Here is a 70960-nt window from a genome sequence, read left to right as displayed (position 1 = left end):
TCCTTATCAATGTTGGAATTACGTGGTTTTGTTATTTTGTGGTGGATGTTAATTTTTTGGAGATTTGATCACCATGCTGAATGCGACCCGCAGCACTGGACACTGAAAAATTCATCCAAAAAATACCCTTTTGAAATTCCTGTGCACAAACTATTAACGTAAGTTGCAAATTTTAATTTACATGAAATATCTTAAGAGTTACCTGTTCCTTTAATTGGAATTCTTTCTGGGTGGAAATGTCATTTTTTTCCTATTGTTCTAATCTGAGGCTTAATTTCTACTCGCTTTATAGGGCTTGATGTAATCTTTCACACATCAAGAATGAGTGGATGTTTGAGCAAGCTCAGAATGTTTTCTTTTGCATTAAGACAGACTCTAGTAAATAAACAAGGATTATCCCATATTGGAGTGTCATCTCTAATAGTTGTTGGTCATCTGCAGCTGATAAAATAACACTCTCTCACTCTCTCTCACTCTCTCTCTCTCTCTCTCTCTCTTTGCACATAAAAACTGAGAAAACTTGAAGAAAAAATGTGAATGTTCATGCATTTACTAGTATTTAGGGGAGATGTTTATGCAAAGTCTGATTTATCATATAAACAATCATTCAAAATAGCAAATCCTTTGATTTTTATCTGCATTGGGTATATTTTAATAGATTTTTACATTAGATAGCTTTTTTGTTTTAAATTTATTAAAATAAAAAGAAAATTTGTTTAGTACAAGTGGAAGAACAAGAACCGTTATCATTATATCTTGACAGCATGTTTACCTGATAATAGATGGACAAGAAAGGTGGGGTTTTCAGAAAAAGATAAAATTGTAGATGAAAACTTAATTTTTTTAACAGTGGGTGGTCCCCAAATTTCCCTTTTTATGTAAGTGTCAAATCATTATCCTTAAAACTCCTTCATCTTTTATAATTAAAGATAAACAAGAGGAAAAAAAAGGTTATATTTTCCGAAAGGAAAATATTTGGTTCTTTTGAATGATGGATTTAGAAAATTTTTAATTAAGTTTTGAAAAATGAAAATATCCTAACTCTTTACTTAAAAAGAGTTGAGTTCATTGACAAGCTAATCACGGACTGTCACTCACCACCCATTGAAACAATAAGTGTGTACTTGAGACCAATTTGTGAGTAAGTCACTGTCTGATTAGAAACGCTCTCATTTGAATTAACTCTTCAAAGATGAAGTTTGACTTCCTTTTCATTCCCGTTCCCCAAAAGTTTATTCTGACAGTGGGATTCCTCTCTTTATCTGCCTTGTTAGCAGGGCAATAAAGCAATCGTAACTCACAGGTAGACTAGTCAACTAATTATTATTGACTTCTAAGAAGAAAACAAGCTCAAAGTATAACTTGCTATGACATTTGTAGGCTTCTGTCAACAGCAACTATTTCGATTGGAAGCTACCAGTATATCCTTTGATCTTTCTGGTTGCTGTGTTTCATATGAAATCTGCTCTATGAGAATTTTTTTTAATCAAGAGAAGAAATCCTGATTTTGTCTCTAGGTCTCCATGTAATAAAAGAGCAACAGTATGGTTGCCCATGCAATCTTTCTCATCATTATTTTTTTGCGTTTGATTGAGTGACGAACAGACATGGCAGATATAGCAATTTAAGCACAAAAGGAAACAAGGTTTCAATAAGACCGTATGAAATATTGATGTACTCTTTCTAGGATATACCGTAATGATTAGAAAATGGCGTGCACAAACCATTCAATGTACCATTCCCGCTGATGAGTTTTTTATCCAATGGAATTCTGGAGGATAAAGCTGTCCTTTGCACCACTAGCTTCAAGAGTTATGCCGTTCTGAGCGGGCTTCAATTAATTGTTGAATCTTTTCTCCCTTTGCTTCCAATACAATAGACTGGACTGATTCATCTACGACTACAGTACATAGAATTGCTATACACAATACACATTCTACATATAATGAGAACTGATGACAAGAGGCACACAGTTAATGACTGTTTTGTATGGGTATTAATTGATAAAGTAAGTTGCCTATGTGAAGGCTGTCACTGTCATATATAGAAGTCCTGATGTAATATTGATTGGATAAAAACACGAAATAGAGATTCACTCATGCAAACCATATACAAACCACTATGGGTTTTTTTTTACAATGAATTTTTAAAAAACCCAGAAGATTTTAAAAAAAACTATGGTCAACTTAAGATGATATTGCTTTAAATTACTGATACATGTATTAAATACAGCGATTTTATAATTAACGTAATAATTTGTAGCAGTTTCAAATACTGTAGACATTCTATAAAGCACTTAACTATTGTTATAATGTGAAAGAGCATTATATGTACTATCTTAGAGTTTATCATCCCCCCCCCCTTCCCTCATTTTCCAAAAAATGTCCTGTGAGAATTAAATTGTAACAATCCAAGATATGTGATATAGATACTTTAAAGAGATAAGCATTAGAAATGCAACTCGTGAAAATGCAAATAAATCTGTATCATTTCCCTCAAATTTGGCAGGTTGAACACCATAATTTATACTCATATTAAAACTCCACTATTTTCCCATGTGAAGTTAGGTCTAATTCACAAGATTTTCTCATTAGCAGTGCACGATGCACCTCCAGCTCTGCACATTAAAGATATGAAGCTGTTGTGTCAGAAGTTGTGCAACTGCACTACATCAATGCCACTGCTTTCAAAAATGATACATATCATCTATCTTTCCTTGTTAGTCAAAACTATTCCTTATAATTTTCACCATTCTTGCTGAGGTGAATGTTCAAGAAAATGACAGGCACATCCTCCTCAAATTAACAGGATCAAGATCAAAAGAGGATGATAATGGAGGGAAGGATTCCTTCTTTGTCCTAAATCAGGCCTTATAGTTATCTCTTGTTATCGTTAAACATCAACATTCATTAAGTCAATCACAGCTGTGAGGATTTTTCACAACAATGGAAGGTTAGAAGACTGAACCCTTGGTATTGTTGATGGTGTATATTTTATCAAACACAGCAGTGTGGGGCCAAAATAAAAGCTCTGCCCATAAAATACTATCATTCTATTAAAACAGGAATTTTTCGTAAGTAGAAAATGTCTCATTAAATTAATTTACATGAGTTCAGAAAAAAAAATGATATGAATTTATGGTCAGATGTAGACCATCCCTGTTAATGTAAAATGCCAGCTAGCACTTAGAAATAATTTTAAAGGTGTTTTTTTTCTTCATCAAAAATTGACTTAATTTCCAGACAAGTATGGAATAAGATTAGGTGTGTGGTTGAAAAATTTGTTGCTTGAACTGGACACAAATGTTTTATGTCATGTCAAAGTAAACTCTACCTCCATGGAGGAAGGCAAAAGTAAAGAATAACTCTTATTCTTCAGCTTCCCGCTCATTTTTTTTTACCCCTCCCCTTTTTTTAGTGCTTCTTAAATGGTGTGCATCAAACATGCAATTGTTGACTGGTCTAAATCTGTTTTTCATTTCATGCCAGAAAAGAAATCAGTCTGCCAAATGATATATACAGGACAGGCTTGGGGTAATGCTAAATGTAATGGTAATGCATTGCAATGCATTACATGTTTTCAAAGTAATGCTAGTAATGTGTAATGCCTTAAAATTAGCATTACAAGTAATGCTTATGTAATGCATTACTTTCCAAAATCTAGTGTAATGCTGGCATTACATGGCATTACTTTGCATTACTATGCATATTTATGCATGTTCACTTTCAAAAATGTGATGAATAAATGAATAGTTGAAATTGAATTTGATTAAATTTATTTTTAAAGAAGAGAGAAATAATTCTAATTAAGAAAAAAAAATTAATTGTTCATGTTTTACTAAAAAAGGTTTTTTTAAATTCATTTTTGAATTGTTTATATTACTAAAGATAACAGCACAATTTCATAACATTTTTAAGAGTGTTGTTATTAAGAGTTTTTAATCATTTAAACAATTTACTCCAATTAGTTTGCACTTTAATAAGAAATGTGTCAACAACACACTATGCCCTCAGGATAATCTAAGTATCAAAACAATCTATTGTTATAAGAAGTGCTAAACACCCCAATCCCCTTCCCTTCGCTATGTCACAATAGAATAGGAGACAGACATGCACCTTTAAAAGCAAAATGAATGCACTGTCCATCCATGATGAAAATCAATATCACTTCCAATATTATAACCCATTTGAAAATAATCTTACTTATTTTCTCTCTCTTTCTCTCTGTCTCTTTGTCTGTCTCTCTCTCTCTCTTGTATATTAATTACACTGTACATTAGTTTGGACTGATAGAAAATACAAGATTTATGTATTTAATCTATTATTGCACTCAATATATCCTAAGATAAAGATCGTCAAACAGTATTTTCCAGCCCAAGCTTTGACTGCTCCTGCAAAACATTTATTTAGTATAGCCCAGAAGATGGATGCATTTAAAAGATGAACCCTTTGAAACTCCGATTATAAGTGCAACAGCAATCTTTTGTCTTAAAGTGTCCTCCGTAAACAGAAATACAATTAAAATATATTAAGAAATATAACTGGGAAAAATCATCTGTTTATAAATTAATAAAATTAAGTGTCCAAAATTATAAAGATTTGTGTAATCTGGGGATATATCTATATTTAGCTTTTAAAAACCGCAACATTATTTCATAAATTGTTTTTTGTTACGCATGTTATCCTGTGTCTCTATTTCATATCTGATATTGTATCATGCCAAATGTCTATAAATATCATTTTACTTATGTAATATGTTGTTCATATTGCCACAATATGATTATATATTGAGCAAATAAAGAATGACTCTTGTTTATTCATTGGATTTAACCTGATACTGAGCATGAGGCTGTAGATATGTTAAAGAGTGTTGTATATTTGAAATATTTGCAAAAACTCTTTATTAGCTTTACTTTAAAAAAAAAAAGTAATGGTAATGGTAATGCATTACTTTACTCATGTAATGGTAATGTAATGCATTACTTCAAGAAAATCAAGTAATGGTAATGGTAATTTAATGCCCAAATTCATTAAGTAATGGTAATGTAATGCATTACTTTACAATGTAATTCGCCCCAAGCCTGATACAGGATAATTTTTTTTTTATATTAACTTTCTTTAATTGAGATAGGTCATCATTTTGAATTTTGTAAAAGTATGAAAATTGCTCTTTATATCTGTATATTCATTGACAAGTGAATTACTTGGTTCTGCTTTCCTGAGTTTGATATTATCATGACAGGTAGAGTTTAGGTAATTACGCAAATCCCCCATAAAAATTTTAGAATTTCTTTTTTACTTTCTGTAAAATGATATTGTGCAAAATAGAGCATTTTCACAGTGAAATATCACTGAGCCGATTGACAGAGCTCCTTTTAATAAGATAAAGTGTCAAGGCTTTAGATTACCTCAGATTATTTCTTTTTAATGAAAAGATACCTCAGAAAACCAGACTGTTATTTATCAAACTCAGCTGTGCTGCTAGATTCTCTGGATCCCACTCTGAGGTTTCAAACTGACCCAAAACTGAGATGTCATTATTGAACAAATTCTTGTTTTTCATAATTAGGGCTGAAAACACAACAAAAAATGTTTGGACCTTTTATCAGCTCCTGTGATCAAAATCCTAATTTGATTGATGATGAATGTCTAGTGGTCTGATAAGGGTTGCAATAAATATCTCAAAAAGATAAAAAATAATTTGAAAACTTGGCTGAAAAAATGTGATGTGCTTCTTTCAGTTATTTTGCCAGTTCACACAGTATAATATGTTGAATGCTTCAGGTTATGAATGAATTCATTTTTTTGTTAAGCATATAAAAACACACCCTTAAATTTCATTATTTTTAAGTTATTTGTTAAAAAGTTCATTCTGGTCAGAACTAGGAGGGACATTAATTACATGGTTTACGGTAATGGATCCCCTATTTCTCAGGTGTAAAGACCTCATACATCCCAGAGAGGCAAGATCCTTTAGGTAAATGATATGGTATGGTAAAGTCAGGAGATTATCTAGCAAGACTGCTTGGCTTCTGGAAGTTCCCTGGAACGCATCAATAAATTTTAACCTTAAACCCATAAATTGTCCTATATAACAGCTCAGTTTTGTTTGAACCTTTAACTACACCATGTGTAGCAGTGCTAAGATAGATTAATTGTAATAGGATATCTGAAATGGGCAGCTCTTGCTTTAGTAGTGCAATACTTCTGGAAGCAATTTCATCTTATTGTAGAAATATGTGTTTTTCCAATGTCAACTGTTGGTATTGCTATTGTACAAATAAAACTATTGTGAGTAATTTTCCAGACAGACATCACAATCTCATTTGTGCAGCTCCTTTGACTGTGAAATCAGGGTGTTGAATATCCCCTGTATCCCTTCCCATACCCACAGGGGGGACACTGGGCAGAGAAAAATAAATTCTGCCAAGAGGAAAGGCAGGGCCCCATTCACATAAACTAATCCCCTCCACTTCCTCTGAATGGAAACATAATTGTATACAAATGATATAATTTAGCACCAATTTCCCTGACATGAGAGCAAGTCCACAATAGATTGGAAATGGTTAACAAGAATGGTTAGTTGATGACTACATCTGTTCCGTGGTATTTGGGTTTATAGCTATGAATATTTCAAGGTAATTATTTGTTGGTTACTCATGATGGTAGCTAAAAAATAAACATGAGTCCACTACAGAGCGAATTTCTTTGGTAGTCTTTGATAGCTAGCATGATGTTTGAAATACATGTATATTATAACATTTATATAGTCAATATTTTTTAAACCAAATAGTTTATGAATATACTATTGAAAACTTTTGTTGATTTACTGGCTTGTGTTAATTATTAATGAATTTTTTCTTCTCTTTACAGAGAGCAGTCGGACCATGAAGGTAAGAGTGTTACAAAGACTTGAATTTGCGGGTCACAAAATTTGCGAAAATGTGTAGCTTTTTTAATTTGCGTCAGTCATTTTTTGTGATTTAAAAATTTTCTTATAGAAAATAATATAGACTATAATTTCTGCATATTCAATAATTTGCGATTTAAAAGTCATCGCGAAAAGAAGCGAAAATTAGATCACCGCAAAAATTACCAGATATACGGTATATGTACCGTATCTATGAAAAACATCTTGAACACAAAAAATTATTCTGTCAAATTGGTAGCTCATCAGTAGATGGTACAATGATACAAGAGATTGGTCATAAACTTGTACATTTAATGACCTATGTATGCAAATTGAATACCCATAAAAAAAATGGAATTGATGAAAGGTGAACAATGCCCAGTAAAAAAATCTATAACCCAGATGTGTTGTTAGAAGTCCAGGGTTTAATTATAATATCATCAGAAATGAGTTGGACTATGAATAAAAAAGAGATCCCAAACATAATCATAATGATGATCGGAACACTTTTTATTGGATAATTCGCGATATTTTTCTAACAACAAAGGCACACATTCGGATAGCATCTTCCCAAAAATAATGCATGGATGAGTTATTGAGTCCTAGCAGATTTGGACACGTTGTGTAACGGGGGCCACAAATCGGCTATAAAGCACCACCCAGGCGATGTCTCTTGGACCAGAAAGGGATATCCAGCGTGTCATGTTGCAGATGGATTTTAGCAATGATAATGATTTGTGGTCATAAATCCTGTTAAAATATTGTCTCTGGAAGTACAGCAGTGGAAAAGGATGCATTTCCTGTCAAGTGATGCTTTGTTTGAAAAATTGCAATTGCATTATAGTAATTGGTTCATTACAGATCGAGTCATAGGCTTGATTCAGATGTTATCTTGAGCAGCACCGCTAAAATAACATCTAAATATTTTTTTCGCATAAGGAAAGGGTGAAAAGTAAATTGCAAATATGAATTTCATTTCATTTTTTTAAAAATTTTGTTTGAGGTTACCATGCAGTTCCAGCAAATAAGTTACTTTTTCTTTATTTTGATGCCATCTTTGAGTTTATGGGAAGAGAAATACCAGACCGTCAGCATACTTCAACTTTTTTTCATTATGCCCAATTCTTTTCAAAATTACATACTATGTCATTCTGTTTCTTCTCAAAGCTCTCTCTAATTTTCTCTGCATCAAGTTCATTTGAATTTGTTTCCACCCAACCCCCCAACCCCCCTTTCAAAAAATCTCCTTATTAAAAACTAAAGGAATCAATACTCAATTGCTTCAGACTTGCTGGATGTGTGAATAGATAGCTTGTCTTACTATGAGATTAGATGAAATTCATATTGAATTACATCTAAATTAATCCCTTGTTAATTATCCCTAACACAAAAACTGGCTAGCAGACATAAAATATTCATGCCCTTCATGTTGTCTGGTTAGGAAAGAAACAATCTCAGAATATCTATTGAATCTAAAACAAAACTAAGATTTCTTCAATCGGTAATCAGTGTATGAGCATACCTCATCTCTAGAAATTGGTGAATAAAACGAACACTTTTATATTCGTTGCATCAATTTTTATTAATAAATAGAAAATTAATTTTTTTATTATTTCATCTTCCCTTTTCAGTGAATTTGGACAGAGATATTTTTATTGGTTGATTAAAGTTTATTTAACTTAACATTGGTAAACCCATTCACTTGGTTTTCTGGTGTATTCTTCATTTCATGAGTTGCACTAAAGAAAATATAGAAATCTTAAACTAAAGCTCTGATTTTACCAAGATAATTCAAACAATTACTTCATCTAAACATTCAATTCACAGTTAATGTAATATTAGATTTTGCAAGCAATTGAATAAATATTTGATGGACCAACATTTCCAGCACATTTGATCATGTAAAACTAACAGTGGGGGATCTTGTTTCGAGGGTAACTCTGGTTGACGATGATTACCTTTTGAGAATGCACAAACTAAACTTATGCAAAGTCACAGAATATCATAGTATTGTTTGTCCATGTCCACAAAGACAAAGTGTTGACAATTCAAACACAGGGTTGGCACATGCACCACTTGTCATCTAACTTGGTGTTTTCAATTTGCCAGAATTTGATTCTTTATGCAGGTGTTCATTCTTTCTTGAGTTTTAGCAGAGAAATTTTTGGATGGTTTCAAGTTTTTCATATAGAGAATATTTCAGGCCTCCCTTCCTATTGCACCAGTTAGGTGTTGAAAAGAAAATATACCAGGGTACATTTACAGTTTACAATGCCAAAGGGCGAAGTACAGTGGTGATGACATTGATTTTTATAATGCATCCATTACCCTTTTTATGGACCAAGTCTCTCTTTTTTACTTTTAAAAGAACCATCTATTATATGACCTTTTATTAAGCACAAGGAGCATAGAATAATCTAATCCAGTTCAAAGTAAATTATTTTTCTTGTGGAATAAAAAATTGTTCCCAAACAGCATTGACATTACATGTCATTAAACATATATTTGTTAGCAAGTTAAAGGGTTTTAAGTTTGCAGTTTTAGAATGAAGTAATTAGAAGTCACCGGACAGATAGGATCAGGGTTTTAATGTTGCCCAAAAAAATGGTACAAACTGGGAGAGGAAATAATGGAATTATTTTAGTTGTCTGGCAGCCTCTGAGTGAAATGTGTGATAAGTGGCTGAAAATTTTAGTTCTCAGGTGTTGAGACAATTAGTTTTGACATGTTTAACTATAGGAAAAATTCCCAGGTGACCTTACAGCTTACCACAGCCACTGGGGTTTAGAAATAATAGCAAAAAAAGGTTCGCCTCTGTGACAAACAGGGTTGTTGCAATTGCTGTATTAAAACTATTTTGTCGCCCAATAGGTCAGGGTTTTGTCTTGAGAAGTAGAGATAAAAAAAACCAGCTCATGATTAAGGCGTTCAAGACTGAATTTCATGACTAACTCTGAAATCAATAAAGTTATAGAATATTGGTTTTTTGTCTTGGAGAGAAATAATGAAGATGAAAGTAAAGAATGAACCAAAGATGGTTGATGATTTTAGGCTTTAGAATTCCATGATTTTAAAAATCTTCTGCAGTTTTATCTAGTGTATATTTTTTTAGTAATTTCACAAATTTCAACAATTTGAGGTTCTTGGAAGCTACCAGTTTGGAAACAAATCTACCCATTGTTCTGCAGACTCTGTAATATAGTGCCAACATGGTTTATCTTTACTTGTGCAGATCAGTACTTCCTCTGGAAGTACCAAACTTGAACCCTGCTTCTTTTTTTCAGCAGAATGATAAATTTGTAGTTCAAACAACCAATTGTTCATCTGCATCCTATCTACTCTCTCCTTTTAACAACCATTCTCTTGACCTGTCAAAAGATTGTTTGTTGTAGTGTAAATAATGTGTGGAAAATTCTAACCCTGAGTCAAGAAAGCTTTTAAATAAAGTGCCAGAGCATAATAAAATCCAAATTGAGTGTTTATTAACTTTCCTTGCACTGAAAATAAACAGATCATCATTGATTGTACATTTGGCAGCCCTAAAATTTATAGGCCATCTTACATGAAAGATTGCAAAAAAGAAATACCCTGTTAAATATTAGGTCACATGATGGATGAAATAATCAAGGAAAAGGAAGATGTATATATGTGCATTAAACCTGCATAAACTCAGAGTAATTTTTGAACAAAGAAATTGAGCATGTCTTGCTAACAAAATAAGTAATACTTGAAGAATCATTATATAATCCATGAAATATATTTTTTCTTCTTCTCATATAATGATTAATGGTTCTTATGGGGATTTTGGCAAGTCTTGCAGCAAAGATACAGGTACATTCCCTGAATGATTTATATAAGAATTGAAGAATCATAACACTGAAGTAGCCTCAGTGTGGGCTTGTTCCGTTTTTTTGTCCTATTTGAAATGCACCAGATGGGTATCCTAATGCCTCTTGATAAATCTTTAACTAGCATGAGACTTGATGAGTGTCAAACCTAATTTATATTTCAATATAGAATAAGAATCTGATGTTGTGTAACTCATTTGGAAACCCACCCAAAGTCAACTGTGATAAACCTGGCCTGATTTAATGTGGTATTATTGTTTGGGACCCAATCTGCCTGTCACTGCAGTCACATTTATTTGGATTTGGACATGAGTTATGTCCAAAGAGTTGCCAGGAACGGTAGTTATTTTGTGCCATAAATAAATTCCCACTGCTGAGTGTGATTACATTTTACTTCAATATGGCCCGGTCCACAAAATACAGTATCATTGGAAATGTTAGGTCGTCTTTTTGGTATAAAATTTAGTTTTACTGATGTTATTGCTATTTTTACATCAGTTTAGTACTCTTGAGACTCACCAAGTGGCGTTTCATAATTCTGCACCCATGCTGGGCAAAATTCCTTGTCATGGAGTAATACATATAATACATAAAGAAAAAAAAGTAGATTCTTTTATGCATAATGTATATTTTGTTGACAGGATGTGTATCAGTATGCTTTTTTTCTTCTGCTGCGTAGTCTGTGTATTCATTGCTCATTAAGTAATTGTGGATTCAGCTGCCAGACACAATCAGGGTCATTCTTGATGCTTAAGATACGAATGGGTAAAATCAATTGTCTTAAGCTAGCTTGAAATAGCATAAAGCTGGACTCTTAATCTGAGCATAGTGCAAAACATGTCACTTAAAATAATTGACCTTCTGGAGAACTGCGCAATATATGGATTGTTACACCAAAAAATTCAGCACATTTTGCATATTTCCTTACATAAGTCCATTTTTGCTCACCTACAAAGGAGAAGTCAGTTGTATATTAATGTTCATTCTTTCTAAGATTTCAAAAAAAAAATTGTAAATACCCTAAAAACATTTTGCTTTGGCTTTAACTGAATTTCACATGAAATTTAGGGATTCCAAAAGTAAATAAAAATCAACAGGATAGTTAACGAGTCCCGAGGTGAGCTCTGTTGGCCTGATGCTCATTGTTTGTTCTTTGACCTTTCTATCACGATTGTGAAGCTTCTGAAGTTTGATTCCAATGCATGTATAACCTTTCCCATCGGCATCCTTAGTGGACATTGTGTATAATTTTAAGACCTTTTTTATGATGATTCTTAATGAGTGAGGACCTTGCTCATGTAATACGCAGGGAAGGATAACAATTATCTCCATTTCAAAGCTAAAATATAGATATATACAAATGAAATACAGATATTTAATCGCTTTTTTTACTACTTGATCCGCACGTATTTGACCTGTACAGATACCCTTTGAAGAATTTGGCTTGTTTTTGTTAGTTGTGAGAATTCTGAAGAAGATAATACTCAAAATTTAGATAATTGTGAGTGTTTTTAGAAATGAATATCAAAGGAAATCCGGTATATTTGCCATTAAACATTACTCTGAACAGAAAATATCATTCTGTTATTTGAAGCAATTTAAAGTTACATTCTATGATATTTTGGCGTAGCTTCTAAAGCTGCAAAATTCTATTTTGATTAGAAAATTAAATGAATCATTAGGTTTCTTCCAGTCAAGATTCATATCCACCCAAGTTTTACATGTTTATATAATTTTGCATGTTGAAATAATTATTTTTTTGTTTTAGGAAAAGCCAAGTTGAATTTGGACTTTGCTATGAAAAATATCACCAAGTACAAAAGTGAAAATATCCGTATTCGTTGTGAAATTTCTGGAAATCCACTACCACGTTACAAGTGGTACAAAGACGATGTTCCAATCCGAGAAAATGAAGATAGAATCAACAGCAAACTTACTCCCTGGGGAGCAAGGTGAGTTGTCCCCCTTGATATTTGCTTGGCAGAAGTTTTCAAGAATTACTAGGGTAATTTGCTGACGGAACAAAGTACTAATACAATATTGAAAATATGCAGTTAATGGAAAATTCATCTGCATAATAAAAATGCAATCCAACTATCAAGAAGTGAAGAATGCATTTAAACAGAAAAAAGTGAAGAATGTTTGTTATCTTAAATTTGGCTCTACATTGGTAAAAAAAAAAAGAAAAAAATAAGCATTTTCAAACTCAAGTTCAATTACAAGAATTACAAGAAAAAAAACATTTTGTTCTTTATTACAACTGTTCTCACATCTTGAGAATTTTCATTGAGAGATTTAGTGGGCCAGTACATCTGCATGTTGCATCAGACGGGTTTCATAGTCCTGTGTTTTTCTGCAAAACAGATGTGTGTGACCATAAAATACATCTTAACAGCGCTACTTTATAGACATCAGATATCAGAGCTAGAAAATTATTCCTAAATAAAAACCTCGGAGAAGAAAGTGATATAATACACGTAGATATACAGAGAGAATCATCATTTTAAGAAAGCTTTACTTTTTGCAGGTTGAAAATACAGAATGCTGATGTGTTTGACAGTGGCTGGTACATGTGTAAGGCTTCAAACAACGCAGGCGAAGTCAACACCACCGGTTATCTACTGATCAAGAATGGTACAACTTCCACATTTCTCTAGTGCTTATATTGTGTGACAATTATGTAATTCAGACAGTTCCTCATTTCCTTTTGTCTCTTCCTACTACTGTGGGATCATTAAATTTCGTGGTGGCTCAATTTTCGTGGAATTCGTGGGTACGTCTTATCCACGAATTAACATCCTCCACGAATTAATAACTTCAGGCATAAAGTCATATTTCCTTTTGTAGGTATACGAGAATACACGAAATTACGTCCCCATGAACCTGTAAAATTTAAGCATTCCACAAAATTGGCCTCCACAAATTTTAATGATTCCACAGTATTCCTTCTTTCTCTCAAAGAGGGTACTTTGGATTCCATTTCAAAATTGTAAATCTTTGTAACGTACTACCATATGAGATCTTAATAATTTGAAGATTTCTGAATATCTTCAATATTTAAGAGCCAATTTTGCATCATATTGATAATATTTTCAACAGAGTATCCCCCCAAAACCAAACATGACAGTGGCAAAAATCATCATCAACCAGACATCCATGACGACACCGACACGTATGTATACATTTGAAACTGGTTCTCTGCTACAAATTCCTTTAATAAATTCCAGTACCAGTAGTTCAAAATGCATTTTTGCTTCTTTTTTTTCAAACTGATTACAATTTGTTGAACTTTCAATTTTGGGTTCTAGATTTTTTATGAAATGCTACATGCAATAGATATATCATACAAAATCAAACTGAATAGATGAAGGAAATTTGGGCAGAGAACCAGACTCGTTTACAGGGTCCATCTGTGATTCTGTTGATAGAAGATACGAAATAAGGAGGGGGAGTAAAAGATACAAATTTATCATGAATGGGTGGAATATAAAAATGAATCTCCTTTGGCATGTGATGATAATGAAATGCTATTTCAGACACTGCATCATTCTTCTAGGAGGCAGAATTTAAGATTTAAAAATTGACCAGTATCAATCATATTTCTTATCTCGTCTGTACACTCATCATTATCAAAATATCCATACGGATGATACATGAAGTTATTGGTGTTTTGATAAGCGTGGATAGAAAACGTAAATTTTGCCAGATATTGCAAGGCAGACAGTAATGAGATGGTTTTTATGTATTCTGATGTTCATCTTTTTCACACTTTCTGATATATGCTATTTGAGGTTTATGATCTTGCTGTGTACCAGAGAATAGGTTTCCTTTGCCAGATAGTGAGTCAAAGATACTGATAGCATCTATTTGCTTGAAGTGTGACAAAAAAACGTAGCCAAACACACACTCCATCCTTCTTTCATGCTCAGAATTTAGAAGAAATACATGAATGGATTAGGGCTCAGATCAAGTTTATATACCCTAACATTTTATCTTTGTAAAACAATATATTATCACCAGATAAAAATAAGTATAAAATGAAATTCATTTTTTTCAAAAGCTTTTCTGGGAAATACAATCCAGATGTATACCAGACGTAAGTATGGCTGTATTTTGCTTGGAGGTTGTACTGATACTTCCTATTGTGCTTCATCTATAAGCTTTAGACCAATTAAATCTGCATTTTGGTGATTCGTTTGATAGATATTAAGAAATCCATACTCTTAGCTGTGGTGAAAGGGAGATAACTTTCCATTTAAATAAGTTTTTTATTTTAGAACTATATATCATGCATTTGCCTTTTTATTGTAAACTACAGTGATGTTTGTTGTTTTAAGTACATGTATATCTATAGCATTTCTTGCTTGCTTCATTTATAATCTGAAAATATATAGATTTTTTTTCATTTGAACAAGTCTTTGAAATTCATTCTCTCTCATATAACAACTTGCAACATTCTCAGTGCATTATAAAGCAAAATAGAAATAATAAAAAAAAATTGAAACTTTTTTTTCAATTTTTAAACTTAAATGATGCAGGCTATAGTTTATCCAGCTTTTATGTAGCTTGCAAGTTGTTTGGTGATGAGAACAAAATATTTGTTTTGTGTGTGGGTGTCTGTTGTGGTTTCCTTTCATTTTCCTCTCTGACTATATACCGTACATATATAATACATTGTACTCAGTTATGTATCCTTCACTAACAAAACTGGTGCTTATTTTCTAATCTCTCTGCAATTTTCGTTTAATTATCATATAAATTTTGGTATAATTCAGGAGACCTAAAGGGGATCTGGGGTCATTTCTTAGCCTTTAGTTGCCAGTTTGAATCCCACTATGTTTAACTCATAGTGATTTAGTGATGGCCGGGGACCAATTTCTTATTTACAATTCACTCCCTGGATCAGTACACTAGTTTGACCAAAACTAAGCAGGAAATGTCATTCTCATTTCAAAAATCACAAAAATCAACAAAAAACTTTTTCTGTTTTATTTTGCACAGAATATGTAACAAATTTTAATTTCAAACTTTGCACTAGGACTTATCTTTCTTTTTCTCTTCTGTGTGTCCTTTGTGCAGTTGAATAAAAAGGCAAATGTGACCTTAAATAATGGCTTTCTAACTCTCTAAATACTTATACATGGTAATCATTGTTTATAGTTTGCTTTTTTAGTAAAGATAAAGCAATATATATATATATATATGTAGTATTTACATCTTTTTTAAAAATATATTCCCATATATCAGCCAGATTTTTAACAATTAAATTTTCTGAAAGGTTGTCATAGTAATATATTAAATTGACTTCGATTTGTATTTCAAGTTTATCAAATACAAGGGAAAAACCCGTATAAGCCAAATAGGGTATCAGAACATATGTGGTAAAAAGGGGGTAGTACATGTCCTTTATCAATAAGTTGGTAAAAAAAAATTCCGCATTCCAATAGTGTTACAGCAAAGATTTTATGATAGAATTAATTGTTTCTGCAGCGATGTATTCTTGTTCATTTGATTTAGATTAAAAATCTGAAAGTAATTTATTGACAGATACGTGGCAGAGGACAAAAAATCACAGGAAAGAGGGGATGGGTTTTGTCAGAAATTTCGAGGAAACACCTGTGCCAAGTTCTTTGGGAATCAGAGCATCTACGTAACATCTGAATACTCCCAAGGGGTCAAAGAAAACAATTTTATCAGTAAGGAAACATGTCATAGATTGTGTATCTAATGCAATTTTTAAGTCCATTATTGACAAGATGAATCTGTCATTGTCAATAGCGATAGTGTCATGATAAAAACTCAGAATTTTTTGGCAGTTTGAAAAAAAGGGATAACTAAGGTAGATTTCTAGATATGTATATATGAATTATTTCACAAATTACTACATGTAGTATGTATTTATATTTAACAAGTATTTTTTAAGAAAACTAATTTTGATTCATAGCTATATAGAAACAGACAGGGGTGAAATTAATCTACATGATCCAGTTCTAACCATGGTTACATCCCCTAGTTTGGTACATACTGATGTACTATGTGCAAATTTTGTAGGTGGTTTTACCATCATTGCCTCCTCCAGTGAGATGTCGACCACATGTCACCAGTACGCCATACCTTTCCTGTGCTATTTCACCTTCCCCCTGTGTGACATGTCCTCAGACGAGCCACGCCCCCGACAAGTGTGTCGTGATGAGTGCGAGGAGCTGGAAAATCACATCTGTGAAAAGGAGTACAAACTAGGCATGAATCACCCTGATATTGGTACAGACTTTCTATTAATTGAAATGAATACACAGCGATCTGATTATCTGCTGTTCATCTCAATGGGGGAAAATCTGTCCTCAGTTCTTCTTACCTGTTTTACATGCATCAGTATTTTAGTTGCATTTTACATTTTGAAAGCAAAATGATTATCATTTGTGATGAATCATAAGCCATATTGTAATCATAGTGATATTGTTTTTGGCTGAGCTCTGTTCATTGCTTAATCTCTTGATTGTTCATTTATTCAGGTAAAAGGTTCCTACCTGTGTGTAAAGACCTGCCACCGGTCGGAACGGTAGAGGGAAATAACTGTGTGAAAGTAGGGGTACCCACCCTTACTAAATCAGGTGGGTACTGATGATGGTGATGAGGTCGAGCGACGTCAGGTGGCTATAGGCTGAGAGCTGACCATTACCCTTCCTCTGTACTGTCTTGTGTGCATGAGGTTTTTTGTCTCCTGTAATTTGCATTTGATATTATACACATGTACGAAGCTTTATCAAGATACGAATTGTCAAAAATATTTGTTGCTGTTGCAATGCACATGCAAGAACAAAAAGTTCAGAAAAATCAGTCTGTGTTAGTGGCACCTCATACCTTTCTCCTCTGTGTGTGATTTAGCCATGCATCCATAGAGATTTGAAAATGTGTTTTTGTCTAATGTCTTATGAAATCTCTCTGTCTTAATCTACTGTAATGAGATCACCTGTAGACTGTGTACTGTGTTGCTCTCTAACTGTCAATGCTTATAAACTTGTTGTCAATTAACAGTGTGGTACGGACAAAACAAAGGATCCAAGAGCGGAGGTTATGATATCCCAGGTGAGTTGGTTTTACCTGGTTCAAGACATTATCTATTTTTCAAACTTTATAATATACTTTGCTGAAGAAATGAAAACCACCCTCCCTTTAAAAAGATAACAAAAGAGGATAAGTAAGATTTTTCTGCTTGGCATGTACATGGCATGTTCTTTATTGGTATATTATGTATTATATTATGAAAAATACTGACTAAGACTTCATACTGAAGTGTTTTGAGAGTTTTGTTGTTTTTGTTGTTTTTTTTTTAAGAAAAGCTTAAATCAATATTTTACATATGAAAAATAATCAGTGTTTTTCATTCAAAAAGAGAAAAATGTGTGAAAAAAAGGTAATTACATGTACATGTATTTTCTTAATAAGAAAACTGTTTTTATAGTACTTATACACAGATTACTTGTTTTTTATAGATTTATTTGTATGTTATATATATATGTGTTGTAGAACTTAATTGTTACACTGGGAGGGGAGAGAATTATCGAGGAACACACCATCGAACAGTAACAGGCAAAAACTGTGTCAATTGGCAGAACAACCACAAATTCAAAGACCACCATTCTCTTGGTCAGTCAAACTGTGTATCACTTCTTATACATCACTTTGTTCTTATTATCATTACCAGTATCATTATAGATCATTATTTGTCATTGCAAATTTCATTGTCCATACATGTAATAAGGACCCCCCTTAGAACATGTAGAAAAAAGTGCACATGTATGGAAGGTTTTTTTTCAATATAGCTATGGTGTCAAAATAAAGACTTCTGTAGCATTCATGCTTGACATTTGCTGAGAATTTCCACATCATGTTAAGAACTTGTTAGAATTTAATATTTAATGTTATTTTTTCCAAATATTGAGGAGTGTGCTTGTTGAAATGTAAAGTGGTATTTAGTGAAGAAAAATATCAGTATTTCATATTGAATACTAACAGCAGACTTGATAAAGTAAATTGTAATTACAGGTAACCACAACCTGTGTAGAAATCCCAATGGTGACCCAGGGGGTCCTTGGTGCTACACGGACTACCATTACAGACAGAATGAAAGCTGTAACATCCCTCAGTGCAGTAAGTATCCCAGGAACACTGATAAAGATCAAATGACCAATGTAACAATCATTATTTTACCAATAAATACATTTTATAAACACAGGAATTCTTTCTGTAATGTACGGATGCGCAAAATGGACTGTCTGCTCTACTTTAGATATACAAGCATCGTTGAAAGTTTCTATAAATTCATTACTCCGAAAACAGAAACAAACAATACTGTTCAATTCACAAAATCTCTGGTAATTCACAAACTAACTATAGACTATAATTGGAATACTCTCCAAATACATTCAAACTAATGTACAAGTCTATCCAACTTAGACCTAATAAAGTTTTCAAAGAATATTTCCAAACTGGTTTAAATAACCAAAAATAATATAATTCCAACTGGTACAAATTAAACCAGTAATATTATAAACACTCAATTTTTGAGTGTTTATAATATTACTGGTTCCATATATTATACAATTAACCCAATAGATAAAATAAATAACACACACCTGCGACTGTGGTATACTCTTAAAAAACCAGCTCTTCAACTCTTGTTTTGCTATTAAACACATCATTAAATACACCAAAATGATGCAAAATATGCCGACCAATCAGAAACATTGTGCAGCTTAACATCAACCAACCACTGGCGATACTGGATGCCCTTATTCTCATGGGTATGTTAAAGTTTCACATGAAATGTAAACAACAATTTAAAATCAAAGTACTGAAGAACTGACGGGAGTTGATTTTGTCGATGTTTATTTATTTTAAAATCAATGATATGTTATTTTGCATGACAAGTACATGTAGTTTCTAATTTGAATTAGGCACATTTTTATAATATGAATTTTTGGACTTTTTCGACAAAAATGTCGAGAAACCCCCCATATGAATCATGTTAAATAATATTTGAAGATAAAATTAATTCAATCAAACTATGTATCAGTAATAGAAATATTTCTCGAAAATTGTATGGATCCAAGCAATATTGAACTGTAGTCTTGTTCAACTAAATGCTCGGCTGACACTGTAAATCTCCGACAAGCAAGAGAGACTCTCTGCTTGTCAGAGATTTACGGAGACAGCCGAGCGTCGAGTTGAACGAGACTATATTGAACTCTGGCGTAGGAATACATACGACTACAAAAAATATCTATATTGTTCGTACCATTTAAAATCTTACTATTTTCAAGGTATTTATAAATAAGTTTCCTTGAAAAGCAATGCTTTAGCATACATTACATCGAATTATCAATTATTTTCAAGAACTAAGTCTTGTCAGCAGCGATGATTTGTGCTGAGGTTCAAACACTGTTTCACTTTCGGTTTGTCTGAGTAACTGCATAGGAGAGTTGATTAAAATCAACTCCCAAAAATACAAATTATTTGATAAACATCATAACTTTAACGATCAACAAAGATTAATAACTTTTAATTGAATTCGCCGCTAAATACTCTTACAACTTCTTACATAAAAGTGCATCATGGGAAACCGCATTTCCAGAATAACAAAGGAAAATAGGCAAGAAATGCCAGGTAACAATATACCAAATATACCAAATAATAGATAAACTTACGTGAACACTTAAGTACATGTACTATTGTAAATTATCTGTAATACTCTGTTTAACATTATGACAACATTGAAGTCCTAAATTTATAGCAAGTTACATGTATGCAGCGAAACACTTCGTCTGACATAAAATTGGGGGAAAGTGTCAAAGCACAAAAAAAAAATTTACACAACATATGTAAGAAATAGTTAAATGTATTTGTCACACTTTCCTTTTTTAGCATCTATATTGCACTTATCTTGTTTTAATTGCCTATACGATTTTTGAATTTCAGTCAGTGGAGCTGAGCCCGTGAACAAATTGATGTACATTCTGGTACCTGGAATAATTGTTCCTCTGGCCTTGATCATCCTAATTGCTGTGGTGTGTTTGTGTCAGAAAAAGAATGATAAGGGAGCAAATAGTAAAGGTACAAATTCCTCCCAGAATTCCACTGTAGAAACTGTTCCCCTCACTGGAAAAGCTTCGGGCTGCAGGATCAGAGAATTCATGTTGTCTTCGGTACGGTTCCTACAAGAGCTTGGAGAAGGAGCATTTGGAAAAGTTTATAAAGGGGAAGTGATCGGGTTATATGGAGATAACACTGTGTCAAAAGTGGCCATTAAAACATTGAAGGAAAATGCTTCACCTAAAATCAAAAATGATTTCAGGAGGGAGGTGGATTTAATGACAGAACTGAGGCATCCAAACATTGTATGTCTTTTGGGTGTCTCCATGAAACAGGAACCAATGTGCATGTTGTTTGAATTCATGCCATATGGGGACTTGCATGAGTATCTGCTTACTCACTCACCAAATTCTGATATGTCAAGTGTGGATGAAGAAAGCGGCAAGAAGATCATTCTTGAATACCCAGAAATGTTATTCGTCGCCATCCAGGTTGCAGCAGGAATGGAGTACCTTGCAAGTCATCATTTCGTTCACAGAGATCTCGCTGCCAGAAATATATTGGTTGGAGATAGTTTGTCAGTTAAGATTTCTGACTTTGGTTTGTCTAGAGACATATACTCCTCAGACTATTATCGAGTGCAAAGTAAATCCCTATTACCTGTCAGATGGATGCCCTTAGAGGCTATCCTTTACGGAAAATTCACCACAGAAAGTGATGTGTGGTCATATGGAGTGGTTCTTTGGGAAATTTTCAGTTATGGACTCCAGCCTTATTATGGCTACACTAATCAAGAGGTGATAGATGTAGTGAGATCTCGCCAAATCCTACCAAATCCTGAGGAATGTCCCCCACGCATGTATGGTCTGATGGTGGAATGCTGGCATGAAAACCCAACAAGGAGGCCAACTTTTAGAGAAATTCATGCACGTTTGAGGGCATGGAAGACTGAAGTTCTGATGCAGAATCCACATTGGAGTATTAGTCAGAGTCAGTCTGCTCACAGTGGAAGTACCCACCAGAGCTCCCAGAGTGGGCCAAGCCATCACAGTAGTACTGGTCCTAGTAATACTACCGCACTAACTGGCCTGACGGGCAGTAGTGGTGGGTCAGAAACCCCAGCCCAGCTACCCCAGGTCCAAATGATTGATCCCCGATACACAGACTTACCAAGAGTGCATTACACCCCAGCACAGGCTGGCCTCCTTCCTCCCTCCATGATGCAGTCCCCACCCCCACCCAATTACTCCATGGTGCATGCACAAATGGGTAACCACCAGAAAGTTCAGCAACAGCCACTCTACCCTGTGGTGTGTCAGAATGGTCCGCAAAAAATCTCCCCTGCTGAATCTGTGGCTTCCAGTAACAAGTCATCGGGGAGTTCTGCTTCCCATGACTCCTCCGCTAACTACAAAATGGGTGGTCCTGCCACCATCCCCCACACACAGATCCAGGGGGAAGTGAACAATGTCCCTAACGGGGTGTCGGTACCCAACGGACCGTCGGACTGCCAAAGATTCATGATGACACAAAATGTGTACATTCCCGACCAGAGGGCGGCGGATTATCACGAATGAGCAGGAAGTGTGATGTCATCATTTTGTACATTTATACTCACTGAATCAAAATGTAATCTATAGGCATGGTTAGCAGTGAACAGTTTACAGTTCAACAAGTCTGCAGTTCAAAACTGGCGTGTGAACGTTGATATTTGTTCTGTGTAGACCGACGTGTACTATGAATTTTATCTTCCTTTTTTTTATTGCAAGATATTTATTTAGAGGCCTAGTATTATTTTTCTCATACTGCATTACAAATTGTATTACAGTGTACAGTGACATGTACATTAGTGTAATAAGGTGTTGTATTACAATGTTCAATGACATGGATGTCATTGTGATATAGTGTTATTGTTGTGTTACTTCAGTATTGTTTTTCAAAAAGCAGTTTGTGTTTGTATATATTTGAATTTCTTTGAAGATATACCAAAGCAAATAATTTTCTAGTCACTGCCTTGAGAAATTAAGGCCCACTGCATAATTTTGATGATGAGGAAATTCTAATTGTTAAGCTGTAATATTTTTCCTACAATTAATTTGTGTATAGTATATATTATGTATTAGCTTTCAGCAATAAGTGAAATTTGATGAAGGGTCCAACAAAAGAGGTTGGACATATTACAGCCGCAGTGTTGACCGTCTGGCTTTGTACTCTTATTTTTGTATCATCTATACTACTATTTTTATAGCTTTACACAAACTATTTATAATTAAGCATTCTCACTGTCTGGTACAGATCATGATTTACTTTGATTTTAACTTTAAAAATCATGTTGTTTAAATAATGTATTCAGGGTTATTTTCACCCTTTTTTTTGCCCTTCAATACTTTCAAAGGATTTCGTCCTGTCTTGAGTTCACCCAGACACTGAGACAGATATTAGTACCCTCTCTAATTAACAAATTACCGGTTCTTAAAAATGTTTTGAATTTGTCCACTTACAAACGCTTCAAATAGCTCCCTGTATACAGTAACGGATATAGCATTTATTTGTAAAATGGTCATTTTATTGCAGAAACATATCCTTAATTTCTATGATAGTTTTTTTTTTCATTTAATTGTGGATCAATGAGAAGAAACTGTTACATGTAGTGCCATTGCAATACAATGTAGTACAAATACTACCATTATGAATTTAATTGTGAGTTCAACATTCTTGCAAGTATTTTTGTATTTTAAAAAATCCTCGTCTGTTAGACCCAGCATCCAAATTTTTAGCATCTGTAGTTAAATCTTGTCTGTTGCAAAATTTGTTCTCTTTTGCTTTAGGAGAATATATTTATAAAGTTGTGTGCAAGGCACAGTGAAAACCAATGAAGATAAGTCTGATTGTGTGACAGGGAAAAGTGTATGTGTGTGTGAGTGTGTGTATGTGTGGGTGTGTGTGGTTGTATGTGTGGGTGTGTGTGGGTAAAGAGACAGAACATGACAATATAAAGGGTATTTTTCCACATTGGTGCTTAAGTCAATGTTGTATGTGACATAGCTACAATTCTCATCCATTCAACAATAGAAATTAGCAAAAGCTTTGTAGATTGAGGGAATAATTTAGTTCTGATTCGTTAATTTGAAAATTGGAAGACCAGTGTCCGTCCATGGCAGAAACTTTGATTCATTCACAAACGATTCAAATATATATGGGAAGTTTTATCTTCATAGAGATTGATTGGTCTGGATACTGAGTTTAAGAACTGTGTATTCCTTGAAGCATGATTCTAATGAAATCCTCAAGAGCTTTGCTCAATAGAATCCAAACCACTTGCATTGTATCATTTTCACTTGCTTTTCCTCAAATCTGATTTCAAATTCACCTGAGACTTCTAGAGAGTTTATCCAGGTACATTGTTTGTACAAGGACACCTGCTAACTGCCAAAGACTGTATCATTTATGTATCATCCAATTATTCAGCATCGATTATGTCAAATGTGCCATGTTATATTTTTTCTCTGTTTAAAAAAGAATCTGTTTTTGTATATGACCAATGAAAATAAAAGATGTAAATCATTTTGAAGTTATCATAAGACAATCAAAGGCATTTTACCAAATCTGCTAAAATTCTCACGTATGAGAGGAAAGCTGTATGTTTGGAGAAAAAAACTGCAACATTCAAAATTGTTTATTTCTGTTTTCTGACTTATTTCAATGGTGCATTTTGATTGCTTCTGTAAGCTTCTTGTAGAATATTAAATATGTACGCCAATAGATGCTACAAACTCATCAGTCTATACACACCATCTGAGGGCCAGCTATTTACGGTGCTACATGTTAACTGTGAGGCTTTGTCCAAGTTCTTAGTGTTTTGTAAATTGGCCCAAATTGCCTATGTGCTGGCATAATGAATGGTATTGTATGTGAGATTTTTTTTTCATTTTCACAGCCAAATAAAATGTTTGATAATCTCATTGTTCTTTGTTTAATCCCAGTCTGAAGATTTTATTTTAGACATACATTTATTACCTATAATTGAAATCAAAGACGTGAATTCTGTTGAAATACCTTCTTAAGTTGGTACTACTGTGTCTAGTACAGTGTATATCGTTTTTGGGTTGAAAAAAAGCACAGCAAAAGTACAATCATGTAAAAAATTTTAAATAGATCACTATATGCGCCAAAAAATAAATGGAATATAAACATCCATTTATGATAACATTTTCTTATTGGGGGGGGTATCTGCGAAAAATAAAAGCATATTATCTACACAAAGAGGTTTCCTTGGAAAAAAAACTCTTAAAAGTGAAAGTTATTTGAAAGTTGTTTGAAATAAGATGAATAACTATTTCTAGAAATGGTAAAGGTCTATTTTACAGAAATATTGTAAACGTTGCAAAGATGTCGGATTTGTTTTAAATGTACTCTTCGTGTACAAAGTTTAGTGATTTAATAAAGATACTATTGTTTAAAACAATTTCTTTTAATTTGAAAGATACAGTTCAAAATGAAAACCTCATACGAAATGAGAGTATCTTCATTCATCGTAACCATAGCTATTTGACAGGACACATAACCACAACATGAAGAGTATACACTGACATTGCAGATGTATCTCTTATTATTATACTTTCATGTTAAATACTGAAATCTGATTGGTTTAGACGCAGTTGATAATCCGTTCTATTACCCTCAGCGTTAGCAACACACTTAGCAACGGGTAACACTATATAAATAGTGCCTGTTTGGGAGGGTAACAGTTGAAATTGACACCCGGAGAAAACCATTGTCAACCGACGCGAAGCGGAGGTTGACAATGGTTTTCAAGGGGTGTCAATTTCAAAACGAATTGTTATACTTTCATGTTAAATACTGAAATCTGATTGGTTAAGACGCAGTTAATAATATTTGCTATTACCCTCAGCGTTAGCAACGCACTTAGCAACGGGTAACATTAAAAAATGTTACATGCGCGAAAATTATGCGCGTACGGTTCGCTATAGAATTCACGTTAGTTCTATATAAAAGCAGTAAAATTTTCTTAAAAATTAAGACATTCAGTATAACAAAATAAATAGTGCCTGTTTGGGAGGGTAACAGTTGAAATTGACACCCCGAGAAAACCATTGTCAACCGACGCGAAGTTGAAATTGACACCCCGAGAAAACCATTGTCAACCGACGCGAAGCGGAGGTTGACAATGGTTTTCTCGGGGTGTCAATTTCAACTGTTACCCTCCCAAACAGGCACTATTTATATACTAGTATATAGTGATAACTCAAATACAACTATAACTGAGTTTATTAATCGTGTAGTAATGTTCTATCAAATAAAGATAAAACTGATCCAAACACAATATATTAATCATGTACATTGGGTAAGGTATCTTACAAAAATCAATTAATATTGTTCTTCATCGTGGATAGAAACTACACTATTTGTAATAAAACGGAAAACCAAAAAGAAATCAAATGTATAAAGCTTTTAAGTTCATATTATCTGATATGAAATACACTGTAAAATAAAACTAAAAAAACTCACAAACATGAAAAGTAACGCACTTGATAAACATAATTCGATAAACTAAATGAAACAAAACAATATTGTCCAAACACGAAGTGAAGGTAATGAATAGAAAATGTTATAAATACTATAATTTCATAACAAAATTTTCAGTCACACATATATATATAATAATTTTTAAACAAACTCGTGAATACAACATGTAATCTTACCATCAAAACTGTTAACATAATGCAAAAAGCATGCGAGGCAATGAAAAAGAATTAACAGGAATTCGTAAAAAAAAAAATGGATATAACAAGTGGAAATATTTTGTTGTGTCGATTTTGGCCAGTAAATTTCTATTTCCCGAGATACTTAACAACTGTTAAGCATCATAATTCATATTTCAATATGAACGTTATTTTTTGCAGAAGCTGCAATATTCTCGTATTTTATTTTTATGATATGTAATATTAAAACAATTCATGTGTACACATCTTTTGATGATAAAAAGAGTAACGTGAAGCTTACAAAATACAATTAAAAAGGAATACTATAAACAAACTTTAAGACACTGATATTTTTAATACTAAGAAACTAATTACAATAAACTAAATGTTACTTACAAAAAGATCACTCTCTCCATAAAATGACCTAAAATATTCCTAAAACTTAGTTCCTGTCCATTCAATTTCATTGCTTAGTCGGTGCTGGTTACCGAGGATTACCAAGGATGCCGTTTTGCGAAAGAAACTCGAAGCGAGGCTCCACAATGGGGACACTTGGGGTAGGTCTTTATGTCCTTTTTAGGGATGTGCCAGCAAGCACTGCATCTTATGCGGTATTTCTTGAATCTGGAATGTCACAAAATATAACACCAATGGCTGGTTAGAGGTACGAGAACCACAAATCGTTTACAGAACGAGCATCATCATGATCATAGCATATGTCATTGGCTGGTTCAAGTAACGAGTACCCTATATCATTGGTTGGTTAGTGTTAGAGTACCCTATATAATTGGCTGGTTAGTGTTAGAGAACCGTATATCATTGGCTGGTTAGTGTTAGAGTACCGCATATCATTGGCTGGTTAGCGTTAGAGCACCGTATATCATTGGCTGGTTACTAATACGAGTAACGTATATTATTGGCTGGTTAATGTTAGAGCACCGTATTCCATTGGCTGGTTAGCGTTAGAGCACCCTATATCATTGGCTTGTTAGCGTTAGAGTACCCTATATCATTGGCTTGTTAGCGTTAGAGCACCCTATATCATTGGCTTGTTAGCGTTAGAGCACAATATATCACTGGCTGGTTAGCGTTAGAGTACCGTATATTATTGGCTTCTTCAAGTAACGAGTATCCCATATATCATTAGCTGGTTAGTGTAAGAGCACTGTATATCATTGACTGGTTAGCATTAGAGTACCATATATCATTGGCTGGTGAGTGTTAGAAAACTGTAAATCACTGGCTGGTTAACATTATAGTACCGTATATCATTGGCTGGTAAGCTTTAGAGTACCGTATATCATTGGCTGGTGAGTGTTAGAAAACTGTAAATCACTGGCTGGTTAACATTATAGTACCGTATATCATTGGCTGGTTAGCTTTAGAGTACCGTATATCATTGGCTGGTTAGCGTTAGAAAACTATCACTGGCTGGTTAACATTAAAGTACCGTATATCATTGGCTGGTTTATGTAAGAGCACCGTAAATCACTGGCTGGTTAGCGTTAGAGCACAATATATCATTGGCTGGTTAGTGTTAGAGTACCCTATATCATTGGCTGGTTAGTGTTAGAGTACCCTTTATCATTGGTTTGTTAGTGTTAGAGTACCGTATATCATTGGCTGGTTAGTGTTAGAGCACCGTATATCATTGGCTGGTTAGTGTTAGAGTACCCTTTATCATTGGTTGGTTAGTGTTAGAGTACCCTATATCATTGGCTGGTTAGTGTTAGAGTACCCTTTATCATTGGCTGGTTAGTGTTAGAGTACCCTTTATCATTGGAAGATAGGCGTTAGAGCACCGTATATAATAATAATAAATTAACTCGCCTGATTCCACACGCATTACACAGCGGCGTACCGTCATCTGCATCCCTCCATAGGGGTGTCCGGTGTGTCCCACAGGACGCGCACACCTTCCCTTAAAAGGACCAAGAAAATGTGCATTTCAGAAGGTGAAAAATGTTGATATCTAATTCAAAATAACCGACAGAACTTTAAAAAAAGATTTATTGGGAAAAACTGGACACTGTTTAAGACTTTTGGGTTTTTATTTTTTATAAAATTAGCTGGACAATGCATTCATCTTCCTAGGCCCTCTCCAATGAGCTGGAAGCGGGCAGTACGTTTGGCAATCACCTGAGTAATAACTGTCCCTTGGGAAAGGGATAACATTTTCCTCGTCAGAACCACTCACAGTGTCAGCATTGGAGTAGGATCCACTGTTTTTCCGTTTCCTGTTGATCTGGCGCTTGTAAATCTTAACATTACTGAATAAATAGAACATCTCAATAAATATCAAATCATCATAGGGACTTGGACACGATTTGAGATCAAACATTTTATTTTTATTTTTTATGTATAAAATGGTTTATTGGTGCATTTTAAATGATTGACCAAAATATTAAATGTTAAAGTCAAGTTACAACCGAGATACAGAGGTAAGAATTGATAGTTATGTAAACAAAGCTCGAGTCTTATAGTTGTATACAAAAAAATTAATGTATAGAATTACCATTTCTTAGACAAAATGACATGAAAAAAAACAATTTAAACTAATTCAATGACAATATTCGAGCTTTGTTTACAAAACAAAGTATTATAAACTATGTATCTTGCTTATAACTTTATATTTGAGTTTCAAATTTTGACATAGCAGTATAAACATTGAAAATGGACAAATAAGATTTGAAAATTTTAAGTCAAATCGTGTCCAAGTCCCTTTAATATGAAGACCACAATTTTGTTTTGCAATCCATAATTATAATCAAGTTCTGTGTACCTGAAGCTGGCAGACAGGGTGAGACTACAGTTCCTGTTCTTGACTTCTGTGTGCAGTATCACCGTGGCCCCTCTGAAATTCGGATCCAATCTCTGGGCACTTCTGGTCGGTCTGGTGAGTTTCCTCGACCTTTTAATTTGGGGTATCTTGTTTGTTAAGCATTCCAAGGACCCGCTGCCTTTCACGATTGGGTCCAGTTCCTTGATGGAACAACTTTTTGTGTTCGAGGAGTCAAAAACAGCCTTCCACAGCACGGGCAAGTGTTGGGAAATTGGGATTCTATTGGGATATGTTCTTTCGCTTTGGCTTGAGCCATTTGGGCTTTTTATGCTATTCAGAGAACCTAGAGCATTAGTCATGTCAACAAGGGGTTCTCGTAGGGGAAGTGGGAGCTGTGGATTATTCTGGAAATATTGTAATCGGGAAACACCCGATTCTTTGGAATCCGTGCATGTCTTATCATCTTTCGACAGTTGTAGTACACTACTCCCCAGATCTCTGATATTTACTGTTGGAAACTCGTCAGGTTCTAGTTTAATTGATCTGTATCCTTGCTGCAGTTCAGAGAAAGCGTTAGGCAACAGTGTATCGGAAGAACATTCAGTCGGTTCAAACTTGACTGCTACTTCACGTTCCAACTCCGGGTATTTTATTGGCGGGAAATGGAGGTGATCAAGCTGTAGTGATGATGTGTCCCTGGACATAGATTGTGCGCAGTCATGTAGATAGAGAGCGTCGAATCTAGAAAATAGTAAATTCTATAAGTTTTCATTGTGATTTGGTAGTAGAATGGATGGTCAACATGTGCACGTGCAGCACGTGCATGCCCTGGAATCATCAGAATTCGTAAAAACGTAATATGCCTGGATTTCTTAAGTGTTTCACAACCACGATTTTACCTCCTCAACGGATTATAAAACATTTTGATTTATTCATGATAATGAAACTCTTTGTGCTATTTTCAGAAAAGGAAAATATGGAATATGAAAATTTCTCAAACGATCTAGATAAAATTGATAAATAAGTATATTTAAGTTATAATTTTTATTCTGTTAAAAAATTAAATCTAACATAACTGAATTAAAAAAATTTTTTGTAAACAAATAATTTATCATAATAATTTTCAATGATTAAAGCACAATATTCATAGTGAGTACAAATGTATATACATGTAAACAAAATTTATTATATTCCCTTCCTATTGTATCTTGCCGTCTGCTGTTTCCATCATTGTTATGACGTAGTTGGGCGGGACTTACATGGAAATGGACATGGACACTTACATGCCCCATCAACTTGATTGTATAGTGATGTTTTCATCAAATATGTCATGAAAGACTTCTAGACAAATTAAAAAAAAATAACCAGAATTACCAAAACACAAGGGAAGCGGGCCAACAAATGTAGACAAAGAGTTTTTGTGTATTTCGTGCGCTCACGAGGAATATCGTATTTGTGGTCTAAAGTAGGATGTTTGTCATTTCTTCTTTGTATGCAAGAATTATTTAAGTGCAATTAGCAGCGCAACAAAATCGCACGCATCCCATTAGAAAACTCTTACAGATATCTCATGTATGGCACAGCAGCGATGTGAACCAAACACTGTCAATTTCTGTTGTACATTTGACAAAATTTTTGAATGTTCTTCTGATGAAATTTTGTTCTACTAATGTATATCGCTCTTGTCCTGCCAGTATTATAACGTTTAAACAAGTGCGAAATTTGCGAAAGTCAAACCGATATCCTGTGGCTTTGTGCTATTTTAGAAGTCTAGATACAAATACCTTGATTGTGCACATTGATCCCCGAACCTCGTGTGACGAAATGAGTAGTTGTCAGTGAAGTCTTGTCTGTAGCCCCTGATAGGAGTCACCCCCGGGAAATCGGTTGAAAAAATTGACATCTTTTCTCTGCTCTCCATGTTCACTCCGAAAATCACACCGAACTCGTGGCGATTAAATCCTTGACTGAGCACAATGGATGGGCTACGGGTCATTGCTATTAGTATGCTAATATACAGGTCAATGGCAAAGTTCCAAAAATAGATCGTACAAAGGGCGTTCGATGAAATAATAACATTTTTGTTTAATGTTGGTTAATTTCGATTAATTTAACTGTGCACACATCTGTATATGTATAAATATTCAAACAACTAACAAATCAGATGTTAATAATACAGTTAGAAACAAAATGTGTTCGTACTAAATATCTGTGAACCAAAGATCAAATCATGCAGTGTTTTGAAATATGCTCCAAAATAAAAATGACTGAGGTAAAAAAGTTTCGAATGGATCAAAATTTCTAGATTCATCTACCTCAAAAATTCCGATAAGCATCGATGTTGTTTTCGTCCTTGATAATTTAGTTTTCGTAAGAGAGATTTCAAACGCTTTTGAAGAAAGGCAATCGACACTTAGATGTCATCATTTGGCACATTTGGAAGAAATTCAATCCTGATCCGTTGACATCAAGTACTGATTTACACAAAATTAATTACATTATCGATAAATTGGTTATTTAAACTAAGACAAAAACACGGAGAATGGACCTACTTTATAAAAGAAAATACATTGAGGTTCCAACCAATGACACTGTTAGGTTTTGATACACATACCCTTTGTAAATCAACATATCCCAAGTATTGAACATTTGTAAGGGTTACAAATCGATTTCATGGTAAATATGCTAGTACATTGCTTTGAATGGTTAAAAAAAGATTATCAGATTTGTTGATATTTTAATTGGACAGTATCTTATCCGTCCTTATATTAGCATATTATTACCCTATCCTCAGTGTTTAATACCCTCCCGCATTCAGATCATGTTTAAGTTTTGGGCATAAAACCTTTGCAAGGATTTAAATCTGAATGTAGGATGATATTATGCATTGCATCTTTTGCATTTTCCCTTTAAAATAGATCATTTCATAGTATATATGTACACTACATGCAAATAGATGCATACCATATGCCAATTTTATATCAACATACTTCACCCATTTTTTACTTCTACAGAGGGTGGGTGGGTGGGTAGACAGCTGTACAAAGATAATCCTTATAAAATTCCTCACTCCATCCTCTGTATACATATCTACAAACCAGGCATGGATGTCTAAAGAATGAATTATATGTCACATGTACTTCCGCTTGGGTATTAACCAATGAGGCTCTTACCCTATCCTCAGTGTTTAATACCCTCCCGCATTCAGATCATGTTTAAGTTTTGGGCATAAAACCTTTGCAGTTCATCAATCATACATGCCCCTTCAGTTCAGTAGCCTAAAGAAAATAATAACCTTCTCCCAATACTCAAAAGAAAACAAACATTTTTATGAACATAACAAATTTTAATTTTTATCACCACATCAACATAGATGAAATATAATAAATCATCTAATAAAATAAAATATGTATATGATTAAGTACAACATATAATTTCCCAATGTTCATTTATGTTTCAAATATGCTCTTTAAATAAACATAATCTTAGTTTCATATATGATTATGTCCTTCAAATATGGTAACAAAGGAAGACAAATAACATCCTCTATCAGCATTAATCACACTCACATACATTATCATTAAATGTTCCATTCTTCACTGAAAGGCTTTACTCAAAGAATCATAATCTGCCTTTCCTTTATACTGGGATTCAATCCCATTTCCCTGAAATACAGATTCTGCTAAATTTGTAGCAACAACACCTGAATCAATCATTGTATGCATTCTATTATAATACTCTGCGCTTGACTTGCCAAACCAACCAATGTGTCTCATCACCTGATCTACATTTTCAGCAGATCCTGACAAAGCCATTGTAATTGCACAACCAGCTCTGAAACTATGAGGTGTTTCGCCCTCGTAAATACCTAAAGTTGAAAGATAATATAACAGTCTTTCATAAACTACAGAGTAACTAACATTTTTATCTAAAACCCTTCCATTCTCTGACACAATTCTAAACAAATATCCCTTTGAAAGATCCACCTTCAATTTTTTGGCTAATATAAAATAATCTAACAAACCTTTGACCGGACATACCACTATGTCTTCACACCTTTTATTACAAAAGAATTGTTCTTTCCCTTTTCACCCCTCAATGTTTTACCAAATGTATGCTGGAATACCAAACCAGAACCATCCTCTAGAATCTTGACCTCCTGAGAAACTACATTGGACAAATCACCAGCCCTGTCACCTGCAAAGAACTGAACTTTTATCCATGCTTGATCTCGAATCAAAACAAATTTTTCTTTGAGAGTCAAATCACATCTATCTAATTCTCTATTTATAAATAAAGCTATTGCCTTAACTTTTGATAAGAAAATTGGTTTTGCTTGTTTTGGTAATACGTGTGCTTTTGCTTGCTCCTCCCTAATTAACTTGAGGTATTCTTTCACCATAGGTGAAGCTGCCGGGTTTCCCTTTGAAAGCAATACATCCCATATCTTTCCACGCCCAAATTCATAAAAAATGTTATTCAACTGGTGAATTAAATTTTCTACTGTTCCTGAAGCAAGTCTCTTAGGACAACCACAATCAAAATCACCTTTCAAACCTAACTTTTCACAATCTATCTTATGGATTGTAGTCTTTCCCTTTAGATCTTTCCAAACTAAAAACCTCCGGATATCATTTGGAGTGCATGACAATAAAGTTGGAGACCCAGGGGATGCTTTTAAAAATCCAAGAAAAGATTCTACAAGACTGTTTCTTTTTTTACACTTTAAAGAAGTAACAATATTCCCATCCAGTTCCAAAAGCCTCCTATCTATTATGTCCCAGTCAATCTTAATTTGTCCTGGATTATCCTGCAATAAAAACCAGATGAAGAAATAACTTCAAATAAGTCACACAAATAAAACCCTACAAGCAAACAACGGCCACCTCAAACCTAAATTATCCAACACAAAACCATTCTTAGATGGAATCTTAACTATTTCTTTTTCACCATTTACACCAATACAAAATGACCCTATAGAATTAGCTAACAACTTTGGCCACCATATAGGTAAGGGTTCCATCATAGGAACTATTATCGTACACATGACCTTTTGCTGCTCGAGTAAACAAATAATAGGAAAGATCAATCCAAAGGGAGGAAAAACATAGGGGTTGATTTCCTTTCTAATATCTTGACAAAAGACATTAATACCTGCTGATAGGGGAGTTGCACAAGGTGTAAAATGTTTTAAAGGCATACCATCTTTTGAACTCATTGTATTTGAATCTAGTGCCATTAAATCTATTGAATGTGGACCATATGCTGTCTCCACCAACATCCATGATTTTTGGCTAAGCATAGTGTCTGCTGCACTTAGGACTCTAGAAGGTTTGTCTGCCTCATTCAACTTTGAGGACACAAATGTTAAGCGTAAATCAATATTTTTTGCAACAATAAACTGAAAAACATCTTTTATGATATCGTTAAGCTCTTTACATCTCTTACCCTGACTACTCCAAGAACCAATAACAGCCATGCTGTCTGTGTATACATCCACTCGTGAATCTTGCACCATACTACTAAGGGATAACAAAGACCTCAAGATTGCATCTGCCTCCTTAACATGTATTGGCCTTGTATCATTTTCTGACCAATAATCTCCTAATACTAAGTCTTTCTCCCCCAATCTTACACACGCACCATATCTAAATCCAGAAGAATCAGTATACATTGATATTGTTTTGTGAAATTCCAATCTCCATTTAGAACAATCCTGCCACTTATCTACAAATCTCCAATGTTCAATTTCCTCTTTTAGGGATCCAGAAATTTTTACAGACCTACTATTTTTCAAACCATGAGAAATTCCAGCATTTATTTCTCTACAGAACAACTTACATCCTGGGATTACCAGACTCATAGAAATACACTTTCCAGTAAATCTTTGCAATGTCTTGACATCTACTTCCTTTCTTTCTAAAATTGATTCTCGAAGATCTATGAATTTTGCTTTTTTATCATCTGGTAATATGTAAGCTCCCCTAACTGAATCAACTAAAAAACCCAAATACCTCTTACAACTTGAAGGATTTAAAGAACATTTACTCAATGCTAAGGTATAACCCAACCTTGTCAACAGTTCAACTAAACCATATACCAACCTCCTAGCCTCCTCATGAACTTTCACATCATCTACAGAATCAGATCCCCTAGTAGCAACAAACCTATCATCTATGTACAGAGAGTTACGCACAGAGAATGTCCTAAGATAAGAGGTAACACACATACCTATGGATTGGTAAATAAAGGCTGAAGCCTTCCAACCAAATGGTAATGTTAAATACACCATGAAAAATCCTCCAAACTGAATACCAAAAAATTCCTGAGACTCTTCATCAATTTTTATGTGACTGTAACCCGATTTCTCATCACACGTGATCAACAAAGCATTTTTATCTACCAAACGATGAATATCTTTCAGTGTCTCTAACCGAAAAGGCAGATCCTTAATCCATAAATTAATATAACGTTCATCATGACAAAGACGTGGCTTACTTGGTTCTACAGTAAGAGGCATAACCACTCTTGGGGATTGACACTCACCCACTCTACCTAAAAGTTTTATAGCTCCACACTGAATCTTATCCATTAATTCCTTGACAATAAAATCAGAGTACTGTTTGCAAATGCTAGAGTTGGGTGCATAATGTTTGGGAGGCACATTCGAATTGTAGTATTTTCCCTTAAAATTTCCTTTATATGATTGAAAGAAATCAAAGACATTGACACCATTCTTTATCCATTTTAAAACATCGTTGTTTTTTGATGAAATCTTATCCATAATACACTCCCATTCCGGTACAAATGAATGAATCTGACCAGAAATGAATTTACTTGGATCCCTTATTGGTAAAGTGTTAATATTAAAATGTAAATCGCCATTAATTACTTCCTCTGCTCGAGGGGAATGGGTTGCAGGCGAAGCAATTCTCCCTTCAAGTGTAATCCATGCTGGTTGGTCACTAATATTCATATTCATGGGATTGAAACCACTATTTAACTCCCAAGATGGAACCTCCATGAAGGATAAAACTTCTGGAGCAAACTTCACTTTCTGTAAAATTATAATTATTTGATATAATGTAAATTTCCAACAATGCAACCAGCATTAATTTCACCTGAAGAAAGAATTCTTCCGCCTGCAATCCACGTGACGAATCACTAGGGCGTCAGTGTCCCTCGGATTACAAGACAAAAGAATTTATTCTTATAGTACAACTACATCTGCAAACATGACAGTTTATATGAAACAAAACTTCACTAATAGAAAAAATATTTAAACAAATAGCTTTACAGTTTGTAAAATATCATTTATACACATCTATATCTGAGAAAAATATCATACATGTTGCTGTATCAAGAACAAAAATATGAACATTATGATCTCATCTACTTATTTCCTTTAGCCAACTTCATTTTCTCACAATCTTTTATCAAATGCATATTGCTGTTGCAAAAATGGCAAGGACCCTTAGGACGATAAGGCCTATAGCCTTGTCTACCCCCTCGATAACCTTGGTTTCCATATCCATTATACCCCCCCATATTGAACATATTGGGATACATGCCGGGCATCATAGGATACAAAGAAGGTTGACAAGGATATAAACCATTCAACGGGGACTCTGGTCGCTTTTGTGTTTCAACATATTCATTCTTACTCTCAGCTTTGGTTTCAGGTTTATCTTTCAAACACTTAGAAATTGCTTTCGAAATTGCATCTGCTACTTTCCCACCTAACACAGACAAACACAGATTAGAAATTTGAAGTTTTGACTGATATCTGTTGGCTTGCCTGTACAACTCTTCAAACATGTCAGCCTCCTCATGGTTTAATTTCCTAGCCGCTTTAGCAAGTTCATCAAGAGTCAGCAGGATTAAAGCATTGCTTGGATCATCCTGTAGGCATAGTGTCCTCACCTTCTCTTTAAGCTCCTGGACCATCTCCCCCTTTGACGTTTTCTCCAAAGACAAAATCCTCTCCTCCAAGGTTGTATCAACATCATGCTTCCTTTTTTTTGTAGGTCCTGCAGTTTCTAAAGGTACTGGTGTACTGCTTCCCCCTGTGGATGCACTAGTGCTAGGGTCCTAAAATATGACGTTATAACACTCTTTTAAAATATCATACCGCACATTTGCTTTATATGTAAGGGCAAAATTAGGTATTCATATATAATTTCAAAATCACAGATGTATATCATGTATATGTACCAGTAATTATCTGAATGTATGAATTGTTTCATGTGCATTAGCATATACATATATAAAACATACCGTTGAATCATCTAATGCCTGGCCTCTTGGTTGCCCCACTTCATTTGCAAAAATTATCAAGCAATGCAATAACCATCTTGCCTCGTTAACATCAATATCTCTTCCTGTTTTAATAAAATGAAAGTTTATATCACAACAAATTCTTTCTAAAGATACCAATATTAATCCCAACATTTGCATATCATAGGTTAATAACTCTTGAAAAGATTTAAAGCTTTAATTTCCAACCATCACATAACCACTTCAATAATTATTTAAGAAACTTAACCCCTACCAGCTAGTTCCAACAGCTCAATCATGTTTTCCCCTGTCAATGAGTTGACTATATTCTCTATCTCTTCCAACTCTAAGACGTCTGTCTTTTTTTCCTTAGACATGCGCGCAAATTCTTTCAGACCCTCTGGTCTTCCTCCTCTGACCTTCTCAATGACAGGTAAGAGCTTCAACCCCTTCAATGAATGTCTCTTCCGTAAGACAGTAGGCTGCACCATCTATAACCAATGTATACGAAAATAAAATATCACGCATGTACGCATCAAGCGGGATAACTCTAATATAACTTAATAACTAAGTTATCTCGGTTTTTTGATAGATATATTATACTAACATGTGTTCAAATATAGTCCCGTAAATTCTTTATAACTTAATGATGGACAAACAAGTTCAAACTTCAATTCATTTATCATGCATCATCTGGTCTAGCTAACAAAATCATAAACCGCACGTGCAGCTTGCCGCCTCGAGAATCTGCAAACGTGTCTCAAAGCTATTCTTTATATATATGCTACCCCTTTCACTAAAAGGTTATATGTCATGCAATAGCTTTACACATATTTTGTCAGTAAACCACCTAGGTTCATTACAATAACTTATTTATTTTTTTTTAACAATTACGGCTCACCTAGGCCGAAAATTCATACCACTCAGGTATGTGAAAATATTGACCACCTAGGTCAAAACGACCACCTAGGCCTAAAAGAACCAACTAGGTTCTGCCCCCCGGGCAATAAAATTTAAAAATTGTAATTACCTTTCCTATACTTCGCTTCGAGTACAGCTCCGTAGCATGCACGTCTGCTCGAGGGCATGGATGTCTAAAGAATGAATTATATGTCACATGTACTTCCGCTTGGGTATTAACCAATGAGGCTCCACGCCTTATCCCTTATCCACACACCTTCTTTCACAGTTTTTAAAAAAAAAATTGAAGCAAAAATGTGTCAGCAGCAGTCGCCCACAACGAAATGAATATATTTTAAGCAATATCACATAACAAAGTTATTATGTGAATTTCATCGTTTGCGGACATAGTTATTTAAAAAAAAAAACAAAAAAAAAACTATTGAGGATTTGATGTTCTAGTACTCTGCTAAGTTTAAAAAAATATATGGGAAAATGCACGTTTTAAGACGTTGAAATTACCCTTGTGAAAAAGTATAATCAGATAGCTAATTATAGATTTCTATTTGTTGGTGTTTTTGATTTGGAGAAAATCAGATCAAATAAAGATGTATCTAACGAGTAAATATAATTCCTTTTAAACACAGAGCATGTGCCAATATTCCTCAGTAAAATATTCTCAGACAATGAAGAATGGACTGAAACTCCTTTTGTTTGACTCGCTTTGGGGGGAAAACATGAAAACTTGATTTTGGAGGTCTAACAGCTCCCATCCAAAAAACAGTCCACAACTTCCTATCCATTTCAATTATTTAGTATATAGAAAATTCACTGGTATGATTGACGAGGGTATATTACAGTTTTATATTGCAAGCAAGTCTGAAAACGAAATTATTGTCAGGTACTAGTAATGAGCTTCTTATGGCACAACTACCAGACGATATGTGATCAATTTCTTTTCATATGTGTGAACCTTTTAGATCATTTGATAAGCCTTTAAAAACAAGCGTATTCAATTGGTTTAAGAATAGTACATATTTTTTGCCTTATAGTCAAGCGAGATACCCCCCCCCCCCCACCCCCCAACTGTTTGTTCAATTCCCCACTAAACAAAATTAACAGACATTGAGGGTGTTACTCATATTCTGGATGCAACAACATTTGCAAGTAAATCACAAAATCTGTAAGGCGTTCAATTACACACCACAGTAAAAGAAAAATTAGCGTATCAAGCAAAGTATAATAGAGCAATGTATTAAAAGCACATTTTTTAGATAGGGGAAGTGGAGCTGATGAAGATGTAATGAGCATCAACTTTAAACTCAAACAATAATTAAACAAATAAATAGAAAACATATTTTGATGTAAAACCTTTTAATATACAGTTTTTGCTGTTAAAAACAAAGTAACTCTTCACTTGGACAATAATTCACTCTCATCAAACACTCGACTCAGTTTCACGATGTCTTGCTATATCAGATGCCTTCCATCCAAGTGTATAACACTTCATTCCTTTCATTACAATCCACCTGTACATGGAGTTCTATACAAGCGATAATCAGACAGGGCTGACATTAATACATGCACATGACTGGATACCTTAATGAGATATAGTTTGGTGAAATTTCATAGAAAGTGCATTATTCACAAAAGATTTAATTTAGTTTTGAATATTAAGTGCAAAATCTGATGCTTATGGCAAACAACTGGTACTTTTCAGCTTTGAGATGGAATTCAAGAAAGTTTTGAATGTTCAATGGTTGTGATTTACTCCAAAACAATACATGAACATTGTGCAACAACTGATCTTACAACTCTCACGACCATCTAGACATGAGATTCACAATATGATGGAATTCTACACCTTGCTCTCTCTTGTCAAACACATTTACCTAGATTCGATTTGTCATACAAACATTAACAGGATTAATATTGGTATTCAAAGTACATCCACACACTTTAATAAAATAACTTTGATAGATTAAGATAATGAAAATATCAAGCTTTAGCAGTATGTTCTTTATATTTTATGTCCAACTCCTTTCATTCCATTTAACTACATTAGTATCTTAGTAGACTGTTTTTCCCCAAAATATTCTTTAAAAAAAAATTGAAATCATCATGACACAAAACAGGGTTAATATTTCAGCATGATTGCTAGTAACAACATGACTGTGTCAGCACTCCTAGTCACAAAATCAAGTGGTAATTAAACATGTTACACACAATTTGGAAGGTCCGATACAGTCATGGTGGCAAAACGCACCACACTTCCTGCACATGATCATTGCTTTCAAACTACAAGCACAGTTCGCATTTTCACCCCCTGCCAGGGCACTTGTTAATATTGCAGTTGGCAGAACAATCTTTGTTGTGCCATTTCCTGTTGACGATGGAACAGTCACCACCGAGGCCTGATTTGTCAAAGTTTTCCCGAGTTGAGCGTCCTTCTTCATCTGACTGACTAGCTGACTGGCACTGCTGACTATTACCCTTGACACAGTGGCTACAGGAGACTGAACTGTTTTGACAGCAGAGGATGAACCAGGAGCTGAAGTTTGTTGAACCGACTCGGAATTACCCTCGGCAGAGCTTCCTTCTGGAGTTGAGGAAGAATCTGCAGTCTTTAATTGAGAGGTGCTAGTTTCGGTAGAGACTGGTTGTTGAAGTTTTAAAACCCTCTGTCGTTGCTGATTCTGGTGTTGCTGTTGCAATAAATACTGAAGATGTTGTTGAGAAGTACCAGCTTCTACACGGTTGCTGCTTAATCCCACACTGGCTGAGCGTGACACAGCCTGCACTTGAACACTTGTCGGGTTAACTTCATTTCGAGGAGGAGCACTGGAGGCTCGAGAGGGCTGAAGCGATTGCATAGTCACTAAATTAGAACCAGGGGCAGAGTTCAAAATTTGTACAATACTGGAATTGCCAACAGCTGTTGTTGAAATCCCAGAGGGGATAAGGAATTTTGCATTTGATCCCGGTACTGTTACCACCCTAGCTGTTGCAGCCTGTGTCTGTAAAGCTGGGGGTTTAGTCACACGCACAACATACTGTCCAGACGTGTCTGCATTTCCAGCAGCAATAGTCTGAAAACTGGAGGATGTAGGAAGAATACCAGATATTGATGGAAGGGATGTTGTCAAATGTTCAGAAGTCAGGGTATTGGCAAACACAACTTTTGAGGCACTTTTAGTACTCTGTGTCAATGGAGATGATGCTGATGGCTTTATATCCTGTTTTGAAATAATAATTTGTTCTGTAACTGAAACAGGAGTATTAATTTTGACTTTGCCATCTGCATTGACTTGATATGAAAGTCCTCCAGTTTTCTTAATCACATCTTTACAGATCTGTAAAGATCTTTTTAACTTAATTCCGTCCTTCGTTTCTTCTGGAGGTTCAGGAATATTGGGATTAGGAGGAGAGGAAGGGGCCTTGCTGGGCATATTTCGCTGTCTCCCATGTAAAATGTTTGGCACCTGCCTTGCAACTGTTGCATTTGGGAATGTCAATTTTTTCACAGTTGTTGGAACACTTGGCTCCTGCGGTTTTGCTTGGTTTCTCATTTGAATTTTGGCTCTGGTTTCTGCTTTGATTTGAGCCAGAGTTCTAGTCTGCCTCTCCATCTGGATAGGTATGCCTCTTGCTGCCTGTGTCTGAACTTTAATCTGCGCAAGAGTCCTTGTTTGGGGTGATATATCTAGAGATCCTTTGGGGGGAGAAACATTTGGATGTGATCTTGTAGGAGAGAAGTTCGATTGTTGCATCTGTGAAAGAATAGGTGAGGTAGCAGAGCTTAGTAGTGAGACTTGTTTGGGCTGATTCGCACTTGGGCTCACATCCAAAGAAACAGGTTTCGTGATTTTTGCCATCTGATTTGCAGTACACACTTGAATAACTGTCTTCAGAGGGGAATGCACTGGCACACGATTTCTCTTGGATGGACTTTCCCCGTCCTCATCATTTTTAATATCACTTGATAACGATCTCTTCAATGTCTGACGCATCACACTTCTGTCACTTCTTTCCGTAACAAATTCTGATTTGTCATGAGAAATCTTCAACAACAGCCCACTTTGAGATGAGGGAGCTTCTTTTACGTATGTACCCACTGGCTGAGAAACAGTTTGTGAAATCTTCTCCTGTTTTATTAATGTTGACACCTTTGTTGTGCCTTTCTTGAGCGATGGCTTGATTTTCATTTTGGGAATTGGAGGTTGGGGTGGGGGAGATGGAATATCAGCCTTAGGAACAACTTGTCCACTGAACCTATTGCAGAAAGAAATATAACTCTGATATATGTCTATAGAAACACATGGCTAAAGTTACACAAAAAATGCTTGTACATTAAAAATATACATCTTAGCAAAACTTTGACTCAAATTAGTACTGTAAATAATAACAAATATCAAATGAAAAATATCCCTAACTATATATTGACTTCACACTATGTCCTCAGCTGAGCCCCGTGATAGCTTTATAACACGAAAGCCAAGTTCATATTTACTCTTAGTCTGTAAAGTTTTAAATCATGAATTAAAAGGAACCAGTACAATAACTGTATATCTCATAAATCAATACATCCTGTCAAGTAACTATTGAGAAAAAAAATTAATTACCTCTTTCCCCAAACTGGTTCAAAGTGCTTTGCCTGAAGTGAAAGCATATATTTTAATACATTTCATTACAAACAGTGCACAAACAGTGCAACGGAAATACATTTACAGCTAATAATGGAGAGTATTTAATGAGTGGAACAAATGAATGGTCCAGGAATGGATAGTGATAATTTTATATGAGTGGATTAAACAAATGCAAACCTTCCAAGGATCCAGTTTGGTTTGTTCCTTTTCTTCATCCTGTTTGAGTCGTAACTGATTCTCTGGAGTAAACTCCCCTATAAATGGATAGCAAATTTGTAACTTTTTTGATTATACACTTACAGACACTGTATGTTTATAAATACATGAATAATGTAATGCCACAGAGAATGTTGCATCAAAGTCTCATTAAAAATTGAAAGAAAAACTTTTGTCTTTTTGACTTATGTTAATGACAGACTTCATTTAGAGGTACAGGATCTGTCAAATGCTGCCATTGTTAATATGACATGAAAAAGATCCAACCTTCCGAGAGTCTCTCCCTCCATTCTTCACAGGCCTTATTGAAGAATTCATTGTTAAATGCAGTTGAGCTTAACCTGAAACACAATCAAGACTGGATTGAAATTCTAAAAGTGACTAAACTTGAAGGTGATTGAGTAAAATGTTGAATTATATGTACAATGCTTTACTGACGTATGTCAGGTTTTAAAAGAATCTTGGTAATGTAAACCAACCTAAATTTGCTCTCTGATTCAATGACTCTGTCACATTCTGGAAGAAGCTGCAAAAGTTTATGCTCGTAGTGGACTGGTAACAGATTGAATGTGGATCTGCTGAACAAAGCCTACAAACCAGACATAGATTGCATAATTACATAGTGCATCTTTCCAGACTTGAATAGTTATTAGAGTTACAGTGCTTTAATTGAAGTCTTTTTGAATAAATTGCTTTGGTTTGATGTTATGCTTGGTGTTACATCAATACTCTACCCTAAGGTTCGTGTTGACCAGAATTGAGTCTGGTGTTTCCAAGTCAATACACCCCTCCTTAGTCTGGGCAATCTGTGCAGCATGACTGAGCTTTCTGTTTCTGCTTTTTCTTGGCTATGTTAGAAAAAAGGTAAGGAAAAAATTACTTAAGACAGCTATAGTGTTTACGGTTAGGATCATTACATTCATAGAGCAGAAAACTAAAAAATATACACTGTTTGATTCAAACCATTATCAATTTATTTTATATACTAGTATTTAGTTTGACAAATTCCAAATCATAAACACACCTTCATGCTAATGCCCGGAATGCCGGCCAGCATTTCCCTCATGGTCTGTGTTTTCTGGAATCCCGATAAACCTGGAGATTTATGATTCTCTGAGGAGTCACTTTGATTATCATCCGAGCTGTGATGATTTATTCCATTTTCAATCTTCGTACTTGTGAATGTCTCTCTTGTGGATTCCCTTGGCTTTTCCTCTGTGAGAAAATAAAGACTTGTTCACTGATGTTTATCAAACAATACAAAAAGCATGTTTGAACCAAAAATGCCACACATCTTGAATTTAGCAGTTGTCATAAAGTTTTACAGATATCTTTGTCAATTAAGCAGATCCAAGTTATATATACAAAGTAATATCCCCTTAATTCATACCTTCTTTTGGGGGTGGAATTGGCTTAATGATAATTCTCGGAAAGTCTGGACGTTTCTTCTTCTGTTGGCGCATACTCCTCCTAAGTGCTGTGCTCTCACTGGAGTTACTAGTACCGCCATCTGTGGTCTCTGTCGACATAGTGTCTGTGGTCGAGTCTTCCTTATTGTCTAGTTGGTCATAATTTGATTGTGCTACTGCTGGTAGTGTTGTTCTGTGACCATTTAGAATCTTTACAAACATTACTGGAAATATATGTAAAATATACTAGTTATAACTCGAAATTTGTTTACAGTGAAAAATGAAACCTGGTGCCTTAGCAATTAAATCATAAAGAAATACTTTATCAATTTTTTATGTAAAAGAAAAGTACGAGTGCTTATTTACCATTTTCCTTTTTTGACTTCTAAGGTTCTTTCAATCATACAATGGACTTCAGACAGCAAGACAAAGACTGTGCAATCAAAACATATAAAACTATTACTTTAAAATGTGATCTTATATTAAAATTGTTAATCAAGTATTGGCAATCATTTATGCATTGTAAAAGGGATTAAGAAAAGATTTTCCTTGTTAAAACCATTTAAACACCCTTGCATTCTATGATCAGTACACCCACTCAAGCTAATTATTGTCATGCATCTTTTAATCTTAAAATCATCAAGTTTTAATACATCTTCATTAATACATGTATTCTTTAAACAAGAGGCCCCACAGGCAGATTCATAGGAATCTTGAACCTCTTACCAAGGGGCAATGAATTTCACAATTAATATGGTAGAGAGCTTCATGAAAATCACATCCATACATTTAGATTTTTTTTTCTTCAAATATATATGGGAGTAGAGAAGAAGATTCTCTAAGATTACAATATGGCCATATTGGCCCCACCCTAAGGCCTAATCCTTCGACCCAGGGGCACTAATTTCACACTTTTTGGTAGAGGACTTAATGGAAATCATAACCATGCATTTAAAATTTGGCCTTTTTTGGGGGGGGGGGTGCATTTTTTGCGCTACCCATGAGGCCCCAGAGGTTGTAAAGTAATAAATTTCGCAATTTAGATTCCTCCTCCCCTAAAATTGCTTCCAACCAAATATGGTAAGAATTGGCCTTGTGATTTCAAGAAGTTATAAATGCAAAATTGTCAACAAACCACTCGCATCATACGACAACTGACAAAAACCAATTGAAATAAGGTAATCTGAATGAATCAGGTGACCTAAAAATTGGAAAACATGAAACTACATACCATTAAACCATAGGCACAATATACATGTAAAACTTCATAAACTGCAACTTCTGTGAGATGTTGAACAAAACAGAGGCAAGTCAACCAAACAAAAGCCAACTTTTGCTGAATCTGGTAAGGTTGTGAATAACAGCTGAAAATCTATGGAGAAATCAGGTATCAGTCAGTATCTGAAAAATACAAAGACCCAGAAATCAGATGACAGTTGATCTTCAAAGTTTCAAACTCTAATAAAAAAATTGGTTTTGAAACCTTTACATTGTTCAATTCTGTTTCTCATTACAGAAAAGACTAAGACAATATCCCTTACAAGCTTTCTCTAGATATTGTTGAAATAAGTTGTCATTGATGTGACCTGTAGGTGCAAGATATATAATATTATACCACACTTTCATCAATATATCAGACCACACCAATATAATTTCTTGTTCACCGGACCATGTGCACTCGTATGATAATAAAAGTGAACAAACAATATTATCATTAATTTCCTGCATCCAGTACATTCAGCACTGGTTTCTGTTATATTCCTGATCTATTTTTCATATTTTAATTTATAAATCAGAAACAAGTATAAAAAATATAACCATCCGGACAAGTTTGGCTTACAATAAAAAATATTTTTAGTATTGAATCGCTCGCCTGCTCGTACTTTTTTTCATTACATGTCTGACGAACAAGAAATCATATTGGTATGCATAGCATAGCATGCTTACCAAAAGAAGTGTAACCATGGGTCAGCCAAGAATATTTGCTGTAATATTAGCAATTCGAACATAAACTCAAGTATGTGTTTTGTGAATAAAATGTCGTTGTTTATTCTTAAAATAAAATAGAAACTCAAAATTGATGTCCTAAAGAATATCGGTATGTGAAATATATATGTCTAGATTATTATTTTTCAGTGTATATCGAAGTGAGGATTAATGGTAACACGTATATATATGAAAATCTGTGAAAGTGAGGGTTGAATCAGAGATAGTAAGGCCTAAAAAAATTCTTCCAGCCCAGGGCCGTTTTGTTTTCAGAAAGTTAGTTCGATCATTGATTGACTGGCACTTATCAATGTTAATTGCCCCTAATCTTTATTAAAAACTTTCCAATGCTTTAATTGAAGGTAATTTAATTAAAAGAAATTAAAGTGGAAACCAAATAAATTTTTTTGGAATCGCTTAACTCTCTTCAGCTATTTTCGAGAACAAAACTTTTACGTTTATCATATGAAACATGACGTCATAATGTAGTCTGAGCATGTGACATTTAGTTTATTTTTTGCTTATGACTTGAGTAGGCAATCAGGCGGATCCTACTGTGTGCATTTCAAATAAATTTTTGTTCTACAAAAATACAACTGCACTGTGTTAAATCTGCACTCGGTCCAGCGGTAACACCGCTTACATATTATATGAAAAGGATATTATATGAAAAAGATATTTAAGAAATCAAACATAAAAGCATCAGATGCAACACTTTACACAAGGCAACAAAGTGTTCAAGCCACATGAAATATCATGCATTAAGGTGTGTACCGGATCAAACATATGTTGCTATTTTGCGTTTTCACGTTCGACATTCATTCCAAAGTTGTAAATAAATTTTCTAACATGAACATTTAGTAAAATCAAATTTTGCATTCAATCAAAATTATAAAAACTATCACAACATCACTCAACAGCATTCTCACAGTTAAAATAAGTACACATGAATACATGAAATAACATCTTACAACTTAAGCTGCTTCAACCCATATTCTTGCTTTCTTCTTTTTGAACTACTTTTTTCTGCATTGGCCAAATGATTACATTGTAAAAAGGTAAATTAACTTTCAATACAAAAGAATTTTTTATCAACATCAAGCGCCATTTTGGAAGGTAAATCTGCCAAAACGATTTACTTTATGCGGATAAAAATGGAACGAGGACAATTTGATAAACTATTTTAATTTGATACTGGAAAAATATTATAATTATTTCAAAACATTGTTACATATGGTATGAATTATTCCGAAGAAATGTTCTTAATTGTTTAAATGCATTCGATTTTGTCTTTTTTTTGAGTGATTTATACAAACGGATTCGCAGCATATCTTCTTTTGAACCGGATTCATACGAATAATAACATCCAATCATATTTCACGATACAAACACTGCTTGGAAACTAAAAAATGGAGGACTGGATGACATAAACAATCACAAGGTTAGCATTGAGAAGATGCCTTTTAAGTTATTCAAGAAGATTATATGTAAACCAAATATGCATTTTACATTGTTTAATATTTAGAACAAATATTTGATACTAATTAATGTATAGTTATGGTACATACATACATGTGATAAGTTGTAGACCACAAAACTCTCAAGGGGCCCTTGCCTTAAAAAAGACCGAAATTTGGTTGGAAAAAACACCCCATTGTGCCATGGCCAATAAAAACAGGTACAGAAAACTATATCAAAATATCGCTTAAATTCTCCTGATAAGGCACCTAATTTCTAAACCAGCATATATATGTATATTGACGCAAATGTCTTATTTTAAATGTTTAATAAAGCTTTGTATGCTTTAAAACTTCATATTGTGTTTAATAATTACAATTTCTGATATGGATTTATAGTGAGATAATTATCCCAAATGACAGTTTACATACCTTCTCATGGAATATAGGCATAAAGCGACTATAGTCTGTCCCAAGATATTTTTGCCGCATATTTTCTTAAATTATTCAATATTTATAAATACCTCTTGGTTCAGACGATGCTCATTCAATAATATGAAAAAATCCCAAGATTTCCCCTAAGAAACGCCCCCTCTAGCTTGTCGGGTATCAGTACACGGCTAAAAATAAAAAGTCTACGAGGTTTTTCCATTGCCAAGGGGATGAAGACGCCCAGATGATAACGTTGAAAAATTTCGCGAGGTGTCCCGAGTACTTCCGAATGGAGAAAAGATGTCAACATTCCCCATTATAAATCTCCGTAGGAAATCTGTTTTCGTTCCTGTGAATTTTTACGAGGGAAAAATGATAAAGTGTGAATGAAGTTATTTTGGGAATTTTCCCTTTCATCGATTTTAATTGCACTTCAGTCACAGGTATGTGTATTTTTATTAAAAATCGTTCAAATATGCAGCATAAATATCTTGGGACAGACTATAGTGAGAAACTCAAATAATTAACTGTACAAATTTTAATTCATATTCCGTGAATTTTGGTGTCCCGCGGGTACTCTGTGAATGGGGTTGAAAAAACTTATCACCTGTTTATATGTACCTATTTAACCATCTAGTGGAAAGAAAATAAACATTTTTTTTTTTAAATATATGTTACTTTTGTCACCAGAAAACAGTGCCTTAATTGTTACTGGTTACAAATGAAATGGGGTAAAAGTCAGGACTAATTTCTCGCCAATGTAAAGTGTGATATATATAACTCCTGAAAAATGTTAGGTTCTTACATTTATTAAATTAAACAATTATTCATTTTGTACATTTTTTTCATTTTATTTGACTAATTTAATGTTTTTAATGATATGATTAGGTGTTTTTATCTGTTCTAATTCATTTCTTCAATTATATTCAAGCAATTTATTTCTCACTTCTGTGCCATGTAGATTCTGAAAATTTTTAAAGCTTTGTTGAAAGGAGAGGGGTGTCACTTTTGCTTTTTTGTTGTTTGAAATTCCTAACTTTTTGGTCTAAGACAATTGCCATAGATGTGTTACGTTTTCTCTGCATGTGGACACATTAAAAGTATTTTAAAAGTATTACCGTACATGTATTTGTACATATAAATAAAATTATTACAATTGAGGAAATCTATGAGGTATATTAGGAAATAACTATACTGGCCTTAGACCAATTTTCGCCAGTGCATTGATACGTCATTTTATCAGCACATAAAATTATAAATGAAAAACGATGTAAAAAATGCACTGGCGAGAAATGATACTTGGCGAGAATTCGTCTTAGGCCATTATGCTTTAAAGTAAAAGGTGATGTTTGATCCATTTGTTCTTAATTACATGGAAAATACAACATGTGGTGTAACATTCCCAAAATGCTTATTTGCATGGCAAATATGATAGTCATGTTATATAATTTTAGGTGCAGTCAAGTTTTTTTAAAGATTAAAGTATAGCCTCAGTTCATTTCATTTCCCACACCATGGTTCATAGAGACTACATATGCTTTGAAATCCCTGTCATTTTTCACTGTCATCCTTGTAATAAATCCATCAACAAACTCTACAATTTGGGTTGAAGGGATATTTTGAAAAATAAGTTTTTCGAAGTTTATCAGGGTATATATTGGTTTTGAACAAAATGGATTTTTAAAAAAGCAAAGTAAAAAGTCTAATTATAATAATTGATAAGAATGTAAAATCTATCAAGCAGATGGCACACCAAGAATTACAAATACCCAGTAAACAATTAAGGTCATGTGTTAATTAATACTTGAAGTTTATTCTTTCAGATGTAGAACAAACAGAAGCAATTTTACACTGATTATGTAAAATATTTCAACATGTCAGCTCTAAAAGTTGTGCGAGTGGAGGATATTGAGAGATCAAATACAGAAGATTTTCCTATAAGTACTCCACGGGAAAACACCACCCAAAGTACTTCAGTTAATTTTTACTGACTGAAATATAAATGATGTTCAGCATGCAATTATTGTCAAACAAATATCATGCAAACAATTTTTATTAGTGTTGAAGTTAAAACATGTTTAAAGAGCAAATGTATGTTTTTTTAGATGCAGAATATATTAACACAACTGAATTAGATCATGGACTCGCAGAGAATGAAGCAGAGGAAAGCCAAGGTAAACATGGTATAGCAAGTGGAGTTTCATTTCATAATAATTGGTTAATCGCAATTCGTTCTGACCAATTTATAATCAGAATGTTACTCGTATCAAAATATGCAGATTTTTTATATGTTATTACGGTATTATTTTAAAAAATTGTTATAAATAACACAGAAAGCACGATATGAACATTCTGTTTACATGTAAATCAAAATATGATATAAAATTATATCTTATAATAATTATCCAAAAAGAAATTTTCAACAACTAGCAAACAACTATAAAATACATGTAGTTGCAATGACCACATGTTGCTATTTAATTCTTAGTCAGTTATACTTATCATATCAAAGTCTGCCCATGATAAGTTATAGATCTCTGTTTGAAATGATTATCCTTTCATTTCATAGCACATGTAACATGTACCCACTTTAGAAAATAGCATTTTTTATGTAATAAATTGATGTTGTGAAAAGAGTAAAAAAAAATACACTGTACATAGATTATAATGGTACTTAACAGCTGAGCAGACAAGGCAGAAACATGTTGTTTCAATAGTCATTTTAATTAACACCTTCTGACTGATTTTCTTCCACAAGCCCTGGGATCTTGACAGACCCCGGTCACCCCGAATCAAATTGTTCAGATCGTCTTGAAAGAAAAAAATTAAACTTATTTTGAAATTTCATTAAAATATCCATTATTTTTATTTTACTTGACTAACCAATTACTGATTTTGTAACTGCTCATACACAAAAGCTCTGTTGGAGCTTCCATTACAAGGCATACTGTTAGAAAACTCATTACAAAATATGTACATTTGTAATTTAATTTCTTCTTTTTACAATTTTCACCCAGATTTCAAGCTTCAACTCTTTGATGTTTTTTTTTTCAGATAAAGTTTACCCTTTGCCTCAAAATTGGCCCAAAATTCCTCAGGTCTTTAGACGAAAAAGTTGTGAATTAACAAAGAACACCTCACCATGTGTAAATAAAGCAGTCTCTCACTTAGAGCTGATACAGGGCATAATTGAAGAATGGTTCAAAGAAAGGGAAGAGGAATGCAAAGAACAAGCTGTAGCATTAAGACAAGGTAATTCTTATGGAACCCTCAGCTGACTGGACTTGAATTTACATATTCATAGAAAATAGATAAGAACAAATTTTATTCTAATGATTTAAATATTCAGTATGTAAAATACATTGATGAACATAATTGATTATCGGTAACATCGAAAATTCCTAGCATTGATTTAAAAAAGTGAGAACAAAAGATTAACAAAGAGGATGAAGAAAATGGATTCTCTTCAGAAATCATGAATATTGAAGATACTGATGAGCAGACTTGTGATTTAATATTATTTATCTAAAACAGTTGGCAGCAAGAAACAGCTAAGGTTTTCAAGGTCCATGGATGATGAAGAGAGAAAAGGAAGTGGAGAAAAAAGGAACTCTAGTGCCCACTCTAGGAAATCTGCTTCAACATTATCCAGTCACCCAGCTACTCCTTTGTCTATTAATGGAGTAGGGGCTGTTCAGGGTAGGTTCTGACTGTATGTTCCGTGCAATTAAGAGGACTGGGTGGTCATAGCCATTTTAGACTGTATTGATTTCCTAGGGAGGAAGAGTTTTGTATAAAGATGTAGGGAAATTTTTCAAATTTTAAATTCTAAATATATGGAATTTATTTTCACGATAAAGTTAAAGTTTATAGCTTTAAGAAAATCTCTGAAATTAAGGTAGATCTAATGGGTGATTTGTTGACCACCCAGTCTCTTTGAAATTCAGAGGCACTATTTCATGGTAGAACTGAAACCAAATTTCAAATCTGAAGTATGATACGTACAACATTTGTGATTCTATTAATATCTATCCATGTCAAAAAACCTTTTTGGTCAAGTCTATAATCTTTTTATGCTGTTTACAGATACCGAACAACAAGGGGGCCTTGATATTCCTTACTTAGGTGCTGAAGATGTTATTGAGGAGGTTATAACACTGCTGGCCCGGCTTGAAAATGATAGAATAGAAACGGAGAAAGGTCTGAAAAATGAGAAGGACAGAGTGGTGCGCCTTAACAACAAAATAGACAATCTCTGTTTGCGCAGAATGACTGAACTTCCTGCCATAGTTCAAAGGGGTAAAAATGTTTAAAAAGAAAAATACCATTGTGTAAAGAATAAATTCATGTTGCAACCCTAATGTAACTTATGGCATGGCTTTTATTACACAACATTTCTTGTTCACTTGAACAGAACATGAGGCTTGTATTATGGATTTGAACGAGCTTTCCTGGCATTGTAACTATGGAGGCAGAAATTTACAGAGAGTGCAGAACAAAACCAGTGCTGCAGAGCTGCTTAACAAACGTCTGAAAGATGACATTGAATTTGTGAAAAAGCACATGTAAGTATGAACCTCATTTTAGATTTAAAAGGAGGTCTTTGGTATGATTAGATAGGAATCTCAATGTTTAATGATATTCCAGTACATGTAGGTACCAGAACATACCTGGTAAGTTAAAATTCCTAATTTTACTATTGCAGACCCCTGGTGGAAGAGAAGTTAGAACTGGAAAAGCTTGCCATGGAAAAAATTAAAAATGCACAAAATTCAGTAAGTAGAGATCATTATATTTGAATACAGTACATGTAATAGTTTTATATATGTATTGTATATTAAGTACATGTACTTTCATCATCAGATTTTTTCAAATACATGTTTACTGATATTCTGGTAATAATATGAGAGTAGTTGAGATAACTATGCATGTATTTATTTATGTATTCAGTATGTGTTTAAATATAGCTATTTTAACAGTTACCATTTAAATACTTGTATTATATGTGTAGAGATAGATTTAAGCAACCTGGCTTTTGGTATTTTTTTGATATATAATTGGTGTGAACATTTTGATTTGTTCATAGTATTGAAACAGTGACTACATAAACAAATGTCATTTTGAACAGACAACAACAGAATTGGATAATACTAAAGAAAGACAAGAGAAGACAAAAGCCAAGTCATCAGAGGCAGAAAAGAAAGCTCAGACAGAGAGGGGACATATCAAGAAAGAGTTGGACACAGTCAGAGATGCTCTCACTGCTATTAGGTAAGGGATTAAATCGGAAAACGCAATATAAATAACTGGGGAAGATTCTATACAATACATTTATTTATCTGTACTTGAAGGACATATAGGAAACATTACGTTTAGGTATGATTTTTACATGGAATGCTTAATGTGAAATAATAAAAATGATTTTGAATATGATTGGATATTTTTTCAGTGAGGAGTACTCCCAGGCCAAGATGACTTACAATGCCTACATTCATCAGGTGAATGATATGAAGCAACAGCTGAAGGACAATGATGAGGAACTCAAGGTTCTGGATGTCAAGAACGAGAATGCCAAAGTGGCCGAAGAAATGCAGGCTGCCAAAGTAAATATCTATATAAGTCTCATTTAAAATAACACAGCTTGGAGCACAGACAATTATATGCTGGGGTAGTTTTATGTCTCCCCTTTCAAAGGGGGAGACATATTGTTTTTGTCGACTTTCTCATTCTTCTTCTTCTTCATCCAAATTTGTCCAGGCCGTAACTTAAATACCCTTTGACATTAAGACTTCAGACTTGGAACATAGGTAGATGGTATTGAGAAGGAGTGCACGCCACCAAAAGTTTTGACCTGACCTATTTAGTTCTTCAAGGTCAAGCTTTTGATAAAAAATATTGTCGGGACCATAACACAATACTCCTTTAACATACAGACTTTTAACTTGTACCATAGATAGATGGTATATAACCTAGTTGAACCTTACAAAAATTTTTGACCTTGACCTAGAATTTTTATTTCAAGGTCATTTGAAAAAACTTCATTGTTCAACTTCTGAATATACTTTGACAGAAGGACTTCAAACTTTAAACAAAGAACAATAATAATACACTTAGGTGTACTATTGAATAATATTTGACATTGACCTTGTTTAACTCAAGGTCAAATTAAGAAAAAAGTAATAAAATTTTGTCTGGGTCATAACTTTAATACCCTTCGACATTAAGACTTCAAACTTGGAAAATAGGTATGTGGTATTGAGAAGGAGTGCACGCCACCAAAAGTTTTGACCTTGACCTATTTTGTATTTCAAGGTCAAGCTTTTCATAAAAAATATTGTCCGGACCATAACACAAGACTCCTTTAACATACAGACTTTTAACTTGTATCATGAATAGATGGTATATAACCTAGTTGAACCTTACCAAAATTTTTGACCTTGACCTAAAAATTTTATTTCAAAGTCAAATTAGAAAAAAACTTCATTGTTCAACTCCTGAATATACTTTGACAGAAGGACTTCAAACTTTAAACAAAGAATAATAATAATACACTTAGGTGTACTATTGAAAAATATTTGTTAAATTTGCCCCATATTACAATCCTTGGGGAGAAGGGGAGACGTGTTTTTTTGTAAAAAAAAAACAATACCCACTAGTTATTCTTAAAATTGAAATGTTTTTATTGGCAATGAAATTACTGTATTTAAGACTGCATGAATTTAGATTCTAGGAGCATAGTGTGAGATTTGTTACACATTGTTTTGTTTTTTCACTAGGTAAGAGACATCCAGACAAAAATAGCAGAGGCTGAATTTGAACACAACAGGCTTGAAAATGAGAACATTCAGCTGCAACAAGAACTTGTTGCAAAGGTAAAAATCCTTCAGGCTTGAGGATATCATCATTTGTTTTGTAAATTATTTTTCAAACAAATCTATTAATCAAGCAAGCTTAAGCATACTATTAACCGTAAATTTTATTTGCTCTATAGAAACAGAAAAATGATAGTAGAATCCGTGATCTTGAAAACAAAGTGAAGGCTAAAGATGGAAAGTTGAGAGCAATCTTACTCAAGAATCAAGAGGCCGAAATGGAAGTCCAGGACTTTTATGATAAAATAACTGATTGGTAAGATTGAAGTGTTCACTTTTAAATAACACATCTGATTTTATAAATAGTTAATTAACACCATAATTATAATGTATTATGGATCCAAAACCCAAGTTTGGGGGCATATTTGTCTGCTTGCAACTTGACCAGCTAAATTGATCAAAAGAGGTTGGTGTTCACATGTTGAATGTTTAGGGTCTTTAAAGTGGCTGAAAGTAAAATTTGCCTCTTAGGTATATTGTCAGAAACATACTAGAGTTTTAAAAAAACCACATCATGTTTATCAATGCTGAAAAACAATTGACACTTGTAGTGTATATAAATACAAACTCTTCTATCAATCATAAGAAGGTTAAAGTACAGAATCTGTCAATTGCTGGATAAGTAACATGATGTTTTTTCTCATTTATAACTTTTCTAGTCAAAGACAGAAGGTTGCTGATGAGAAGAATATTGCTCGTATCCAAAAGGAGATGGTGAAATTAGGTCAGCAAATGGCCGTTACTATGGAGGAATACAACAAAGTGTTGGCCATTAACCAGTCCATTCGAGAACAGCTACAAAATGAGGAGGAAAAGGCATTCAAAATGGAAGAGAGTCTCAAGGTAGAAATGAAGTTGCATTGATTGTGATCATTATATTAACATTCTATCAGTACTTAACTCTTAGGCTGCTACGCGCGACAAATTTCGAATTATCTGTGAGTGATTTCACAAATCTCTTTGTCTTGTAAATACAAAGCTTTGTATGTACTGGTAGTTACATTGCTAGAATGGGTCTAACAATTGATTATATGCATACATGAAATCAGATATTAATTCACTCTGACATCACTTTGTATTTTTAATGTATTCAACTAGAGATAATAAGTTGCCATTTTGACATTGATTCTTCTTTGATTTGCAGGGTACTGCAGACACGTTGAGGAGGCAAGTGAAGGACGAGGTACACACAAGGACTGTACTAGTGGCCAGGATTTCTAATGACACCACAGATCTCTCCAAATACAAGACCGACACCCAGGTCAAAAATCAGAAGGTAGGAATAAAATGTTGGGTGCTTAATTTGACATATAGTCATGTAATATATTTTTGTGACATAAAGAGACTTTTACTAAGTTGATTGTCATTCTTTCAATAACATGAAAAGCTGATTCATCCAAAAAAGTGATACCAATGTCTTGATATATGTTAGAATCAAGAGAATTTCATGCTGTTGAATACTGAAGTTGTGGAACTTTGAGAATCCTCTTTTTGATTCATTCACAGGCCAAGAAAGTCGCTGATGATGTTGTCAATGTGGTCAATGAAGTGAAGACAAAGGTAGAGAAGCTGAGATCTGCCAAGCGAGACAGATTGCAGGTACATCTTTATCAGAGTTGATATTTTCATTCGTAATATTTTCACCCATATATCTGAAAAAATTAATTGTCTTTACACAACTTTACAGTGAAACAATCTTATATTGAATACCTAACGATATGTAGAATTACTTAACTGTGTCCATGATTTGAAATATTTGTATGATTAATCCAAAGTAAAAAGTACAGCGAATTTGCACAGTGCCATATACATGTATTGAAGTAAATCCTTTATTTAAAAACAGAAAAAAGTCACCCTGCAAGAGCAGCTGAAAGAGACAGAAAAACAGGAGGAGGAATCAAAGCAGAGATTTAAGGAGAAACTAGACTCTATTGAACCTCATCACAAACACCTCAAAGTATGTCTAACATTCTCTGACTGTACAAATTCATATTTTCTAAACCATATAATGTTTTAGAACAAAAGCATGATATGTTACATAAGACATGGATTTTATGCAATTACTTTATTCCATTAAATTATCATAAAGTTCAAGTATTTGGTGAAGATTTTTAATCTCTTATTACCGGTAATGTCTTTGTTCTTCCTTTCAGGATAATGTTTTAGCCCTGAACAAACGTCTGGATCACATGGAGTGGAAGACGGAACAGATGGAGAGACAGATGGGTGACTGGGACAGAGAGCAGGGTACGATGGATAAGCTGACCAATAATACCCAGAAGGCCATTGATGAACTGACGTTAGTATCTGTTGTGACTTGTTTATAATAAAAGACTAGGAATTTTTGTTCACTTTCATAAATGATTGAATACATGTAATTAAAATTCTAACATTATATTTGAATGTAATAATTCTATAGCAATAAAAAGATATGTACTATGAGAATCTTTTGAAGAAGCTGAAATCCCCCTTGATTTATATTTATGGTCAATACAAGTAAAGTTCTTTTTCTATGTAACATCACATGTAGAAGCACACAATTGTAAGAGACTAGCTTATGGTTCCTAAAACAGAATACATGTATAAACACATTAACATAATACAAGCTTCAAATACAGATATTTTTCACCCCATCTTGAATATTATACAAATATTGACTGGGGTTGAGGGCAACATTGATTATATTAGCCCCCGAGGGACGAAATATTGCCCGACGCGAAGCGGAGGGCAATATTTTCGTCCCAAGGGGGCTAATATAATCAATGTTGCCCGAAAACACAGTCAACATTTGTTTTGTTATATGAAAAAACAAACCAAAATTTAAGAAATTAATTGAAAACAGATCGCCGTAATTTTCTTAGCTCAACAAAGAATTCACGAATTCAATTTTGTGCAAAGTTCATTTCCAGAATATCCTCAGCATCAAACGGTCACTTGTGATATTCCGCCGACCGTAAGAATTATCAGACAGGTGTTCTACCTGATTTTACTTCACAGTAATTCGCAAATCCTTATATCCGTTATGATAGCAAACCGTTGCATTGCGCGTTCGTTGTTTACTTGCCTTGACTGACTGTCTATTATGACGTCACCTTGTTTTGGAGTCGCGAAGAATTATTTACGTCACCGTTTACGAATCAACAAATCAGATGCGATTATTTGAAATAGAGGGAATGTTCTCTAGATATTATTCCTAGCCGGTCAATATCTAAAAAATATTGACCGGTCAATATTTTTCGGACGAGCTGATATTACAATTATTGACTATTCGTCTATATAGAGTTATATAGTGAGAATATACTACTGAATATAACAAATATATATATATACCGGTATGTCTGTATAGACATAGATGTGTATTGTAATTTAGTGTTATTTTTTTTCTGACAGAGAGGTTCTGGAGGAGCTGACTCTTCAGTTAGAGGCGTCACAGAAAATAGAGGAGGGGCTGAGGGGAACCTACAACCAATCACAGGGTACATAACATGATGATTTTGTCTTTTTCTTCTTTTACTGTTTGATTTAATTGCTGTTTTCTAAACAAAGTTTATTAAACCCAACGCAACAGAGTTGCAAGGGTATAATGTTTTTGACTTATTCATCAGTTCATCAGTCCTGTTTCTTTGTAAGCACAATTCCTCAGCATGGAAGAATGTGAAACTTTTAAGGTATTTAGGACACAATGTTTGGACACGCATATTACCAAATAATTTCGACTCCATTATTTATCTGAGAATATCAGCCCTCTTTGAATTTAGTAGTTTGTTGTTGTTAAAGACAAAAGAATATATCCGCATGTTTGCAGGTTTTGATCTAATGATTTTTTGCAAGTTAGTGCCCCTTATTACCGGTAAATATTTTGTGTGTTTATTAATGCATATCCTGCTATTCATTATGTGGAGTGTTGTCAAATCATGGGGGGAGCATGGAGTATGTGAGCTTGCTCACTTTTCATTTCATTTAAAATGTGTGTTTGATATGGTTTTCCATTATTATCATAACAGATCGATTCAAGATCAATGAACAGAATCATCGGAAATTCAAAGATGACAGATCTAAATTTTTTAGACAAACAGAGGTTTGTTTCTATATTATAGTGGCAATTTAATTTTCAGATCACACATTTTTTGTAAATTGAATGTCATGTTCATACAAGTTCTAATATTGTTCACTTTATTAATGCAAAAAGAAGAAAAGTTATTTTAAAGTAATTTTGTACATCGGCGTACTCATCAATAACAATTGCAATTATTCTATCTTCTATCAACAGGCTGAAATAGAGAGCAAATTGGCAGTTAATAAAGAACTTGCTTCCAAGTACAGACAAGCCCAGAATGATTATCTGAACCTAAAGGATAAACTTCTCAACAATTTTGACAACAGGGTCAATCAGGAGGCAGCAATCAAAGACTGCAGACAGGTAATATTTTTTTTTTTATATCAGGAAATTATACTTTCATAATGCATGGCTCTTCTTCGTCCAGTCTGAATAGATCTTAGAGGTATCCTTTGTTCATGAGTAACTTGCTATATGATATATGTTTTTCTTAGGTCCTATTACTCTTTAGACTAATCTTCCTATCGCCCTCTCCCCGAAGAATCTTGATTGACCTTTCATGAACATCAACACCCTAAAATTTCTTTAATACTAGTCATATTATATGACCATTTGAAAAAAAAAAACCAGAACAATTATTGCTAGTATTTTTTTATGTTTCTCTTCTTTTTTCAGTTACAATCCTTGCAAAAGAGAATGCATGGGGCAATGTTGGAGTATTTCAAATACAGAGGCCTGTACAACCAATCAGAGCTTGGCAGGATGGAGAATGAATCCCTGTCTAATACAGACAAAGTGGTAGAGCTGCAGGATGAAATGAATGTTGCTTTGAAGAAAATAACAGAGTTCCTAGAGAACCAAATGGATGGGCAGACTGCTCGTAAAATTGCCTGGGATACCATTAAGAAACAGAATCAGCAGAAACAGGCGCGTAGCCCCCTACCTGTGATACCTCCAATAAGACAGGGATCCATGGTCCAGGTGTAGAGGAGTAATTCTCAGCCACTGCCAATTCTAAAAGTTCTCTTGATGAAATCTTTTACATTTGTGTTTAATGTCTGTGATATTTTGTAAGGCAGTGAGACTAGATTTGGAAAAATATGTCTCATATAGTATTATATACATATATGAATCTTATATGAATGCATTTATGAACTATATGTCAATAAAAGAGTTTTAAGAGATGTATAAAAAAGAATGTACATGTAGTATTATCAGATCTGTGGACTAAGTCCCTATTTATATATGTAAGGCTGCATTAAATCTCACAAGAGAAAAAAATGATTGTTTTGTATTACGTACATGTATATCTCTTGGGGTTTCAGTATTAGTCCAGGGCTCAATTAAAGTTAAACAATTTAGAATCCACACTTTCTGGGGATGCTTTATGGCACAAATTGTTGATCGTGAGAAGAAGATATTTAAACATTTTCTGTATATATTTCTCTGTTAAAGTTTGAATCCCTCTTTGGGCTCAAACAAGGGTCTGGGGTCATGATTTTAACAATTTCATTATACATGCACATGTATGTACGATCTTTGATTGGTATAGAGATTAGCATTTCTAGTGCAGTGTTTTTACTATTTTGTAAAAAATGTGAAAAGTTTACAGACAGTGATTAGAAATGATCACTTGAACCTTTGGTCCAGGTGACCTAAAAATTAGAAAGATTTAAAAAAACCAAAAAAAAACCCAGATGAGCTATGTGGCCAATGGGCCTCTTGATTTAATTCTTATGTCGGGATCGGTATGCCAATAATTTTGAAATGTGTTTACAACACCACCAAGCACGTGTAAACGACACTAAAAATCTAAATATCTTGAACGCGAAACAGTAAATGAAGATTATTAACAACTAAATATGGCTTCATAGAATTTGATCTTTCATAAAAGATAGTGATTCCTGTTGAGTGACATTAAATCTCTTGAGTCCATATATTGGGAAGAAGGGGCATTAGAATAGAACAGTCATGTCAAAGGATGACCGAAGTCTACAGAAGGCAAAGAAAGGGAAATCGAGACAAAAATCGAAAGAAAAAGAGACTAGGTGTGAGAATAAAAATGCACAGACTGATCCAAGGGTAAACATAACTGCAGAATCTGAAGAAGTTGGTGAGAAAGTGGAAGACAGTGGGTCTGAAAATGGTAAGGCTAAAAAAATGAAGAAATCAAAGAAAAGAAAGTCATTAGATGCTTTAGATGTTACTGAAGCTGATAAAGCTGAAAGTAAGGAAATCGATAATACACAGACACCTGTCAAGAAAAAGAAAAAACGTCAGGTGAATGAAAAGACGGACAAGGCTAGTGATGAATCTGGAGACAATCCTGGTAATGATTCAGAGGTGAAAAAGAGTCCAAAAAGCAAGAAAAAGAAGAAAAAGAAATTAAAGGAACAAGATAATGAACAGTCTACACCAGACCCCGAGCAGAAAGGAGACAAGTTGGCATCAGAATATCTGAAACAGTGGTCAGATGACAGAAAGAACTGGAAATTCCAGAAAGTTAGACAAGTCTGGTTACTGAAACATATGTACAAACAAGATCAGGTGAGACAAACTATTAACCACTGCAGGATGCAAGAGTTGTCAGAGAAAGTAGTTGTAAAATCAAACGTGTAGCAAATTTATTGTAGTTGTTAATCAGATTCCAGGTTGTTTATAGTCTGTTCCTTGTTAGGAAAAAAAAGATTTCTTGATTGACATGTCATCTGTTTTTATCTGAAGAATTTCACAGGACTTAAAATAAATTTCTTACCCAGTTTTATAATAGAAAATGTTGAAATCTTTTTTTTTCTATTTGGAAGAACTTGGGAAACTCGCACAATATGTTAAAGCTATCTTCCAGGGTACTTTCATGTCATTTCCACTGCAAAATCCCCGATTACTTTTAGTTGTGAATTGAAACCAGACAAGCTACAGAGGGGGTTTCGAAGGAGAAATCTTTGAATTAGTATCTTTTTTATCTCATTAGTTTGATAGACGTTACAATAAACACTATCCATTCGGTGAATTGAATTCAGTGAATGTTAACAATATGTATTCAGGTCACTGATGACGACTTTGAGATATTGTTGCTGTATCTGGATGGTCTCAAGGGAAAATCAAGGGAGGTCACTGTGAAACAGGCAGAAGACATCATGGAAAAGGACGAGGACAGTGAAGGTGAGCCATTGATAATGGATTCAGTTTACGGTATATGCATGCACTTTGCTGCAATTTTATGATTATAATTTTGATGAAATCATGAACCACAGGTATTTTGTACAATGTACTTGGTCTTTTTGTTTAGAGACAGAACATATGAAGACAGAGAGAGCAAGAAAGATTGTGCAGCTTTTGTCTTGATTTTTTTTTTAAGATGTGTACTGTAATATGAAAATATGTTTTATATTTGATGAATAAATATTGGAACTTGAAGAAAAAGTTGTCATTGTGATCTAGATATGGATGATATACTGTGGACCTAATCTGATCCCGGTGTGGTGAAGGCTTGTCCTGAAGCACAGTTTGTTTATTTTAACTACAAAGTGGCCAACACTTTTAATAGGATGGTCTAAATATTTTTTTTTTTTAATGTAAAATGTTCAGTTGTCATCAGTGGCATATTTATTTTTATATACCGGTACACAATGTATACATGCATGATAATGCATGAAAAGATTTTATTTATTTTCATGATTGTTTTCTTTGTAAATTTATTCACCATATTATACATCTGAACTAGGTAGCTTTTTTTCACCACTTTCAGATCCAAAGGGGGGGGGGTGTGCATATTATACACTACTGCGTATTATATCCAGATTATGGTAATCATTAACTCATATTAATATGAACTCCTTGCAGATGTCGTATTTCCAAAGTCTTAACAGTCTATGAATCAGTCGATTCCTAAATAGAGCGGTGGCATGAAGGATTGTCACTGGACCACTATTCACATTTTTTCTAAAATATGTAAAGTCCAGCACATTATTAGAAATGAACAAACTTTATGTGTTAAATAAGTTTAACTTCCTAAAATTTTCTCAATTTAATGGAAAATTGCCCAAGTTATTGAAGGTTTAGGAACAAAGACTGTACTTGAATCAAGAAAAACATGGTTTATTTTTTCATGTTTAGGCATTAACAAGGTTGGTCACATTTCTTTCACTTGTGTGAGAAGGAGCCAAGCAGAATAGAACAAGAAAAAATGCTCATAAAACTGAGAAAAGTTCAGTGAGTTGGCTCTTATTCATGGACATAGGTGTCTGCTGATGCAGAGTCAGTGATATTATAGGACATTTGCTGTGTTGCAATGGTGATCAAGACAAACTTGGGGGAAAAAGCAACCAAATACATGTAGTGTAAAAACATTTATTGTTTAATCATTTTGTAAGAAATATAAAACCCATTCTGCTTACACACTACCAATAATGCTAGTAATCCGGTAGATGGAATTCATTATCCATTTTTGCTTACAAAACATAAAGGTCGAGTTTCCTATCAATTCTGATTTTAAAAATTATTAAATAAATTATGGTTTTTCCAAACATAAAACTAAAATTTATATTGCGCAATCAAATGTGATAAATACCTGTATATGTTAATTTGATTGTTGAAATATAATATTCAAAATGTATTACAATGTCAATACAATCTATAACATTATTCTTTTTTGGATTAATTAATACAAAAGTAAACAAGCTTTTTTCACAACACTCCTACTTTCTTACAATTCAAGAAAAATAAGCATTAAACGGAGGTTGAAATTTTTTTTATGGCACTATTTAAAGTGTTTCATCCTCTCTTAACTTATCATCTAATTAAAAACACAAGGCAGATTTGGAAACAGCTTTGTTAGATCAAAAATATAATGGTATAAAATAGCTGTACAAATAATGAAGATTTTTCATACTCTTTTATACAACATATGCTCATATAGTAACCAGGAATCTGCTGTGTAACAGCTAAAAACATGTACCAGTACATGTTAAATAAACGAAAAAAACTGATATGGAGCTATCAGTCATGATACAGTTGATATTGGAAGTACATTGTACTAAATGTATTACATAGCTACTAACTCAAGATTCTTTGGGCTAATTTAAATAGTTCTTCAAATGTATAGGTATTATTAAACAAAAAAGATCTATAAATAACAAAGACTTTATAAAAATACTTCTACAGAACAAACAAAAACCCCCCATAACAAACAGAAAATGTTAGGAACATACTTCACAACACACATGTAAGGTGCCATAACAGAACAATCATATAAGATAGCTTACAAATACCTGTACATTTACCCACTTTTATCTTATTAGTCAGTGTTCAAAAGCATAGCATTACATACCTCTAAATCAATAAACTAAAAAAAAAACCTTAAATTTGTAAAATGCAAAAAGATATGATTGTGTTTGGAAAATTCCTGAGGCATCCATTGCAGTGCATCAAGAGCAAAGCTTTGTCCACTTAATGATCACAGTTACTCCTTCACCGGTCACTTTAAACCATTCAAGACCTTCTTAACGTCCTCAAATACCTGCGAAAAATGAATCAGCTGAATTAATTTTGCTTCTGCTTCACACTATCAACTCTGATTTGTTAATGTACTCTTAGTTATAGGAGGTATGATATCAAAGCTCACTTATATAACTAAGTCTTAATCATATTGAAGGCATCTACAGAAATTTTCTGCAGATTCCAAATATACTATAGATTCTAAATTAAACATGAGGAATTCATATCCGCGTAAAATGGCCGGAAGCAACCCTCGCGGATTTTAAAACACACTTTTATTTTTCAGACAGTTTTGAACTATAGAAAATTATTTTAAAAATTGGTGCACGCGATTTCATACTCTTGCGATTTGATAAAAACTGCAGAATCGCAGAATTAAGTAAACTCGTAAAATAAAGAATTTACAGAAATACATGTATTTGAACCACAAAACATGTAAAGATTGAAAGTTGTATCCCACTGCAAATCATGGGAGATCCTTTGATTATTACTGGTAGGTGGATCTTACATGTAATGATACATTCTCAAACTCTGAATAGCAGACAGCATGTAAACTGTTACAATATTGTAACACCTGAATTGATAATGTAATCCGTCTTCACAAGATCTCAGTGGTCAAAAGACCAAGGCTAATAAATTTTGAGGCTGATTCTTCATATTAAAGTGAGAGAAGATGTTGCAAGGTTTAATTTTATGCAATAACATCCATTTTAAGTGACATGTGCCATAACAAAAGTGTGTGTGGGGTGGAGGGGAGTATCTTTAAACAGACAAATGGTCCTGTTGACCAAGAAGTTTTAGAAGTTTATGTAAAGACTCTTTAGTCTCAAATATCATTATATTTTCATTTAATACTCACTGCATCTGGACTATTTCCTGCATTGATTTCACTAACTAAGTCTAATTTTCTATAGTGTTCAATGATAAGCATGGTTGATTCATTGTAAGTCTTTATCCTAGAAAGAAAAAGAAAATCATTTAATTATAACACTCACTGAAAAACAAGAGAAAAGCTGTTAATGTGACAGCAAATAAAGTTTTTTAGTGTGAACAATATCCATAACCCTAAATTGTTAAATATGACCTATCCGGATTTTTCCTTTGAACACCCTGTTAAGAATTATTTTATGAAAATGTCACATTATTAACACTATTCACATGCAGCTGTTATCCAGCATACCTTTTAACTGATAAAATAAATTGAGAAACAAAGCTTTCGTTTCTGTTTTCAAAAAAAGAATTCAGTAAATCTACTAGTATTACACTACAATGTTACATATGTATTACATAACAGAACATGAAGCATCCTGTGAGCTATTTTCATCATTTATTCTGGTGTAAGAAATTTTTACAACTTTTATTTTACTTTTATGTGGATATGTATATACTTAAACAATAAAATGCATTCTTTGGTGATTCATGCAGGATATGATGGTGGCGACATTGCAGAAAAATACATAACCTGTGTTTATAATAGCGGGTTAAGTAAATTTCTTCTGCAATGATCGCTTCCTTCGTAGCCAATATTTACCATACATCTTTCTTTTAAAAAATTAATAAATTCATTGTAAAAATTAAGTAAAATTCACTAAATAACTGTTAATGTACATCAGTATGTTTACTAAAGAAACAGCCAAATTGTCTCCTATGGGAATCTGAGTTTTTCTTAGGTCAATGTAGGTTTCAACCAATCGATAAACAAGGCGTGTACGTTTCAGTTCTGTCAGTTTCTACAACTGTTGACAGTTCTATAGAGCTTTGAATTAGCTATACGTTTCCATAAGAAATAGAGGGAATCATACTTGGTAGGTGTATATATATTGATGTGAACCATTGCATGTAAACATGATCATCTGAAGTCTGAAGCATTGCATATTTGAAATATTTACCTCTTTTTGAGACTTTCTTCATTGTCATCTGTTCTTCCACTAGTTTTACCACGAGACAAACATCTCTCTACACAAACCTATAAAATATGCAGAATTTGACAAAAAGAAGATCATAAAGCATAATATTTTTTGTCATTCTAGTGTCAGAGGTCAAAAAGGAAAATTATAACAAACTTGCAGTGAATGATTGGTAATAAAACAACAGTTAGCAGTCACCTTTACAATAGCCTATACACAGACCTGTTGAGGATTCTCATATATGCATTTAACTAAGTTTAATTCTCGAGTGAAAAAATGAAACCTGTAATTTTGTAGAAAAACTGTAAAATCATAATGAGTGCATGACCTGATATTGAAAAGGTGCAAGACTCTGAGTCTGATTGGAAATAATATTTCCCATATTTTTTAACTCTCAAGATAGGTTTTATTTGTATATGTTTTCACAGATAAACAAGATGGCTTGTTTACATGTTTTTTTAAACAACCTCTCATCCCCAGGAGCCAGACAGAAACTCTCCCCATTTAAATTGGGCAGTTAAACAACAAAACACAACTTGGTATCTTATGTTTCTACTTCTTTCACATAATCCAGTTTTTCAATACCCAACCATTGTTGCTGAATCACCACCTGGCATTTATCCTAAATTATTTTAGATGTACTGCTTATCAGTGATTTTGGCTAACCAATTACTTTAAACAATGTTAGTGGTTATAAATAGAAAGGGGTAAAAGTCAAGACTAATTTCTGGCCACATCTAAGGCTTTCTTACAGATTTTAGGGAGTAGAGAAGAAGATTTTTGAAAAATGGTCAAACTTTGATCATTTTGGTCCTGCCCCTTGGGCACTCATGGGACAAGAGTCGTGAAATTGACAATTTATGTTCCCCTATCCTGTTATATGAATTTTACTAAATTTGAAAAGAATTAGCCATGTAGTTTTAAAAGTTAAAAATGTTCAATTATTAACACATGATGCACGTGACACAACGAGAGATGAAAACCAATTGCATTAGGTCACCTGAGTGACTCAGGTGACCTTAAAAACTTTCAAAAAAGAAAGAAAAGGGATATAGAACACACAATATTATACCTGTTCTGGACAGTTAAAAAATAGCACTCTTATAACTGTAGCAACATCACTCATTTCCTTATTCCAGCCATCTAAATTGTCCTGGTTTCGTGGAAATCCATCAATAAGAAATCGATCTTTTCCACTGCTTTCCATAGCCTGCAAATTTAATATCAACAAATTACACCTGCATTTTTGCCTATTTCTTGACATTTGTTGTAAGTTAACAATTGTGTTGCATTTCAAAATTAACTCCTGTCATTTTTAATTTAACAATTTCATAAAAGTACACACCCGCTTTAATAAAGAACAAGTTATCTGAACAGGTACTATGGTCCCATTCTTTATATGTGTATCAATTTCCTCCCCAAACTGAGACCCAGTGCGTTGTCTCTCCTCCCTTAGAAGGTCACCTGCTGACAAGTGGACATAACCAAATTCCTGCAAAACCAGATGCAGAATGTTTGAATTCTTAAAGCATAGTAGACATTTCTTACTAACTTAATACCTTCTTCTATGTCACTTTGCCACCATCCAATATTTTTGGGTTGCGACTATCAATTGACATAAAAATCTATTTGCAAAGATTTTGTTTGCCTAATAAAGAGGTAGAACATTGTGAAATTCAGACCTAAATAAAACTTTCAGTATAAATAAAGATGATTTAGATAAATAAAATATATACCCTGACAATGTTCTCACATTGTGTCCCCTTTCCTGCTCCAGGTCCTCCTAATACAAATATAACATTATACTTGGCCATATTGTATATATGTCTTGAGACACACTGGATGTGGTGCAGTGTCTTTGTTACACACAGGAAGGAGCTCCTTAATGAAAACTGCAGGAAACCAATCTTGAAATCTTATTTTAGAAATCTGCAATTAAGACAAATAAAGTATATAACATTAATGGATTTCTGTACAGACCATTGATCAAAAGTCATTTCAAATTTTAAGTCTTATTGAATCTTAAAGATATACAATAACAGTAAACAAATAGGTTTTTTTTTTTATAGTACAGTGGACTCAAAGTATTCATTTCAATTCCTTTTTGGTGTGACTTTTTGAAATGTCTCACATTCAATTTGACAGCTGCATCAAGTATAAACAATACCCTCCTCTTTACTGAATATTGAATTCCAGAGTCATTTGAACACTGTTTATTGAACAGAAAAAGTGAAGAGGTTGAGGCACAATTTTAACTGTGACGATTGACCTAAGTATAAGGACTGAATTTCCAGGCATGAATTATGAAGATCCTAAGTTTATATGAAGACTATTTTAAGCCAAGATGAATCTCTACGGAGATAAGGTCCCAACCTCCTATTTTCATGAACTGCGATGATTTTTTCACCAAAATTGATATATTATCTGTCATTTTTTAAATCAGAATATGATTCATCCATATGTTTAATAACATATCTTTATTAATTAAAGACCATTGCGTTTCATTGAAAACTTTTCTCAAATGTGTAGATGCCCTTACACGTGTCAAAGTCAAACGCGTAACAACCTTAATATTAAATTGGACTTTCACTTTATTCTATAAAGAATAATTATGGTTGGATACAGTATGAGACTTAGTGATTGTCTGGAAGCAGTGGGGAAATCGGTTCATCGGCAGTCCTGATGATTTTTTGTTCACCTTCCTCTGATAGCAGACTCCATTTTTGACTCTGAGTAATTTTAGTAAACTGACATACCCAAGGTACACGGGAACCACCTCTTCGGCCTCCGACGCTAACACCTCGCTAGTGTAACAACAACTTCCGGTTTATCTGAAAGGTAAGTCGTTCGTGTCTTGTTTTTACGACACGCCACTGGGCTGCCTGGCCTTGCAACAAAGTAAATATTTTCAGTTTCATGGAATTATCTTTAAAACGAACAAAATTTATATAAAACCATTAATTTTATTTCTATAACCATATAAAATACAGTCATTAAAATGGCTGCAAAAAAGATTGATTAGTTTGTTTTTAAATAAAAGATTTCATAAAACGCAGAGCTCTATAAATTTTTTTAGACAATCTGTACTGTATCTAAAAATGATATTTTTTTCTATAAATTTTATTGTTATAAAATAACACGAAAAGATCGTGTTGTTTTATCAACACATAATTCAATTATTTTCATTCTATCTTCATTTCATCCCACAGGAGATTGCATGAAATTAAGTAACATTTCAAGTTAAACAAATTATATTTGAAATATAATATATATATATATATATATATATATATATATATATATATATATATATATATATATATATATATATATAAAAGAAGCACTAGCAAACCAACAACACTCGTTATCTAAAGTGTCGGATCAAAAGATACACGGTTATAAGATGAGATATAAAAAAGCACTAAAAATAACCAACGACACGAACAATAAAGTAAAATATTGTCAAATTTTCGGGACAACCCGTCCCTTCTTCAGGAAAACAAAATAAAAACTACATAAGAAAGAAGAAAAACATCTACAAAACTAGCACTAAACTAAACTAAATAATATATAAAAACTAGATAATGTTTAAACACCGGATCAAAACGTGACAGCTACATCTTTATATTTAAGAATTCGAGCCCGAGAAAGAAAAATCCCGTCCGATGCAGCGGACGGTCTGTGAAGAAGTGCTGAAAGATAACGCGAACGAATTAACTTGCTAATTGGGGGTTGCTGTTAATTAAGTTGTACTAGTAAGATAATTCGTAGTGAAAGTTTGTAGGGAAGATTGGCCCTGTAAAAGACCACATCAATAATCATGAATGTAAAAACTAATGGAAGTGAAATAAAGAAAAAGAACAAAACCGATTAAGGAAATAGCTTATAATTTGAATAAATAACATGATTAATAGTTTGTACATGGACCGAAAAAGATGAAGATGGTGATAT

At 33.7% G+C, this 70960-nt stretch overlaps 6 protein-coding genes across 14 annotated transcripts in view; 3 read left to right on the top strand and 3 right to left on the bottom strand.

Moving 5' to 3' along the window:
- Positions 1–23346, top strand: part of LOC128167521 (inactive tyrosine-protein kinase transmembrane receptor ROR1-like) — an 83503-nt gene extending 60157 nt beyond the window's left edge. For 4 of the 9 annotated variants that reach the window (XM_052833287.1, XM_052833288.1, XM_052833289.1 and 1 more), the window contains 12 exons: positions 6873–6892; positions 12526–12709; positions 13285–13391; positions 13857–13929; positions 14818–14853; positions 16305–16453; positions 16809–17018; positions 17270–17368; positions 17793–17843; positions 18285–18404; positions 18804–18908; positions 20736–23346. In XM_052833287.1, the coding sequence (XP_052689247.1) occupies positions 6873–6892; positions 12526–12709; positions 13285–13391; positions 13857–13929; positions 14818–14853; positions 16305–16453; positions 16809–17018; positions 17270–17368; positions 17793–17843; positions 18285–18404; positions 18804–18908; positions 20736–22426 (2845 nt within the window). In that variant the 3' untranslated portion in view covers positions 22427–23346. Of the gene's footprint in view, positions 159–6872; positions 6893–12525; positions 12710–13284; positions 13392–13856; positions 13930–14817; positions 14854–16304; positions 16454–16808; positions 17019–17269; positions 17369–17792; positions 17844–18284; positions 18405–18803; positions 18909–20735 lie in introns of all 9 variants that reach the window. The other 5 variants (XM_052833293.1, XM_052833290.1, XM_052833292.1 and 2 more) reach the window with 5 other exon arrangements.
- A 5276-nt stretch (positions 23347–28622) lies between these two features.
- On the bottom strand, positions 28623–47905 carry LOC128165536 (uncharacterized). Its single transcript, XM_052830174.1, has 14 exons — positions 47760–47905; positions 46034–46203; positions 45169–45235; positions 44784–45026; positions 44418–44608; positions 44128–44241; positions 43873–43982; positions 43661–43734; positions 43355–43431; positions 43154–43185; positions 40855–42803; positions 31139–31352; positions 29355–30095; positions 28623–28842 (listed from the first exon to the last, which is right to left on the bottom strand). The coding sequence occupies exons 4-14, from the start codon at positions 45022–45024 to the stop codon at positions 28638–28640; spliced, it is 3948 nt and encodes a 1315-aa protein (XP_052686134.1). The 5' UTR covers positions 45025–45026; positions 45169–45235; positions 46034–46203; positions 47760–47905; the 3' UTR covers positions 28623–28637.
- On the bottom strand, positions 36682–38122 carry LOC128165532 (uncharacterized). Its single transcript, XM_052830170.1, has 3 exons — positions 37906–38122; positions 37632–37735; positions 36682–37445 (listed from the first exon to the last, which is right to left on the bottom strand). The coding sequence occupies exons 1-3, from the start codon at positions 38120–38122 to the stop codon at positions 36747–36749; spliced, it is 1020 nt and encodes a 339-aa protein (XP_052686130.1). The 3' UTR covers positions 36682–36746.
- Positions 47906–48081: 176 nt separating the features above from the next.
- On the top strand, positions 48082–60887 carry LOC128165529 (coiled-coil domain-containing protein 178-like). Its single transcript, XM_052830166.1, has 21 exons — positions 48082–48229; positions 50501–50645; positions 50783–50851; positions 51732–51929; positions 52212–52376; positions 52764–52976; positions 53092–53242; positions 53383–53452; positions 53806–53948; positions 54127–54280; positions 55454–55549; positions 55669–55805; positions 56209–56392; positions 56694–56825; positions 57056–57148; positions 57393–57506; positions 57703–57848; positions 58940–59025; positions 59554–59627; positions 59820–59969; positions 60282–60887. Exons 2-21 carry the CDS (start codon positions 50552–50554, stop codon positions 60591–60593), a joined length of 2781 nt encoding a protein of 926 aa, XP_052686126.1. The 5' UTR covers positions 48082–48229; positions 50501–50551; the 3' UTR covers positions 60594–60887.
- Positions 60888–61358: 471 nt separating this feature from the next.
- On the top strand, positions 61359–63029 carry LOC128165534 (uncharacterized protein C7orf50 homolog). The gene is made up of 3 exons (XM_052830172.1): positions 61359–62153; positions 62651–62768; positions 62896–63029. Exons 1-3 carry the CDS (start codon positions 61578–61580, stop codon positions 62949–62951), a joined length of 750 nt encoding a protein of 249 aa, XP_052686132.1. The 5' UTR covers positions 61359–61577; the 3' UTR covers positions 62952–63029.
- Positions 63030–63940: 911 nt separating this feature from the next.
- On the bottom strand, positions 63941–69891 carry LOC128165535 (UMP-CMP kinase-like). The gene is made up of 7 exons (XM_052830173.1): positions 69766–69891; positions 68746–68938; positions 68355–68501; positions 68082–68219; positions 66992–67068; positions 65962–66058; positions 63941–65124 (listed from the first exon to the last, which is right to left on the bottom strand). The coding sequence occupies exons 2-7, from the start codon at positions 68821–68823 to the stop codon at positions 65083–65085; spliced, it is 579 nt and encodes a 192-aa protein (XP_052686133.1). The 5' UTR covers positions 68824–68938; positions 69766–69891; the 3' UTR covers positions 63941–65082.
- Positions 69892–70960: the final 1069 nt, after the last annotated feature.

Source organism: Crassostrea angulata, chromosome 10 (assembly GCF_025612915.1).
Source record: "Crassostrea angulata isolate pt1a10 chromosome 10, ASM2561291v2, whole genome shotgun sequence".
NCBI classification, from domain to species: domain Eukaryota; kingdom Metazoa; phylum Mollusca; class Bivalvia; order Ostreida; family Ostreidae; genus Magallana; species Magallana angulata.
The sequence above is the reverse complement of the archived record's forward strand: the minus strand, read 5'-3'. Positions and strand labels throughout refer to the sequence as shown.

Excerpts from the sequence above, each read along its gene's own strand:
- LOC128165532 (XM_052830170.1), bottom strand. The coding sequence starts at position 38,122 with ATGGTGCAGCCTACTGTCTTACGGAAGAGACATTCATTGAAGGGGTTG. Across the intron at positions 37,736-37,905 it reads TGAGCTGTTGGAACTAGCTG|GAAGAGATATTGATGTTAAC; the intron begins GTAGGGGTTAAG and ends TTATTAAAACAG. Across the intron at positions 37,446-37,631 it reads AGGCATTAGATGATTCAACG|GACCCTAGCACTAGTGCATC; the intron begins GTATGTTTTATA and ends GTCATATTTTAG.
- LOC128165536 (XM_052830174.1), bottom strand. The coding sequence starts at position 45,024 with ATGTTTGTAAAGATTCTAAATGGTCACAGAACAACACTACCAGCAGTA. Across the intron at positions 31,353-40,854 it reads AACAAGTGCCCTGGCAGGGG|CAATGACCCGTAGCCCATCC; the intron begins GTGAAAATGCGA and ends GCATACTAATAG. Across the intron at positions 30,096-31,138 it reads GATCAATGTGCACAATCAAG|ATTCGACGCTCTCTATCTAC; the intron begins GTATTTGTATCT and ends ACTATTTTCTAG.
- LOC128165529 (XM_052830166.1), top strand. The coding sequence starts at position 50,552 with ATGTCAGCTCTAAAAGTTGTGCGAGTGGAGGATATTGAGAGATCAAAT. Across the intron at positions 53,243-53,382 it reads GAATTTGTGAAAAAGCACAT|ACCCCTGGTGGAAGAGAAGT; the intron begins GTAAGTATGAAC and ends TTACTATTGCAG. Across the intron at positions 53,453-53,805 it reads TTAAAAATGCACAAAATTCA|ACAACAACAGAATTGGATAA; the intron begins GTAAGTAGAGAT and ends CATTTTGAACAG.
- LOC128165534 (XM_052830172.1), top strand. The coding sequence starts at position 61,578 with ATGTCAAAGGATGACCGAAGTCTACAGAAGGCAAAGAAAGGGAAATCG. Across the intron at positions 62,154-62,650 it reads ATATGTACAAACAAGATCAG|GTCACTGATGACGACTTTGA; the intron begins GTGAGACAAACT and ends ATATGTATTCAG. Across the intron at positions 62,769-62,895 it reads AAAGGACGAGGACAGTGAAG|AGACAGAACATATGAAGACA; the intron begins GTGAGCCATTGA and ends CTTTTTGTTTAG.
- LOC128165535 (XM_052830173.1), bottom strand. The coding sequence starts at position 68,823 with ATGGCCAAGTATAATGTTATATTTGTATTAGGAGGACCTGGAGCAGGA. Across the intron at positions 68,502-68,745 it reads AATGTGAGAACATTGTCAGG|GAATTTGGTTATGTCCACTT; the intron begins GTATATATTTTA and ends CTGGTTTTGCAG. Across the intron at positions 66,059-66,991 it reads GAAGAAAGTCTCAAAAAGAG|GATAAAGACTTACAATGAAT; the intron begins GTAAATATTTCA and ends TTTTCTTTCTAG.